The following is a 72089-nucleotide window of genomic DNA, read 5'->3' as shown; positions in this document are numbered from 1 at the left end:
ACTTAAAAATCCATAGCGCAGGAAGTTTAAAAATGGCGACTCAACATCCGATAATGGCACAAATACCCACAAAATGTTATGAAATGCATTCCACACATATCAAAGAGTATTTTAAAGAAAAAAAATTGAAAATTTAATTTACCGGAAACAACAATAAAAGTGGGCGAGTGACGTAAAAATCCATAATGCAGGAAGTTTAAAAATGGCGACTCAACATCCGTAATGGCACAAATACCCACAAAATGTTATGAAATGCATTCCACACATATCAAAGAGTATTTTAAAGAAAAGAAAATTGAAAATTTAATTTACCGGAAACAACAATAAAAGTGGGCGAGTGACGTAAAAATCCATAGCGCAGGAAGTTTAAAAATAGCGACTCAACATCCGATAATGGCACAAATACCCACAAAATGTTATGAAATGCATTCCACACATATCAAAGGGTATTTTAAAGAAAAAAAAAATTGAAAATTTAATTTACCGGAAACAACAATAAAAGTGGGCGAGTGACTTAAAAATCCATAATGCAGGAAGTTTAAAAATGACGTCTCAACATCCGATAAGGGCACAAATACCCACAAAATGTTATGAAATGCATTCCACACATATCAAAGAGTATTTTAAAGAAAAAAAATGGAAAATTTAATTTACCGGAAACAACAATAAAAGTGGGCGAGTGACGTAAAAATCCATAGCGTAGGAAGTTTAAAAATGGCGACTCAACATCCGTAATGGCACAAATATCCACAAAATGTTATGAAATGCATTCCACACATATCAAAGAGTATTTTAAAGAAAAAAAAAATTGAAAATTTAATTTACCGGAAACAACAATAAAAGTGGGCGAGTGACGTAAAAATCCATAGCGTAGGAAGTTTAAAAATGGCGACTCAACATCCGATAATGGCACAAATACCCACAAAATGTTATGCTATGCATTCCACACATATCACAGTGTATTTTAAAGATTTTTTTAAAATTTACTCATTTTTTCACCAAAAAATACCATCCTCTCACCTTAAAGCACTCCATATCTAAGTTCAAAATATACTACATTACAATAAATCCATGTAATTATCTTCATATTTTTTTTAATAATTTCATCTTGCGGGGGGAGTAAACGAGTAATACGAAAAGCAAGGCTTCAACGTTTCATTTCGTACCCTACTTTATAGGGGATGAAACTCCCGACACAATGGGTTTCTCTTCTCTCGGAAACGTCGAATAGAATCCTGCTGTCAGCAGAACTCATTTTCATGAACGAGACTTAAAGTAATGAAAGATCTGCTAAATGCGCTGCAAGAGACAGTACTAAAATCTGAGTGCCGTGTGAAGTGAAATGAAGTCTGCGGTTTAAATATCTGTTAGATGTGTCGCCTTTATTCGTGAAGAACATTGTCCACCTGTCCGCACCATGCAAGACGAGGGGTTGGAAGCAGTGAGTCTAGGAGCTGCAGCAGTTCGGAAAATAACATCAGGAGGGAAGAAGGTTTTAATATGCTGGGAAGCAAGTACCTATATTAAAAAGGAAATGCTTGAAAGTATTCTTTGATATGTGACAAATATATGACATAAAATTTAATTCGAATTTATATCCTTTCCAGCTACTACAGCACTATTTTTAAAACCCTGCTGCACAGAAATTTCAAGGGAAAGAAAAGATCAATTACGGTGGAATACTTACTTACTGGCTTTTAAGGAACCCGGAGGTTCATTGCCGCCCTCACATAAGCCCGCCATTGGTCCCTATCCTGAGCAAGATTAATCAATTCTCTATCATCATATCCTACCTCCCTCAAATCCATTTTAATATTATCCTCCCATTTACGTCTCGACCTCCCCAAAGGTCTTTTTCCCTCCGGCCTCCCAACTAACATTCTATATGCATTTCTGGATTCGCCCAAACGTGCTACATGCCCTGCCCATCTCAAACGTCTGCATTTAATGTTCCTAATTATGTCAGGTGAAGAATACAATGCGTGCAGTTCTGTGTTGTGTAACTTTCTCCATTCTCCTGTAACTTCATCCCTCTTAGCGCCAAATATCTCCCTAAGCACCTTATTCTAAACACCCTTAAGCTATGTTCCTCTCTCGAAATGAGAGTCCAAGTTTCACAACCATAAAGAACAACCGGTAATATAACTGTTTTATAAATTCTAACTTTCGGATTTTTTGGCAGCAGACTGGATGATAAAAGCTTCTCAACCGAATAATAACAGACATTTCCCATACTTATTCCTTGTTCAATTTCCTCCCGAGTATCATTTATATTTGTTACTGTTGCTCCAAGATATTTGAACTTCTCCATAGACAAGCAGCTGATGTAACCCGTTCAATTCCAAACCCTCTCTGTTATTCTGGACTTTCCTAATGGCATACTCTAGAGCAAAGTTAAAAAGTAAAGGTGATAGTGCATCACCTTGCTTTAGCCCACCTATACGAACTCTGCTGTACGTTTCACTGAGACACATTTTAATTAATCGAACTAGTTTCTTGGGAATACCAACTTCAATAAGAATACCATATAAAACTTCTCTCTTAACCGAGTCATATGCGTTTTTGAAATCTATGAATAACTGATGCACTGTACCCTTATACTCCCATTTTTTTCTCTAATATTTGTCGAATACAAAATATCTGGTCAATAGTTGATCTGTTATGATGGAATACCAGTAAATAAAAAAGTGGTTTTAAAATCACTGTTGTGTAAAAAGTAGATATATTACATAAAACAAAAAGTGAATTTATGTATATTTTAGTTGCTCTGACGCCATTAATAAAGCTCTGATGGACAGGGTTTTTTTAATGACACTGAACTCCGTTTGAAATTTCGTGATAACTTCAGTTTTTTGCTTTATTCTCATGTAAAAAGTTATATATATGGAACTAGTAATGTTACATGCATGGTATTACGAATATACATTCTAAAGACGTTTAGATAACATTTCTCTGGAATATGATTTTTTTTATTTTTACCTCATTTGATAAATATCCCTCCATATTCCTATGAAAGTACCTCTAAAATTCATCGGACAAATTCAGTCTTTTATAAGGTCTATATATTTTGAAAGCCTAGGTATTTCAGAATTACGCTGCAGAAATTTTAAGGAATGTGCTCTTAGGAATAAAATGTCAGAGAAATTTTGAATTATTATTTTTTTAATTGCTGGAATATATACATTTTAGTAAATTACTGTGTCGATTATGTACACTTTGTTTTCAATTTTGGTAGCTTTTTTTTTTCAAAACTTAATGTATAATTAAAGTTATTGCAGCAATCCTATTTCCAAATAAAACAAAAATAAAAAAATGTGCGTCAATTAATTATAACGTAATCTAAAAATAAAATAACGACTTCAAAATAAAATTTTAACTAATATTTTAACCAAAACATTCACTCGTATTCATTGTATAACCGCAGATGCTGACACAAGTTTTACCAATAGTACATCAAGACATTAGATAATTTTCCTCTAGAATATAAAATTTTTATTTTTTCCCCATTTGATAAATATCCCTCCATATTTGTATAAAAGTACCTCTAAAATTGATCCCCAAATCTAATCTTTTATTATACATTGTTGTGTAATTCTTTATCACGCGTGGGATTGACGTCACAAGCCACACCCTTCTTATGTCTTGATTGTTCGTTGTTAAGTAATTCTTAATCACGAAGTAATTTCTGATGAAGTCTCATGAAAGTATATTTAGAAGGCTCTGCTATTTCTGCATAACCTTTGCAACTACGTTATGTAGGGAATTTTTCCTGCACTCTCCATAAATAAGGATCATATTCATCATTTTAAAACACGCTATAGCGACTTTTCTTAACAAACAGGCTTCTTCTTCGTCGTCTTATTCTTACTTTATTTATAGACGTCCTATTCAGCAATGAGTTCGAATTTAACGTCTTTGTTAAGTCATATTCTAGAAAATCAATATTTTCACATCACCAAGATATTCACAGTATTGTTAAGGCAATTTCAAATAACTTGTATAACTAGTAAAAAACACACGAGATGAATAATGAGATGGATGATGATTATTATCCATGAATACGTTAGCACTCAACAGAAACATACCGATGAAAAAAATGTAAAACGATCAAATGCTAAAAAAACAGTAATTATTTTGTTGCCATAGAAATATCATGGCCCACCTAATATTTGTACTGAAATTTATCATTTCTAAGATTTTTTCCATTAAATAGGCAAATGTAAATAATTATGTTTAAATTGTTATTGTTTTTAATGATCTTAATGCAAATCAATGTTATATTATCTTCATGATTATATAATACGAATCAGGATTAAAAGTGGAACAAATTTATGAAATAAAATACAGGGCGTCCCATTTAACAAAATATTATTTGTAACATTTTGTACAATTTCAAACAGCAGGCTTTGTCAACTCTATCAAGTAACTATTTTTAGATACACTGAAGTGCTTTATTTAGAAGTGTCCCAAAGATTATGAGAAAGAGTATCTTCCCCTGACTAACCCTTTTCTCCTTGTTATTATGACCAGAAGGTTGGAGACAAGTAAAATCTTTCAGTTAGTGAATTATATTGAAGGTACCAAGACTATATAAATATCGTGCATATGCCTCTCTCTGGCTAATCCCCTGATACCACCCCGTTAATATACATTTTACGAAAGATTATTACTGATATTATTTATGTCTGAATCAATATACATACTTGTGTAACAGCAGTTGAAAATTCAAAGTTAAGAAAAGAGGGCATATAGTAACATATCAAAATATAAAAAAACTGCTTGAAAACGTGTAAGGTAAAGCTAGGCAACAACACACAAGTTCAAACAAATCGTGCACAGTGTGGGGTGTTATCAAGATAGCTCTGTAGATTGTCGATCTATACATTTTCTCACGACATAAACTATCCATTCTTGTCTCTGCCTTCGCTTCCTGTCAGTATATGTCATGGGTGCTGAACACTTATAAGTAGACTTCGTTGAATTGCCACACGCAGCATGCCATCAGGTTGCCGATGTACGGTAGTATAGAGGAGGTGAGTGACCGCCCGGTCTCGTAGTATAAGCAGTTCATGTTAACAGTTGTGATCGGTCCAAATAGATAGAGCAGCTACAGCTAATGTATACCTATGTAAGCACTTATTTTTGCATTACTGTGGTTGAAATAGTCAAAGCTTAACATTTGTTCAGTGCAGACAAGAATTCAGTCAAACATACTACAATGAGAGTGTTGCTGTTCCAAACAATTGCCCTGGAATACCCTTACCCCCGCAGCCAGTTTTGACCCGTTGGGAAACGTGGTTGGATGCTGTTAATTACTATGCAGAACATTACGGCAAAATAATGGAGGTAATAGATGCATTGGATAGCACAGCTTTTGCAGCTGTAAAATCATTGCCTTCTGAACAGCTATTGGATGATATTCTATTCATTGATTCTAATTTTAAAATCGTGTCCAAAAGCATCACCCTGTTAGAATCGTCTAAACTACAACTCTCAGAAGCCCTTAATATAGTGTATAAAGTATCACAAACCGTTATGCAAAATAACAGTTGACTAATTTCAGAAAAAGTGAAATGTACTGTAAGTTGAGAAACATTATTGCTAAAAATTCTGTCTATTAACAACTTTGTATTACAAATGGTGTACCATCAGGTCACGACAAGACACCTGAAGTTGGATGTACTAAAAATTAGTGACTTTCCTTTCTTCAAATGTGTACGTATTACATCGCGTGATGTCTAACGTACATTTTCCCAAAATAAAAACTGTTTAAGTGACCATCGGGGAGGTTACTTTGCAGTCGTTCAAAATGTACGTAACTCTTCACTTCAATGCACATATTCAAATATGATGCGAGTATATTACATTAAATTTTAAGAGTTAATATATCTCACTATAAACTAATTGTGTATTTACATGTTTATACGTTTCCTACTTCAATCATCATTCATTACATTTCTTGAATGCAGGATACAGGTTTTATTGTAACCACAGTATACTGCTCAGTGTTTACATCAGAGGCATACTCCATCCTTTGCAGTCCCTTTCTCATACAGTCTATACTGCGTGCGCAGTAAACTTTGCGATTCTCGTGGCAATTCCACGAAGTCTACTTATAAGTTATGACATTCTGTGTATCATCGCAGTTCCTCAGTCTGCCGTATTGGGTCGGAATGCGTTAACTATTTTCTGATGGGAATACTAGGGTGGGGACTGGTTATAAACGTTGCCAATATGACAATTCCAACACATTACGAATGATTAACTATTAAATTACTTAAATTAAATAACAATTTCACTGTTTTTAATACGTAAACTCTGGTGTTATTTTACCTGATTGACTTTTTTCGATGTAATTTTCATTATCTTCTGAACTCTAGCACTATCTTCTGGCTTCCGTTCAGAAAAATTAGCAAAAGAGACAGAACAAAATAAAAAACTAAAAATATTACGCCACGTAAAATTATTTAATAATAATAATAATAATAATAATAATAATAATAATTATTATTATTATTATTATAATTATTATTATTATTATTATTCAGTTAGCAGTAAAATTTGCATTTGAACCCATACGTTAGAACAGGTAAACTCATTTAAATATTAGGTTATAATTTCACATATTTACCTGTTACTGATATATCTGAAAATATTCAACATTTTAATGGAGCCTTAAGAACCATCAACCAGGTTTTCACAACCACGAAAACCCAAAAACGTACCAGGTTAAAAGCATATAAAGTTCTAGCAAGACCTGTCCTCATGTATGGTAGAGAGGCCTGGACTGTCCGAAACTCAGATGTTCAACGCCTAACAACTGCGGAAATGAGATTTCTAAGGAGGACTGCCGGCTACAGCTTGCTTGACCACAGAAAGAATGAACTAATTACAAAAGAATTGAAAATTACACCTATTTATGAATATCTCAACCACTATAGACAAAAATGGCTTAACCATGTTAATAGAATGGACTGTTCCAGACTTCCAAGACAAATTCTCCGCTATATACCACATGGAAGAGGATCTTTGGGACGCCCCCTGAAAAGATGGACGGAGACCGTAACAGACCACTAGGCCTAATACCTGCAAGGACGATTATTATTATTATTATTATTATTATTATTATTATTATTATTATTAAGACTGTAAGACGTGTTTAATATACACTCTTATTCTTATAATATAAATTGCGGAGTCCCGCAGGGATCTACTTTAGGACCTCTCCTATTTATTATATTCATAGGTGATATATGTAAAAGAATAAGTTCTGACTGTTTATTATTTGCAGACGATTAAAAATTCAGTCGCTAAATGGTCGGAAGAAAATGGTATGAAAATTAACGTATCCAAAACTAATGTAATAATCTTTTCTAGAAAAACTTCTTCACTGAAATTTAATTATTATCTAAATAATGTACTAATTAACAGAACGGATTGCGTAAAAGATTTGGGAATATTCTTTGACAGTAAATTGTATTTTCATAGTCACGTTGATTACATCTACAATCACGCAATCAGAATGCTAGGAATAATACAGTCAATAACTTATTCTTTTTCCACGCCCGATTCTCTTTTAATGCTATACTATACATTGGTGCGATCGAAACTCGAATATGCATCTGTAGTTTGGAACTCGATTACAACTACGGACTCGGCTAAATTAGAAAATATACAAAGAAAATTTATATCCTTATGTTCATTCAGATTTCTGCCCATTAATTCCGGGTATAGTTATGAGAGAAAATGTGAATATTTTAATTGTCAAAATCTATATGCTAGACGCCATGATCTAGATTTTCTGTTCTTTTGTAAAGTCCTCAAAGGTGATATATCCTGTGACTCTCTCTTAAAAAATATTACCTTACGTATTCCAACAAAAGATATGATAGCCCACAAACTTTTCTATATTAGAAATTCGAAATTTCTTTCACCAGTCTCCAGATGCACTAAAAATGCCAACATGCATGGCTGCGAATTCGATCCTTTTAATGTATAGACTTAGTTTGCTCTTGGCAACGATTTATCATTTATGTATTCTTTTAGGCATTATACTCAATTATCATTGTCTCATACTATTCTTAGTTATCCATTCATCTTCATTATTGTAATTAATTGTAATTATATTTATGTGTAATAATTATTTTTGTTTTATGTTTTTGTTATATTTGTGCTGAACTGTAATTGGCCACTGGCTGTTGTACAGCACATTAAATAAATATAAATAAAATAAAAATAAATAATTATTTTATTATTCTCTTTTATACGTCCGAAGATGTGCAAGATAATTTGTAATACTGTTCATAATGCAGGTCATAAAATTTAATTCACATCAAAACTTATTCTATTTATCACACTGTGAAATATCGACATATGGTCGACTGTCATTTCGCTAGTTCCCGGAATGAGCAAGGATGTATTTACTGCTGCAACTGTAGAGATATTTAAAGTTTATACGCTTAATTCTATAGTCACCGTCTTTTACAAAATAGAGACTATACCTACAGAGGCGTTCAGCCGATGAAACAGCAAACTGAAGCACCCATTGAAGGCGCTTTGTTCATCATAAATCTTATAGCATCTGCCAAGTATCGATCGACTGCCCTTTCAAGAGACGTCGACAGCTGACTGAACTACGGCTAGCAATAAGGTCCATTCTAGTATTATACAACACAAGAACAACAGACATATCCCAATTATTACAGTAAATAATGCCACTATTCCGTACCATCCCGTCGTCAGAAACCTCGGCATTTTCTTCGACGAAAATTTAAATTGGGAATGCCAAATAAAGAAAATATCCAAGAGAGTGTGCTATACCATGCATTCTCTTAACCCATTCAGAAACTTCCTCCCGCCAGAATTAAAACAGACTTTAGTGCAAACCCTCGTACTACCACTGTTTGACTATTGCGACGTAATACTTACAGACTTGACAACTGACCTTTCGAACAAGCTGCAGCGTGTGCACAATATGTGTGTCAGATTCATCAGCAATGCTCACAAATTTGACCACATTACACCCTCGTTCAAATCTTTATCCTGGCTGCAACTTAGTAACCGTAGAACACTTCATTCGCTCTCTCTTCTGTTTCGAGTTCTCCACACTTCTACTCCAAATTATCTTCGTTCCCGGTTTAACTACTTATCCTCCAATCACAATCTAAACACCAGGTCACAGGAGAGCCAATCCTAGCAATTCCTGCCTATAGAACATCCCACTATTCATCCTCTTTTACTGTCCCAGTCCCCCGTGAATGGAATTCTCTACCTCAGAAGATTAGGGGCTGCCAGACAATAACCACTTTCAAGAAAAGGCTAAACGATTTCTTACGGGCGCAGTCAAATTGAAGTTATAATTGTGATCGAGTTTAATAATTTAATTTAGGTATGACTATTTTTATTATTATTATTACATAATTATTTAATTGTTGTTATGAAGATGAAAAGAATTGTCATTGTATTATATTAATTATGTATTATATTGTATTGCATTGTAGTATTGTATTGCTTAGTATTGTATTGTATTAATTATGTTATATATTGTATTGCATTGTAGTATTGTATTGCTTTGAATTGTATTGTATTTTATTAATTATGATATATTCATAGCAATGTAGTAATTTTCTATCATACTGGTTGAATGGAAGAGAAGGCCGAATGGCTTAACTATGCCAGTTAAAATAAATCATTAGTATTATTATTATTATTATTATTATTATTATTATTATTATTATTATTATTATTACATAATTATTTTATTGTTGTTATAAAGATAAAAAGAATTGTCATTCTATTATATTAATTATGAATTATACTGTATTGCATTGTAGTATTGTATTGCTTTGTATTGCATTGTATTATGTTAAATTCATAGCATTGTAATAATTTTCTATCATACTGGTTGAATGGAAGAGAAGGCCGAATGGCCTTAACTATGCCAGTTAAAATAAATCATTATTATTATTATTATTAATATTATTGTTATTATTACATAATTATTTTATTGTTGTTATAAAGATAAAAAGAATTGTCATTCTATTATATTAATTATGAATTATACTGTATTGCATTGTAGTATTGTATTGCTTTGTATTGTATTAGTTATGTTATATTCATAGCATTGTAGTAATTTTCTATCATACTGGTTGAATGGAAGAGAAGGCCGAATGGCTTTAACTATGCCAGTTAAAATAAATTATTATTATTATTATTACTATTATTAATATTATTGTTATTATTACATAATTATTTTATTGTTGTTATAAAGATAAAAAGAATTGTCATTCTATTATATTAATTATGAATTATACTGTATTGCATTGTAGTATTGTATTGCTTTGTATTGTATTAGTTATGTTATATTCATAGTATTGTAGTAATTTCCTATAATACTGGTTGAGTGGAAGAGAAGGCCGAATGGCCTTAACTATGCCAGTTAAAATAAATCATTATTATTATTATTATTATTATTACTATTATTATTAATATTATTGTTATTATTACATAATTATTTTATTGTTGTTATAAAGATAAAAAGAATTGTCATTCTATTATATTAATTATGAATTATACTGTATTGCATTGTAGTATTGTATTGCTTTGTATTGTATTAGTTATGTTATGTTCATAGTATTGTAGTAATTTTCTATCATACTGGTTGAATGGAAGAGAAGGCCGGATGGCCTTAACTATGCCAGTTAAAATAAATTATTATTATTATTATTATTATTATTATTATTATTATTATTATTATTATTATTATTATTATTAATATTATTGTTATTATTACATAATTATTTTATTGTTGTTATAAAGATAAAAAGAATTGTCATTCTATTATATTAATTATGAATTATATTGTATTGCATTGCAGTATTGTATTGCTTTGTATTGCATTGTATTATGTTATATTCATAGCAATGTAGTAATTTTCTATCATATTGGTTGAATGGAAGAGAAGGCCGAATGGCCTCAACTATGCCAGTTAAAATAAATAATAATAATAATAATTATTATTATTATTATTATTATAAATTGTTTTATAATAAGAATCCTAAATCTCTCCCTCCGGTCTGCAGATGCATTAAATATGCTAATTTGCATGGATTCAACTTGGATCCATTTAATGGGTAGTATATCTTTGAGTTTTAACTCACTGATCTAATTTTATAATTATTTGTCCATTTTATTTCTTGCATTTGGTCAATTGATTAATGTAGACTATTCCATTATTTCAATTATCTCATTGTACAAATTTATAATTTTATAATTATTATTTGATCAATGATTGATGTAGACAATTATATTGTTTGTATTTCATCTCATTGCCATTTTCTATCATTCATTCTCATCATTTGTTTTGTTCTGTTTTGTATCGTGCTAAACTGTAATTGGCCTTCTGCTGTTGTTTTTGCACGTTAATATTCTAAATAAATAAATAAAAATAAAAATAAAATATTATTATTATTATTATTATTATTACTATTATTATTATTTTCCCCAATTATCGGGAGATGAGTGGATTCCTAAGACATTCTGAGAGTGTTGTCGAAGAAAATTCTGTATGGAACTTTTTTCCTTTCAATCTCCACAGCATAGCTAGTTCACGTGTAGACAAGAAAACTGTTACATCAGACCGCCATGCTTGTGGTAAGGATTGTGTTAAAATTGTGCTGAACACTAGTACAAATAGAAGATAGCATTGTTCTGTTGTTCAGATAATCCGAGCCTGTACATCATTGATGTGTTGCTTTATTAAACATGTGCCGTGCATTGTTAACGCAGCCCATTGTTTTATATGGCGCTGTGAGCGCAGCAGACGATGTTCCTCTTCACTGCTCCCCGTGGCAAGACTCTGTACCACTACAGTATAATGTCACTCAGCTATATTTACTGGTTTACACAAACGTCATACAATATAATTATTATAGTGTATAATAAATGCATAATATCAAATTTTATGTGCAATGTAAAGGACAATATCAAATTCACTGAACGTTTCGATATAACGTTTTGAATTAAATTTTTGAAGTTCAAAATCAAGGGCAACTCTTAACCGTATGTTGTTGATGTTATAAGCTAGTAATAAATAGCTTAATAATAATAATAACAATAATAATAATAATAATGTTTGGAAGAAAAATCTCAAAAAGACACAGTATATGATTATGTCTCATGACGAGAATATTGTACGAAATGGAAATATAAAAATTGGAAATTTATCTTTTGAAGAGACGGAGAAGTCCAAATGTCTTGGAGCAACAGTAACAAATACAGTATAAATGACACTCGGGAGGAAATTAAACACAGAATAAATATGGGAAATGCCTGTTATTATTCGGTTGAGAAGCTTTTGTCATCTAGTCTGCTGTCAAAAAATCTGAAAGTTAGAATTTATACAACAGTTATATTACCGGTTGTCCTTTATGGTTGTGAAACTTGGACTCTCACTTTGAGAGAGGAACATAGGTTAAGGGTGTTGGAGAATAACGTGCTTAGGAAAATATTTGGGGCTAAGAGGGATGAAGTTACAGGAGAATGGAGAAAGTTACACAACACAGAACTGCACGCATTGTATTCTTCACCTGACATAATTAGGAACATTAAAATCCAGACATTTGAGATGGGCAGGGCATGTAGCACGTATGGGCGAATCCAGAAATGCATATAGAGTGTTAGTTGGGAGGCCGGAGGGAAAAAAGACCTTTAGGGAGGCCGAGACGTAGGTGGGAAGATAATATTAAAATGGATTTGAGGGAGGTGGGATATGATGATAGAGAATGGATTAATCTTGCTCAGGATAGGGACCTATGGCGGGCTTATGTGAGGATGGCAATGAGCCTCCGGGTTCCTTAAAAGCCAGTAAGTAAGTAAGTAAGTAATTAAGTAAGTACGTAAGTATTATTATTCCGCCGAGTTAGCTCTATGATAGCTCGTAAGGGTGAAAACAGCGTTCAGTGCACAGTAAACATGGCAATAGTACCTATTCCAGCTGTGGACTGTAATATTTTTTTTACTTGGTTATTTAACGACGCTGTATCAACTACGAGGTTATTTAGCGTCGATGGAATTGGTGATAGCGAGATGATATTTGGCGAGATAAGGCCGAGGATTCGCCATAGATTGGGAAAACCTCGGAAAAAACTCAACCAGGTAATCGGTCCAAGCGGGAATCGAACCCGAGCCCGGATCGATAGGCAAGTGCCTTAACCGACTGAGCTACGCCGGTGGCTGGATTGTATTATAATTGTAACTTTGCTCAGTCCTTTAATTTAGTTAACTATATATTTTTCATTATTTATAACCAGTTTTTTGGTTAATAACATACTGTTGACTCTATAGTTGATTACCAGGGAAAGGGATTTGGAGTATTATAAAGAATGGTGAAACGTAGTATAGATATTTGTAGCTCAGTGACTGTCAAGCGAGCTGCGTCACAGAGCATGGACGAGTACAGTCCACTTCATACAAACTTACACGCAACGTGCTGTAAACGTATTGCAGAATAAACAAATGTTATAGTTTAATGATATATAGTGGCCTACATAATGTACATAATCAGCATTTCATTTTGAACTACATGTGTTTTTCTTGGCAACGCACAAGACACCAATAAACAACATTACAAATATACATAATTAAATATCAATCTCTGCGTCCTCGCTTGTCAGTGGAAACATTGATGGCTGATAGACAGTTGTCTTCTGTACGGAACTCGCCTCTGAATATATATGTTTTTTCTGTCAGGAGCGTGTTAAATTAAAACCTTTACTTACAATATCATGAAATATGATAATATGTATACAACGTATACTACAGAATTTACAATATGTGCAATATACTACAATGTTTACAACATAGCCTAATGTAGTATCATTAAATGTTGAACAAAATGTAGAACCAAATGAAATGGCATTTTCAATTAATGCTATGTTTTGTTGATGAAACAATTATTCCTACTGTGCCTTGTTGTAATCAACTGTAAATATCATGTTGAATGACGTCATTGGGACACGTCTTTGTTAGTACATCTGAAATGCGACTAAGAATATTGTATCCATCTTTTTTAATCAAACCCTGTTCCCTGTTCATTTTTTCACCAACACGGTTTCCTACTTCACCTTCTACTGCACTCAGTTTATTTACAACAGTCCTCATAATATTTATTTGCTCAACTAGTTCTACTCCTGACTTTTCTAATCGAATAATGGCATCCGGTAAATATATAAAAAGAAAAAAAATTACTTAATATCCACGACTTCTTTCTAGATTGTTCTATCCTTTAGCAGTTCCTGGCGTATTTGAATCGCAGCCGCGTCATCGGGATTGAAAGACTGGACCACTTTCTTCACAGACTGGAGGTGATGTGCGTAGTAATTGCAAGCTTCTAACCATGACCCCCAGCTCTTAGGAACTGGAAATGGGGGGAGCGACAATTTAGGGAATTGTTTCCTGAATTTTGATACTCGATCTGGAGCTTTTACAAATATAGACTAGTCTTTCAATTTTGTATTGTTAGTTGGTTTCACTTTCGGCATTGTACCTGCACTTCATACTCTGAACTGCAAACCTGCATGTTGAAGTTCTTATGCGACAGCTGTCCCGTTCACCTGTTGTTGACGTGCAGAGAGCTGCGAGTATGTCATGGAGGGGAGGACTTGGTATAAAGGGTTGTAAACAAATGGCTGTGTAGATGCCAATACTAGCTTCTACTGCTCCAAATTCCGTTCCCTATTGGTTACTTATATCAAGTCTCTTGGTTAATTATTTTATTATTTAGTTAATTACCTTTGTTCAGCCCCTTCTTTAACTAGCATGTATTGCTGATTACTTTGTTAATTGTCTCTATCAATCCTTTGGTCCACTATGTGATGTTAATTATTTAGTTGACTATTTCCGTCCATTTCCTTGGCTAACTACGCACTGCTGATTATTTTATTGATATTTTTTGTCCTGTATCAAGGTTAACTATGAATTGTTGTTTAGTTTAGAATTTATATTTAGTCTCTTGGTTAATAAGTAATGCATTAATCATTACATAATTATTTGTACGTAGTCCCTTGGTTAATTACGTATTATTATTTACTTGGTTATTTGTATCCTGTCCCTTCGTTAAATAGACCAATATATTTTTCATTATAATTTAATTATTTATCCTCAGTACCTTGCTTAAGTATGCATTGATGATTCAGCTGATTATTTCTATCCAGTTTCTTGGATAACTCTATAGATTGTTGATTATTTGTATCCATGCCTTTGGTTAACTACGTATTATTGATTATTCCTTTGGTTAACTATGTATTGTTGACTATTCAATTGATTATTTCCATCCAGTTTCTTGGATAATTCTATAGATTGTTGATTATTTGTATCCATTCCTTGGTTAACTAAGTACTGTTGATTATTCAGGTATTTCCGTTTATTTTCTTGATTGACAACTTTCATATCATTACTATTTAGAATGATTTCTTTTGGTTATTTTACTTCATTATTCCTTATTACTTGAGTGAAATATTTGGATTTACTTTTAATTAATATTTTACATTTATTATTTCCGGTAGGTTACCTGTCATTGTGGCAATATATTTCACTATGTTTTGTATATTTTTAGTATTTATGGTTTTCTTCTTTACAGATTATGACAGTAAAATTATACAACTCTAGCGAGTGAAAATGAAACTTTGGAAATAAAGTCAAGAATCGAAAAGTACGGATAACTAATAATGGATAATTCGATAAATTTTACTTATGTTTATTTATATAATTTGCATAATGGGAAAGTAGATTTTATACCATTAAATTTTTATCTGGATGTTGAATTCAGCGTAGGTGATCAGTAAACACAACTAATTAATATCTTAAAAGTAATAACACAAAACTAATCATTCGTTATCACAAATAAACATGTGGTAGATATTTTGTATGCATAATTTTAATGAATTTGACTAATTAAGTATTTTAATACAATAATTTATTCCATTCAATTCTTTCGACAAAATACATATCAACTATAATTACGTAACTCTTGGCAACAAATGATAATCAGCTGGGAGATTGAATATTCATAAAACCACTGCCATCTGTTCGAATCGGGTCCAATTAAACTACAGAATAATGATTTTATACAAATCGTATCTAATATAGATTAAATACTATAATTATGCAAATGTTCTGGAGCCTGAATCGGTTCTGCTGTGAGTATAACAGAATACACTAATTGACCACAGGGTCGTTGGAGACTAGCGCGTTTAATTAACTGGGCCAGCTATGCGACGCCAAATTCTCATTTCACGTATCGGTGCGCTGCATACAAAGACTGAATGAAATTTTTTAAACAAAGCGAGAGAGCAGTTTCTTTCATTTCGAACAATGCAATGTCGCATCACATGTGATAAGTTAATATGTTACATTCTTCACTATTACGTAGTTTGCCTAAACAAATAAATAACATAACGAAAGATGTAAATAATTAACGAAAATATTTCATGATTAGACTCCAAACGAATTCTGAATATCTAGTGAAACAAGACTTCTATCGATTTCTTTCACCTAGAATTTAAGCGAGAGCCCACCTTTTGCGAAATATATAAATTGGAAAGTATGGAAATTTGCAAAGAACTTTTAACTCTCAACTGCTATTGCTTTTTAAATGTACATTACGACATCTAGCAATATGGGTCTATATTTATTTATTTATTATTTTGCTATTAATTATTACATAACATATAATATATACGGAAAAAACTTTAGCTCGCCCCTAAAAGAGTAGAACTCGTGCTCAGGGGCGGATTCCTGAATTGAAATTAATAATTATACAATACAATTTGTCTTATGTCTACTATGCAATTAGAATATATAAATTTAAATTTACAATTTTTCAATTTTTATAAAATCCATACATAACTTTTTTAATTTAATACTAGAAGTATTACAATTGACAATTTATTTTATTTATTTAAATTCAAATATACAGAATAAAGAAATATAATTACAAAACAAACAAAGAGAAATACAAATAAAATAATACAAGCAATTTAAAAGGAAGATACAGTAGTATTAACAAAATTTGAGATCGAATGAGCAGCGCTCGTGCTCGGTCGCAGTTCAGATATAATAAGATTAGGATATTTAAATATAAATTTGTTATATATTCTTGGGCCTAAATTACTACTATGATTAAATACTGTAACAATGTTGCATTTTGGTTCAAACAGTCTTAAAGAATTCGTACCTTTTGTTTCATAACTATGAGAATACAATTCAAAATTATTTCGATTTTTATGTATGAATTTTATTAATACAATATAATAAATTTGTCTTACGTTAAGTACATTAAAGTCTAAAAACAAATTTTGAGACGAAAATCAATAGGTTTATGAAGACATATTTTAATTATTTTCTTCTGTAATAAATAAAGTGGATTAAAATTGGATTTAAATGAGCTACCCCATCCTATAATTCCATACATAATTACCGATTGAAATAAAGTTAAGTATATTGTGCGTAATAAACTTATTGACAAGTAATTCCTCAATAAAACAAAATAATATACTATTTTACGTAATTTATTACAAAGGTAATTAATGTGTTGGTTCCATTTTAAATGACTATCGAAAATTATGCCTAAATACTTAACTTCAGAGGACTCTTTAATAATCGGACATTGACCCATAGATACCAGTTGAGGGTTAATTGGGTTATTTTACGACGCTTTATCAATATCTAGGTTATTTAGCGTCTGAATGAAATGAAGGTGATAATGCCGGTGAAACGAGTCCGGGGTCCAGCACCGAAAGTTACCCAGCATTTGCTCGTATTGGATTGAGGGAAAACCCCGGAAAAAACCTCAACCAGGTAACTTGCCCCGACCGGGAATCGAACCCGGGCCACCTGGTTTTGCGGCCAGAAGTGCTAACCGTTACTCCACAGGTGTGGACAGTTGAGGGTTAATAACGAAGAGAAAAAAAATATAGTATTACACAAATTTATTACATAATATTATATTTTTTAATGTCTCCAAATTCTAAACTTTAGGAAATGGGTATTCATAGAAAATATTTCAGTATAGAAATTTCGATTAAGAAAATAAAATTATTCCTAACATTTTCGTAAAGAGGAATTAACATTATAAGAAAGAAAATGAAAGAACGCGATGAAGGACTGCCTAAAGGGTATACCTCAAAATTAATAACATGCTACAGATTAATCTCAAGACAAATATTGGAACATCCAAAGGAAGGTAGCTAAAGTCATAACAAAACTAAGAACTTCCTAAATAAATAAATGAATAAATAATTTAAATAGTAGGAAATATCAGTATTTATCACTATAATGCATCGTAAACAGTCTATGAGATCCAATTTGAATCATGGATAGAACGTCAACTGCAACACAAACAAGATGCAAGTGTTTCCTGGTAACTGTGGCACGCGCCAAACATGACGTCACGTCAATATAGTCTATGAACAGCTACCTCAACTCCGTACGCCGGGGGAAACAATACGGCCCCTATTTATGACATTTTGTTTGACGAAAAATCAAAAGTAAAACAAAACTAAAGTATCAACATTGACAAACAGAAATATTGTTGAAACAGAGCTTCCGGGCTAACAGAAATATGTATTTATTCACACTGCATGTGGGTATATACCCGGTGGTAGTGGTAACTAATTACACTCAATAATGACAATTAATAATAAATAGAAACTAATAAAAACAATAATAATAATAATAATAATAATAACAATAATAGTAATAGTAATAATAATAATAATAATAATAATAATAATAATAATAATAATGAACATCCCAAATTAAATTAAGCATGATCACTTAAAATATCATTTAAAGTAAATTTAATTTGTATCTTAGCCCTAAGTTCGAACTAAGACCCACGAGTGTAACAGGTTTATACCTGCACAAGTATCTTTCGGCACTACACTTATTTCGCTGTCAACTCACTCACTGCACTGATTCTATCCTCATTTCACTAACACTTCTAACCATTTCACTGTTCAAATACTTTGCACGCACAGCAACTTCACTGACACAACACACTTCCTCACTGATAGAACACTTCAAATAACAAGACGTCAATTACACCCTTTAAATAGTGTGCGTAATATACTTCCGTCTACTAGTAAAGTCCTCAAGCCTATTTTTAAATACATTTTTGGTTATTGGTAAAGCCTTTAGTAAGTCTGTAGGTAAAGCATTCCAGTCCCTGATAGTACGATTGAGAAAAGAAAACTTTCCAGTGTCCGTCCTCTGTCTTCTTTCCCTCAATTTATATGAGTGGTCGTTCCTTGAAGAGTAATTTGGCGGCTGCAACCTATTTTTTATTTCTCTCCAGGCATAATCGAATTCGCGTTTTCCGGTCCGTGAGTGTGTCCCATTTTAATGGTGAATTATTACGACAACACTTGAGAGCCCGTTTTTTAATCTTTTCCAGTGTCTTAATATGTTTTAATCTGTAAGGATCCCAACACATGGCCGAGTTATTGTCGTAATGACGTGAGTAACGCTTTATTTCAAACACCCTGTATGTAGCGGTGAATGTGTATAAATATTGCAGTTCTGGTGACACAGCGGTTGAGTACAGGTACAGCAGACTTTAAACATTTAGCGTGAGTCGTCAGCCATTCCCACATTTCCATGCGTAACCTCTGCCTTCGCCATGACAGCTGACAACGCGGAGCCATCAAATATTTGGGCTTAATGAACGGCGGTCGCTTGTCAGGCTTCCTCCCAGCAGCGTCTCTATTATAATGCGCTCCTCTGCTGTCTGATTTTCTCTTCTGCAAGCCTTGAGTTCTGGATCCCGCCTTTAAATACTACATACAGCATCTGCGAAATGTGTGCGACAGAATATAACAGTATTCAGTTAATGTAACATTCTGGCAATAATGGCTATATCGTATATTATTATTATTATTATTATTATTATTATTATTATTATTATTATTACTACTATTATTATTATACTTACTTACTGGCTTTTAAGGAACCTGGAGGTTCATTGCCGAACTCATACAAGCCCGCCATTGGTCCCTATCCTGAGCATGATTAATCCAGTCTCTACCATCATATCCCACCTCCTTCAAATCCATTTTAATATTATTTTCCCATTTACGTCTCGGCCTCCCCAAAGGTCTTTTTCCCTCTGGCCTCCCAACTAAGACTCTATATGCATTTCTGGATTCGCCCATACGTGCTACATGCCCTGCCCACCTCAAACGTCTAGATTTTGTTCTAAAATTATGTCAGGTGAAGAATACAATGCGTGCAGTTTTGTGTTGTGTAACTTTCTCCATTCTCATGTAACTTCATCCCTCTTAGCCCCATATATTTTCCTAAGCACCTTGTTCTCAAACACCCTTAATCTCTGTGCCTCTCTCAAAGTGAGAGTCCAAGTATCACAACCATACAGAACAACCGGTAATATAACTGTTTTATAAATTCTAACTTTCAGGTTTGTTGATAGAAGACTAGATGACAAAAGCTTCTCAACCGAATAATAACACGCATTTCCCATATTTATTCTGCGTTTAATTTCCTCCCGAGTGTCATTTATATTTGTTACTGTTGCTCCAAGATATTTGAATTTTTCCACCTCTTCGAAAGATAAATCTCCAATTTTTATAGTTCCATTTCGTACAATATTCTGGTCACGAGACATAATCATATACTTAGATTTTTCGGGATTTAATTCCAACCCTATCGCTTTACTTGCCTCAAGAAAAATTTCCGCGTTTTCCCTAATCGTTTGTGGATTTTCTCCTAATATATTCACGTCATCCACATAGACAAGAAGCTGATGTAACCAATTCAACTCCAAACCATGTCTATTATCCTGAACTTTCCTAATGGCATATTCTAGAGCGAAGTTAAAAAGTAAACGTGATAGTGCATCTCCCTGCTTTAGCCCACAGTGAATTGGAAAAGCATATGATAAAAACTGGCCTATACGGACTCTGCTGTAAGTTTCACTAAGACACATTTTAATTAATCGAACTAGTTTCTTGGAATACCAAATTCAATAAGAATATTATATAAAACTTCTCTCTTAACCGAGTCATACGCCTTTTTGAAATCTATGAATAACTGATGTACTTTACCCTTATACTCCCATTTTTTCTCCAATATCTGTCGAATACAAAAAATCTGATCAATAGTCGATCTATTACGCCTAAAACCACACTGATGATCCCCAATAATTTCATCTACATATGGAATTAATCTTCTCAAAAGGATATTCGACAAAATTATGTACGACGTCAACAAAAGTGATATTCCTCGAAAATTACTACAGTTAGTCTTGTCCCCCTTCTTAAAAATAGGTACGATTATGGACTCCTTCCATTGTTCTGGCACAATTTCCTTTTCCCAAATTGCAAGTACAAGTTTATAAATTTCGTTAGATAATGCCTTTCCACCCTCTTGTATTAATTCTGCTGGAATTTGATCGATACCTGGAGACTTGTACTTTTTCAGATTTTCTATCGCAATTTCGACTTCAGAAAGTGTGGGTTCGGGTATAAATGGCTCAGCAGTTTGTATTTGAATTTCGTCCCGATCATTTCTATTTGGCCTATGTATATATAGTAGTTGCCCAAAATAGTTTTTCCATCTGTTCAGGATTGAATGAGAATCTGCAAGTAAGTCACCATTCTCATTCTTGATCACGTTTCCCCTTGGCTGATATCCGTTTTTAAATTCCTTTATACCCATATATAAATCTCGAATGTTTTTATTCTTACTATTTGTTTCTACCTCATTCAGTTTTTCCTTCAAAGTAATCTGTATTTTTATTCCTAAGTGTACGACTTGCTTCCCGTCTTTCATTGAAATAATTATCTCTATTCTCCACAATTGGATCCTGTAAGAATTTCAATTTTGCCTGTTTCCTCCTATTTACTACAATGGAAAAATCTTTATCAAACCATGGTTTCTTTTTCTTAGTTTCATGATAACCTATGCTCTGCTCAGCTACATTTTCCTCTCCCTGTCTATGTTTCGGGAAATTCATTGCTTTCATTCCCAAATGCTCCGTCAATTTCACAGAGCAGTGTAGGTCTATTATGATGATAAATGATTGGAAGAATTTTAGTTTTGTCTTTTAAATGTGCAGATATTTGATCCGAACAAATTTAATATTGTTAAATTCCTTTTCAGAACGAAATTTTCTGCACGTTTAAACGACAAAACTAAAATTATTTCAATAATTTATATTATCATAATACACCAAATCCTTAAATTGCCTCAGCATATTGGGAATTAAATCAATGGCTCTGCCAAACCACGCTATGAAATGTTTCATATAAAATAATTTTTATTTCGAAAAGGAGGCAAAAACGAGAAAAATTCTATTAAACGTTTTGTTTGAAATATCTAAAAAAATCCCTCTGAAATTAATGACGTCACCTACGGATCACCCTGTCTATAGTTATTCATATAATGTTTCAATCTGTTCAAAATCTCGCAGATGAAACATTGATGGCAGATCTATATCTATGGAATAGCACAAATGAAATTAAAAATAAAGAACTAAATTAACAAACAACAGAAATCCTTACTTTGATTCCTCGCTACAAAATAAGAAGAAATATTACACAACTCATAATATGCCGCTGGCTCATATGCTAGGTCAAGCCAGGGAAACTCGGCAAGGTCACTGGACTATTTCTGTGTTTATTCACCACGATTCTTCTGTGCATCAACCTTGTCATGAATTCGTCTAACACAGGCCGTTTTAGATTATTTGAAGATTGCATGGCAGTATTCATAAAGACATAAAATGGTGTAATTAAAAATAAGTTTTTAAAATAAAATAATTTAATATATTACGTAAAAATGGACTCTTTTTGCAAAATAAAACGAAATCCTACATGTATCCTTATACTGTAACTTTGATGTGTTTGAAAACAAAGGGCTGGCTATTACTTAAAGAAATGACAGCCAAATATCATTTCCTCACGATGAAACAGAAGAAACGTAAGTCTTTGTTTACTCTTTAATTGTCTGATTTTCTTAAAAGTATATTTTTCAATATTTATGCAAGCATTTTCATTATTATACTTCGTATGTATTCCTTTACACTGCAAGTTAACAGTTAATGAACAATGAACAATTAATACACATTAAAATTTGTTTCAAGAAACGTTTCGATTATCCAACTAAATTAATTTATTCTGAATTTAATGTAATTATTTATACGCTGTTAAAATTTTATCATAAAAATCGTAATAAGTTTGTATTACAGACACACAATTATGACACAAGACGAAATATTAATTTAACATTAGTAGAACCTAAATGTCTCACATCTGCTGGTCTAAAGCATAGCATTAATTTTGGCCCTCGGTTGTACAATGCTTTAGCTAAATTACACCCAGAACTTCTAACATGTAACCCACTAACATATAACAAGAAAATTAGAAACGTGTTAATATCTTCAATTTGATTAAATAAATTTATAGCCTATGTGTATGAATTAATCAACTTATATTATATTTGTATTCTATAATTTTGAAATATATATATATATATATATATATATATATATATATATATATATATAAATTGTCCTACTTATCACGTGCGATAGTATTCTTCTCTAGTGTTAATATTATATTATAAAATTCCATTGCCGCTGAAATTTGAATTTTAGTTCCTATTTCATTTCATTTATTTATTTATTTTTTTTATTTTCTATATTTCTCTTATATTAATATTGTATTATATAATTTCTGTAACTGTAATTTTAATTTTATTTCCTATTTTATTTTATTTTATATTCTTTTATAGGCCTATTAATATTAGGGGAGAGTCGAGTAGTTTCGGACATCGGGTAATATCGGACAGTGAGTTTCTTTCATCTACCGCACGAGATAGTACCTGATTGACATGGTTACGTTTCTGTGATGTCGCATAGAGAAACGTAACCATGTCATTCAGGTACTACCATATGATGGTAGATGAAAGAAACGCACTGTCCGATACTACCCGATGTCCGATACTACCCGATTCTCCCCTATATCTGAACTGCGACCCAACACGAGCGCTGCTCATTCGGTCTCAAGTTTTGTTAATACTACTGTATCTCCTTTTTATATTGATTGTTATTATTTTATTTCTATTTCTCTTGTTTGTAATTATATTCTTTATTCTGTATATTTAAATTTAAATAAATAAACAAACAATAACAATTAATACACAGTAACAAAATACACAATAACAATTAATACACAATCAAACAATTAATACACAATATAAAGGCCTAATTACAATACACAATTATTACAAAAATATACAATAATTACAATTAATAATAATTAAAATAATCTAATTAATAAGTGAACATAACTTTCCGTTACAACCTATATATATATATATATATATATATATATATATATATATATATATATACGCCCTACATAAGTTTCACATTGGTACTGACTCTTTCAATGTACTCTCATCTCACTCACTGCACTGGCACTATAACACATTTCACTGACATTATAGAACACATTTCATTGACACTATAGAACACATTTCATTGACACTATAAATTATCACAGATCGGAACTATTCACTGCACTGTAAACCATAACTTCACTGACTCACCTCGCTTCACTGATACAACAGTTCAAATAAGACAAACACACCCTTATTTTTCCCTAGAATCATACTTATATATTACATTAAACTAAATATTTCTAGTCTAAGACCCTCTTACAAGATATTTTAAACTAATTTACAATTCAAACCAAGTAATGTAACGAATCTTGTTTTTTAATTTACACTTTGCACAATTTTAAGTTATTTTTTTTAATCTCTTTAAGGAAGGACAGCCCTCAAAATCTGGTGAAAGTAAGTTATTCCAATCATTTGTAGATCGATTTAAAAAATAAGAATTAACTTATATCCGTTCTTTGTTTCCTACATTTGATTTTAAATTCACGATCGTTTCTACCGTCGACCTGGCCTTCTATGCCCAAGGTTGCGGGTTCGATCCCGGGCCAGGTCGATGGCATTAAAGTGTGCTTAAATGCGACAGGCTCATGTCAGTAGATTTACTGGCATGTAAAAGAACTCCTGTGGGACAAAATTCCGGCACACCGGTGACGCTGATATAACCTCTGAGGTTGCGAGCGTCGTTAAATAAAACATAACATTTAACATTTTCGTTTCTACCATAGTACGTTGGCTTCTCCAATCAAGCCGTTATGTCTGCCTATATTTCTTTCTAGCAATTTGACATTTTTTACGGTTCACAGCACTGTTGTATTCAGGGTCACTTTTGCAGCAACATACACACATACACGTAATGAAGTCATTAATACTCAAAAGGTCAAACTGTTTCGCATGATTGTTCATTCTTCCGAAGAATTATTCACAGAGGTAGGTCCGAAATAGAATCAAGCATACAAAGAGTACTGTTTCAACAAAGTTACTATGCTATGTGGACACACAACAGTTGCTATGCTACGCAGACATAAAAAAAAAGCGTTTAAGAGGAGTGGGTATTGTTGCCTGTGGAATACAGAATTTCAGTACAAGAGTTTAGTTCAATATTTCTAGGTTTTAGTGTTCAGATTGAAATAAAAATATCTATGGTTATACAGCAGTGACGTCAAAGCAAGCGCATTTTATGACCTTGACGTCGCGCGCGGGCATTAAGCACTAGCTATGCTAGGAGGAATAAGCAGCCTGTTGGATTAAGAAAACAGTGTTGCACAAACTTCAAACGGAACGTGAAATTTTATGTCGTTATTTTTATATGGCTTCTTTCTGTTTAATATTATCTATATTGTCTGTAAAACAAAAGTACTAACACCTATTTCTTAGCCTAATATTGCAGTTGTGATTTAAACGTTAATAACATAATAAAGAGTAAAGAAGGAATATTCACACAAATTCCACAATAACTACAACTATACTGTACTAAGTGAATTAAACACATCATTCATAAAGAAAGTGTTATCCCAAAGAAAGACACTGGATATGACATGATAAGTTGGAATTGATATCTTTAGTCTTACAAAAGTAATAAAAACAATATTATAGAACAAAGCAAAGTTGCCTAGGTATATGTTTTAACTGTAACTAATATTACATAATAAAACTCTTATCGCATTATGCTTTTAGGTGATATTGATGCGCAACTTTCTGTTATCAGAATATTAAAGTATCTCGAAATCTGCTGAAGCTATAGAGCTGACGTTTTAGCAACACATAGGCACATATGTTTTGTTTGTGATGTAACAGTATTTGCTTTGTTAATTCATTTCCTTACTAACATTTTCCATGCGAATATTTTCAAATTTGCTTTGTTAATTCATTTTCTTACTAACATTTACCATGCGAATATTTTCAAACATTTTAATACACTATCTTCAGTAATACGTACTTACGAAATATTAGATTTAGGAAAACATTGTTTCAGTACCTGTAAGGCTACTAAACAAACATATCTGAAAATTTCATTTTTTTTGTAAAAGAGTTGAGAAAATATTCCTTTTGAATAAAAAAAAAAACAAACTTGTGAAAAATGAGCATCATTAAAATTAAAACTTTCATTTTTATAATGCACTTGTACTTCTCAGACAAATCTATAAATTAACATGGATACAGTTTTAATAAGTTCTCTTCCCTTTATCTATTGAATCAGTGCTGGCCATCCCTGAATACAGCTCGACCAAGCGGCAAACACTACCTCTTTCGTCTGTCTCTTTCCTTTCCGCGCTCAGGCTCTCCTGGGCTCTAAAGAGCGCGCTTGCTCCTATGGACATCAGTTGACATCACTGTTGTACAGTAATATTCTGAATTCAGTGGTATAAAAGAAAACTAATTACTTTCTCATCCAAGTGCAAAAGAGAGACCTTCACTGATAACCTGTCTTTTCACTTTGCTAAAGGTACCTCAGTCTTCAGGTGCACATTCCTTGCTACAATATCCACTCATAGCTATGCCTTGTACTTTTTCATGTTATCGAGTGATGTATATTCTGAATTTTAAAGCAAAATATAGTTAAATATTTCACACTTAGTAAAATAGAAAAAATATTGAATTCTAGCTAAGGATTTTTTCCACTTTTTTTCAAACATATTTTTTCTCATGTTATGTGTTAGTTATACTTAAACCCACAGGTCTGCTTTGTAGAACACAGGCTGTAGAAAACAATGTAAAAATTTCATATAAACAAATTCAATAGTTTTAGAGAAAATGCACTTAAGTTTGAAAAATAACTTACCGAAAACTGAATATAAAAAATGAGGATATATGAATTATATGCGTCACCAAACTTAAAGAGGTAATTTAAAGGGCTTATCTGCAGACATACGCCTCACAATCTGTGAGCTACTCGGGTGAAGACAATGTTAAGTGACTAAAACAACATTTTGAAATACAGGAAGTTTAATGTTTGAAAAACTCATGCTCGAGTAGCACTCACATGTATTGCCAACATTTGAAACTTCAATATAAAACGTCTCACATACAAAATACAAATAGCTCTCAAAAAAGCATGTGACATAACACTATTTTCATTAATAATGAAAATGTCAAATAATGTCTTCACCCGATCAGTTCATATGTTCTTCAAGGAATAAGTGTTATACTTTTTTGAAACATAAAATAAAAAATTATATTTTGAAATGTTTAGATGTTTTTCATTACCGAACAAGTCGTTATAATAATAATACTTACTTACTAATTCGCTTTTAAGGAACCCGGAGGTTCATTGCCGCCCTCACATAAGCCCGCCATTGATCCATATCCTGAGCAAGATTAATCCAGTCTCCAGTCTCATAGCCCACCTCCCTCAAATCCATTTTAATATTAAGTTATCTTTCCATCTACGTCTCGGCCTCCCTAAAGGTCTTTTTCCCTCCGGCCTCCCAACTAACACTCTATATGTCTTTCTGGATTCGCCCATACGTGCAACATACCCTGCCCATCTCAAACGTCTGGATATAATGTTCCTAATTAGCCTATGTCAGGTGAAGAATACAATGCGTGCAGCTCTGCGTTGTGTAACTTTCTCCATTCTCCTGTAACTTCATCCCTTTTAGCACTAAATATTTTCCTAAGAACCTTATTCTCAAACACCCTTAATCTCTGTTCCTCTCTCAAAGTGAGAGTCCCAGCTTCACAACCATACAGAACAACCGGTAATATAACGGTTTTATAAATTCTAACTTTCAGATTTTTTGACAGCAGACTAGATGACAAAAGCTTTTCAACCGAATAATAACAGGCATTTCCCATAATAATAATAATAATAATAATAATAATAATAATAATAATAATAATAATAATGATAATAACAATCATCATCATCATAATCATCATCATTATCATCATCACCGTTGTCATTATCTTCTACATGGTAGGCCCGAAGGCCTGTTCCAGCTCAGAGAGAATCTATCCATCTGGCTCTAGGACGACCAACATCTGTACGACCTTCTGGTTTAAAATGTAGAATTTTTTTACTTACTCTATTAGGGTCTATTACCATTATGTGATCATACCAGCTATTAATAATAATAATAATAATAATAATAATAATAATAAGAATATATTTTATTATTATTATTATTATTATTATTATTATTATTATTATTATTATTAATACGGTTCAACTCGAAGAGCAGATATCATTATTACAGACCGAAAAAAAAAATTGTGGACTCATTCTCGATCCCACAGTCCGTTTTGAGAACAGCGAGGGACAACCTAGAGAAGTCTGCAAAGAAAAACGGGCAATTTATCTGCCACGCTGCAGCGATTTGGGGACCAAATATAACATCAAGACATGGGACGTTATAGGAATTATGATTGGGGATAGAGGCACAATCCCACGGGAGTCCTTAGAAGTCTTCCGAAAATTAAAAGTTCCTGACAGCACCTGGACATGATATCCTCCACTGCACTGAAGTAATCGATTAGCATAATTAATCATCACTTATATTCTTTATAAAATGTAATTTGTCTTGTAGCCTAAATTGTTTGTTACATTTCCAATAAATTTCTCAATGATAGCCTATCTAACTAGGGTTACTATTAAAGAAAAAATTGAATTAAATTTAAAATTGATTAGGAAGCCTATTATTAAGCCCTGGTTGGAACGGCTATCAACTATCTATTATTACAATTTTTATTATGATTATATTATTATTATTATTATTATTATTATTATTATTATTATTATTATTATTATAACTCAACATGGAATATCCATGTCTTTTCTTTTTTTGAGAACGCCAGTAACAGGTCCCGCTGATGCCTGATTGATAATCTGTTACAACACTCTTCTATTAAATTAATAGCTTTGCGACATTTCAAGTTTCGTCGATTCTAAAGCTTTTATCATTTTTTTTATTTCTTTGAAATAGTCCACAAATATTTCTGATGTCCAGGCTTCGAGACTTTGGACCCGATACAATAAGTTTACTGTGCTTGTACTATAGGTTGTTGACTCGCTGCAGGTAGTGAAAGGTAGAGATGTGTTGAGGTAACAACGTTGCTATTTAGAGTAGAGTACGGTAGTATGGGGAAACAGACACATATGTACATTCTGAAAGTAAATATACATTACACAAAGACAATGTCAAAAGAATGTGAAAAGCATTTATTCTCCTGTCTTTTATAAGCATTTGTGTTTAATTATACACAGTGTTAATGGTGGAAATAAACATGTAGCAATTTTAATTTCTTCATTTATCCTATTGGTCGTCTTTACGAAGTGCAGTTACAGTACAGAATTGCAATGTACTACAAGATACATATTCAGTGTTTCAAACGTAAATATTTTTCAGTTGTCTGCCAAACACAGTTTGTATTATGAAAAGCTGTGCTCTACGTCGCATGAAGTGATAGGAGCAAAACGAAGAAACCTAACATCATTGCAGTCTCTAAGAGACAGTCCTTTATTCTCGGGTGACTCTATGTCCACTAATTTGCTGTTTAAATTACACAATGTTCCATATCCGTTATTTTTACATAAAATTGATTTCCACTTCTGTTTCACACGTTCAGTAACCGGTGTACTTGATGTCTCATTAATTCTCTGTGTCATTTCCTCAATTAATTTGAGGGCTTCCGGCATCTCTTGCTCTGACTTTTCTAACCGTGTAATAGTTTGAGACAGTTTGAAAATGGGTTTGTATTAAAACCAAATTATTCGTCAGAATCTTCAAATCCAGAGCGTTTTCCTTTGCGTATTTGTTGGTATTCATTCTACAGTACCCCCACCCACTGTACGCTTTAGTCCACACCTGTGGAGTAACGGTCAGTGCGTCTGGCCGCGAAACCAGGTGGCCCGGGTTCGAATCCCGGTCGGGGCAAGTTACCTGGTTGAGGTTTTTCCGGGGTTTTCCCTCAACCCAATAGGAGCAAATGTTGGGTAACTTTCGGTGCTGGACCCCGGACTCATTTTACCGGCATTATCACCTTCATTTCATTCAGACGCTAAATAACCTGGATGTTGATACAGCGTCGTAAAATAACCCAATAAAATAAATAAACTGTACGCTTCACCACTATATTCAGTAGCCGTTATGCGGATTTCCCACTGAACTGCTCTATCGGGTCCGAAGTTTCGAAGCCTGGTGATGACATTACACACTTTACGATCCTCAATGATGAGGACTTTTCATCCTCAAATATTTTCATTATATTAAAAATTTTATGATATTTAGCACCTCTTAAATATCTAGTTATACACAACGAGTGTACGTATTATTCTCCCTCTTCACGACGTCATTGCTGCTGGAATATAGTAAACGCTATGCGGCCTGCAGTCCACTTCATTCAAGGGTTAGTGTCTTAAAAGTCGCAGTTTCCTTAAGCTGACTGCATTACGAAGTCCACTCAGAACGAATCCTTGGCCTCAAGTATTATCTCGCTGTCAGCAATTCCATAGCTTCGCAGTTGATACAGCGTTGTCAACATGACAAAGTCGCCACTTGCGACAACACAGAATAAAACAAACTTAATTCGTGAAAGGACGCCAGACAAGTTGGATTTATATCTGGCAACTCTAGCCACAGTACAAGGACAGGCGTCTAATATGAATAAAAACTGGCATTGTATCCTACATCTAATCAAAATTAAGCCTATATGCAATTAAAATCGCACCTTTTAAAAAATTTGTTGCCTCGCTCTGCAAGTTGTTATTATCTTTGCATTCATATTCTATGCTGCTAAGGGCCGACCGTTCCATTTCAGAGGGGAGGCCGCTTCAGTCACAGCGCCTATCCTCCTGCACTTGTTTTCAGTAATTAAGTTCCGTGGTGACACCGGAGGAGTTTAAACGTCTTTAGTGAGAGGGCTTCATCACATTTTACTTACACCAGGATATTTAACACACAGAAATAAACACAGATGTATTTATGCGTCACATCATAACGATGATGTCCGTCAAGGGCTAGATCACTACAGCGCGAAATTTGATGCCACAAATCTTGTTTCATATCCCGGTGATTAAAAACGGAATATTCAGTATGAAAAGATTGTGGTGAAGAGGTCGCCTTGGACACGCCAATATCAATACAGTTACTCTGATCTTCCTACATCATAATCTGATCGTATCCCGTTCTATCAAGAACCTGTCATACATGATGTTAAAAAAAAGCAATCAATGTTTTCAGAGGTGGCAGTATTCGTCAAAACAAGGCAAAGGGCCGTATTCATAGACATTTTTAGCGCGGGCTTCCGGTGGATGATCAGCGTTTTCCGTATTCATAAACCAGTGTTAGCGATAGGATATGATTTGAATTCTGTACTAGTAACCAGTGGATAGCCGGGGCTAGCTTAGTACGCTCGTAGCGCGTGCTGCGAAATGTCTATGAATAGCACCCAAAAAGTCTAATGTACGTGGGTCCTAATTTAATAATAATAATCCGTGGCGCTACAGCCCGTGAAGGGCCTAGACCGACCAGCCGGCTGCTGGCCTCACGCCCACATGCCGAAGCAGAGGTGGACGATCATCCAACCAGAATGGAGGTATCGTGTGATTGGCACGATGATTCCCCCCCAGCTCGTAGCTGTATCTTGATTAAACAAAAACCTAATGAAAATTATCAAACTCAAAATCGCGAGATTTACTACTTTACGTAAATGGATGAACTACTCTTCTTCCCTCCTATACCTAGTAAAGTGATTTGTTTGTACAATTTTACGCAGTATCACCGAACTCCAGTAGTGGAAGGAAGTAGCAAACGGTGTTTCCGGTTCTCAACCGTTAATCCAAAGGTATAGCCAGGTCAATATCAGAAATGTTAGTAAAAATAAAATGATGTCCCTGTACTATAATACCATAGTTGGTCTAATAATGCTCTAAATGTTCCATATTTGACCTGACGATGACTTTTTAAGTCTAAAATGTTTGTCATTGACTATTATATGATAAACATAACAAATTTATGGATGATAAGATACAGACGGTTTTCAAATAAAGTTTATCAGTTAAACCATGTTAAATGAAAATCTAGGGAAACAGACATGGTGAATAGAATTTGGAGAATTCGTGTTGGTCTAAGCAAAAAATCAGTTCTGTAATTTTTGCATCGATTCTTAAAAAAATGGAAAAATTGAGGCAAACAAATTACAACCCACTTCAGCTTCCACTGCAGCTTTAACTTCTAAGGGTGCTATTCACAGACATTTCGCAGCACGCGCTACGAGCGTACTAAGCTAGCCCCGGCTATCCACTGGTTACTAGTACAGAATTCAAATCATATCCTGTCGCTGACACTGGTTTATGAATACGAAAAACGCTGATCATCCACAGAAAGCCCGCGCTAAAAATGTCTATGAATACGGCCCTACAGCTCTAGCAACTTAACCCTTGGAAGTCACTGATGATATAATGGGTAACTTGCTAACCATTCATTGTTTTAATGAGAATTTATCAGGGAAAGTAGTCATTTAGTTGAGATTGGGGAAGATGTATTCTTTCTAAGATCCTGTTTACTTGAAATCTATTATTTTTTTGTTCTTTGCTTTAAATGCGAATTCTTCCAGTATCTGGCGCGAGGCAATGAATTAACGTGACACGCAAATACAGAGCCAGAAGGATTAGCAATGTCGAGATCGGTTCTTCCTCGGTTGAATTAAGAATTCGAAAGAATTATCAGTCGGTTATACCATGTTAAAAGAAATTATAGCAACAGATAATGCAATTCTGGGAATCCGAGCTGGTGCACGCAGAAAACGAAATCAGTACTGCCACTATTATGAACTTCCTGCACCGAATCTTAAAAAAAAAAAAAAATTACAACAAAGTTCAACTTACGACGCAGTTTCGAACTTTTATAGCTTACTAACTCAACATGTAGAAGTTACTAGTGATATGGGATTATAGATGGTGACTTCCTAACCATTTATTTTTAGGCTAACTAATAGAATATTTTAATTATATCTTATATTTAGACCCAGTGTTGTTTGTATGATAATTACGGAAAGTTAATTAATTCTACAGTCCGTCCCATTAGTTAAGTAGCATGCCTGCTTCCCCTACCGTTTTTTCTGGATGGTTTCTAGAAAGACTAGTGACTGAGCTGTATGCTCTTTGCTGAAAATATTCGCTCTATGTAATTTTTATTTTTTATTTTATTTTAAATCCACCACCAACAGAAGCAGGCTTCCAATTACAGGTGGCTTACACAGATACAAACACAAAATACATAATAAGAAAAAAAAACAAAACAAACAGCACAAACGAAACAAAGAAAATACATAACGGTAATAGATGCTAGAATATAGTATTGCAGTTGATATAGTGCCAAATGTCAATATAATGATGCAAAATTATTCAAAAACTAGAGTAAAAACATTGTAATACACTTCATCATAATTTAAATTTCTAAGGAAATACAATTCTTTTTAATATGTATGAAATTGTTGAATTGTTAAACTAAGATCTAATTAAGAATCACAGTTTAAAGACAGAGAGTTGTAAGTATTACACATAACAAACAATGGAGAGTTCTTGAAGAAAACAGTTCTAGGAATGGGAATAACAAAAGACTGCCTATGACGTAATTCTGTTCTTTTTACATTGAACTGAAGGAATTTAAGAAAATCACAGTTATTCAATATACCGTTAACAGTCTTATAGAGTAAAATTTGGCTATTTATTAATCGTCGAGATGTTAAAGTTTTATAATTAAATTCAAAAAGTAACTGATTATATGAAATTTGCTTGTCATAAGACGACACGTGACGTTTTTTTAAAATGTAAATAACGTAAAAATCTTTTCTGTATCTTTTCTATTTGCATCGGATGGGACTGGAACTGAGGTGACCATATTACAGACGCATACTCTAGCTTACTCCTAACTAGAGTTTTATACAGAGTATCATTAGTATTTATATTTTTTAATTGTTTTGTATTTATGATAATAAATCCTAATTTTCTATATGCATCAATTACCACGTGATTTAAGTGCATTTTAAAACATACGTTGTGTGTAAAATAAATACCAAAATCCTTGATTGAAAGTCTACGTAATATTATATAACAGTTTAAAATAATTTAAAGATAAAGGTCCTATTAAGTAACTCTCACGTGATTTCCTCCCGTTGGCGACCCTGCGATAAAAATTGTCGGACGAACAGTAGTTGTTCATGGTATCATTTCAGTTTCTTTTTTACCTTGATTTTAGTTGGAAAATGTTTGTACTGTTGGCAACACTGTGAGAGTTCATGAGATAACACATGTGAGCCACGACGAGATAAAGAAGAGGTAATCTTGTGATTGTGACGTAATCTGTCAGCGTTTGTCATCAGCTCGCTACAAATCATTAGGCACCGGTTCGCTGTTCAGCTGTGTGCACAAGGAGTTTAGCTGTTGAGCTCTCATTACTGTTTCTGTTTAACTGTCAATGAGTCGACTCCATTGCGTGTCAATAGGTCTTTCGGTTTTGTAACACACAGTGAAGCAACTTTATTGATAAACGTTACGACGAATGTTTTCCGAACGTCTAGTAGCGTCACTGTTATATATAAAGGAGTCATGAATTTCGCTTGAGTGATTCATAATCGCATTCTACAGGCCCGTAGTCTCTTTTCTTTCAGTAGGTTAGGCTATTTTACGACGCTGTATCAACCTCTCAGGTTATTTAGTGTCTCAATGACGTGAAGGTGATAATGCTGGTGAAATGAATCCGGGGTCCAGGACCGATAGTTACACAGTATTTACTCATATTGGGTTGAGGGAAAATCCTAGATAAACCGTCAAACCAGGTAACTTTCCCCTACTGGGATTCGAACCGGGTCACCTGGTTTCGCGGCCAGACGCGCCTGCAATCTCCTAAGCTCATAACTAGACTTCGTGGAATTGCCACGAGAATCGCAAGGTTTACTGCGCACGCGGTATAGACTGTAGGAGAAGGGGACGTGCAACGGATGGAGTATGCCTCTGATGTAAACACTGAGCAGTATACTGCGGTTACAATAAAACCTGTATCCTGCATTCAAGAAATATAATGAATGATCATCGAAGTAGGAAATGTCTAAACATGTAAATACATAATTATTTTATAGTGAGATATATTAACTCTTAAAATTTAATGTAAGATACTCACATCATCCTTGAATATGTGCATTGCAGTGAAGAGTTACGTACATTTTGAGCGACTGCAAAGTGAACCTCCTCCGATGGTCACTCAAACAATTTTTATTTTGGGAAAATGTACGTTCAACATCACACGATGTAATACGTGCATATTTGAAGAACGGAAAGTCACTACTTTTTAGTATACCAACTCCAGACGTCTTGTCGTGATCAGATGGTACATCATTTATAATACGAAGTTGTTGATAGGCAGAAGTTTTAGCAATAATGTTTCTCAACTTCCATTCACTTTTTCTGACATTAATGAATTGTTATTTTGGATAACGGTTTGTGATACTTTATCCACTATCTTAAGGGCTTCTGAGAGTTGTAGTTTAGACGATTCTAACAGGATGATGCTTTTGGACACGATTTTAAAATTAGAATCAATGAACAGAATATCTTCCAATAGCTGTTCAGAAGGCAATGATTTTACAGCTGCAACAGCGGAACTGTCTGTGCTACCCAATGCATCAATTACCTCCATTATTTTGCCGTAATATTCTGCATAATAATTAACAGCATCCAACCACGTTTCCCAATGGGTCAAAACTGGCTGCGGGGGTAAGGGTATTCCAGGGGCAATTGTTTGGAACAGCAACACTCTCACTGTAGTATTTTTGATTGAATTCTTGTCTGTACTAAACAAATGATAAGCTTTGACTATTTGAACCACAGTAATGCAAAAACAAGTGCTTACATAGGTATACATTAGCTGTAGCTGCTCTATTTGTACTGGTCACAACTCTTAACATGAACTGCTTATACTACGAGACCGGGCGGTCGCTCACCTCCTCTATACTACCGTACATCGGCAACCTGATTGCATGCTGCGTGTGGCAATTCGACGAAGTCTACTCATAACAGTATATAGCCTATTGTATACCGATCAGTGTTAGAAACTTGATACCAAAACATTGCTTTCAGGTTGAGTGCAGCAGGTATACTGTAGATCTATTGCATCGGCATACTATACTCTGTTCATATAAACCACTCACAATTGCTATGGTTGGAAGACTTTAATCACTACATTACAATAATATGCACAGTAAAGAAGCAGTTACATTACGTGCTAACGTTCGCAGTGCAGTTGTGCAGTTTAATGAGCGATTTTCAACATGACAGAAGTTAAATCCTCCATTCACAAGAAGTTGAATGCAATACTTAAAAAACTTGCTGGTGACCATAGTAACAAATGGAGAAACATTTTACTGGAAATGGTGTAATATCTAAATCATATAAAACGAACAGAACTTCAGAAACCCTGTGCTATGAAAAAACACGCAGAGTATCTCCCTTTACATGGGAAACAATGAATAGAAACTGCCTTCTTTTTTTATTGGGTCATTTTACGACGCTGTATCAACATCTCAGGTTAGAAGCTGCCTTCTTCAAAACCTAAGTCTAGTTATATATGAGGCGTTCAGAACTAAAGTGGATCAAGTCCATGAGACATAGTTTTGAGACAATAGGACTTAAAGTTAACTTCCTCACTAGCAATAATTTTATTGCTCCATTCTCAAACTCTACATTTAAGGGGAATTGGACGTTATCGCATGCAAAGTAATGGTAAAAATAGCCTATCTTCAAGCAGTCATAAATGTAATACTATTTACCACAGCTATTTCATTTTTTTAGTGATATACAGTATGTATACACATTAAGCTTTAAAATGAAAGAAGAATGGTTAATCTAGTGTAAATCTTACCCTTAAATTAATTTTTGAATTTAATCTTTTTTTTATATATAAATTCACTACATACCTGTGATTAGTTACACTCTATTCACTTATCATAGCACTCATTGAATTAAAATTTTGGCCACTTACTGCTAACAGATACTAAAACATACCCTACTAAAATTATTAAAATATCTGTAATATTATGGGCATAGGGCTTATACTAATCTTCAATTTTTTTAAATTTATTGACGGTGATGATTACTATAAGCCCTATGCCCATAATATTACAGATATACGAATAATTTTAGTAGGGTATGTTTTGGTATCTATTAGCAGTAAGTGGTCAAATTTTCAATTCTATATGTGTTATAATAAGTGAATAGAGTGTACCTAATCACAGACATGTAGAGAATTTATAAAAAAAAATGTGCTTAATTAAAAAAATTAATTTAAGGATACAGATTTACTCTAGAGTCACCATTCTTTTTCATTTTAAAGCTTAGTATGTATACACACATAGCTAACAAAAATGAAAAACCACTGATAAATAGTAGACTATTATATTTATGACTGCTACAAGATAGGCTATTTTTACCATTATTTTGCATGCGATAATGACCAACTCCCCTTAAGAAATATAAACAATTGTGATATTAATTGATGCAACGCTTTGGTGACTTGATCCACTATGGCTCAGAACATCGCGAGCCAAAAGTGACTGGTGACACCTACCGGCGAATGCGTGGAATTAACACTTGATCCATCACTCCTCGGAAAAGATATGTAATCATAAAATGAATTAAACTCAATTTATGAAAATTTGTGGCTTGATCCACTTTAGCTCTGTACGCGTCACTTATAATTCTTTTACGATAATGTATTTTTTATTTTATTATGGTTTATTTAACGACGCTCGCAACTGCAGAGGTTATATCAGCGTCGTCGGTGTGCCGGAATTTTGTCCCGCAGGAGTTCTTTTACATGCCAGTAAATCTACTGACTTAAGCCTGTCGCATTTAAGCACACTTAAATGCCATCGACCTGAGCCGAGATCGAACCCGCAATCTCGAGCACAGAAGGCCAGCGCTATACCGACTACGCTACCGAGGCCGACTGTGCATATTCATATATATTTAAAGCGCGCGCGCGCACACACACACACACACACACACACACACACACACACACACTTATAAACAAGCCTGCAGAAATGAGGCGTGACCAATATGAAGCTACAGTACATAACAAGTATATATTACTAGTACATATAAACGCATAGTAAAAGCCGTGATCTGCATTTCCGTCGTGATTGTTGCAGTGAATAATAATAGGCCTATGCATTCATATGTTATGGAACTTGAACTTCGTGCAGATATCACTTAAAATGTTGTTATCGCGAGAAACTTGTTTTAGTATCCCATGACGTTATTGCTGCATGAGAATATTGCAAGATATTCTTGTTGTCTAACATTTCGTGTTTGTATGTCACTCACCACTGAAAACCCACAATTTTTCTGTGTACTTTTCTTATGTTCTGTATTAATTGCAACAATGTCAACTATTCTGTTCCAGTCATTTGTTGACATACAAGGTACTTCTTCAAACACTATAACTGTTACGTATTTCGAGATAAGATAATAATGTAAGTTGGAGAAGTTCTCTTCCACAGTAGCTTAAACAAACAACAGTCCAATAGGATTCACAGAAGTCTAAGCAGTGTTTATTTCGTCACAATTTTTATAGTAATGACGGCCACACTCAAGATGGCTTGTTTTTATTATTCTAATCCTCACAAACTGTATTGACATCAGTTTTATTTCAGTGTGTTACTCTTATTTGTCTATTTGAAGCTACGGTTCAATGAGGAGTGGAAACTGACGGACCACGACAAACGGTTCTCCATAGTTACCACCACCACCACCACCACCACCACCACCACCACCACCACCACCACCACCACCACTACAGGGACATCATTTTATTTTTACTTCAATTTTTATTTACCTGAGTTTTTGAATGTAATTCACTCCCACCCCTTCTACTAACGATATTCAACCGTCCTCCACACAGAACCAAGACCGCATATACATTCATAGTAGCCTTACGGTCATAGTAAACAGTACGTTCCAGAAATATGTTCGCGTTTTCCAGCGACGAAAGAGCTTTCAATATTAAATCATTTTCGCACAGGTACTGTCGTCCATTTGCCTACGTCGTATCCCGGTTTCCCCCACCAGCTTTTATTCGCCAGCTAGTGGCTGGGCTGTCTTAGCTCCTTTCTCAGAACATTAATTTCTGTTAGGAATTGGACGTATACGTAATATTATACAACTGTTTAAAATAACTTAAATAAAAGGGTCTCGTTAAGTAATTAACTGTCACGTGATTTCCTCCCTTTCTACAAACCTCCGGCATGACCACTTGGACGGACAGTAGATAGCATGTCTGAGTAATTTTATATTTTCGGATAGGGCAGAAGTGAAGACTGAATTTACAGTACGTAAGGTAATCTTTCTTAGAGTAGGTACAGAATTATTTCAACATGAGTTACTAGTACGAAGGACGAAACTGGTAATTGGAATTAGGTACAATAGTCTATAGTGCGATAATATGCACATTAGAACTGAAGCCTGTATCGAAATAAACGGCTACCATTTAAAAAAATGTGTTCAAATATCCATATTATGATTATTTTTCAATTTAACTTCATTCTCTATATTGTACGCTAATGTGCTGTAGACAGTATAATATACACTGCATAATGAATACGTCCACATGGACAGCTCAGTTCGTGAGTAAAAACACTCATTGTTAATACAGTACTGTATCTTGATTAAACAAAATCCTAATGAAAATTATCAAACTCAAAATCGCGATATTTCCTCGTTTACGTAAATGGATGAACTACTTTTCTTCCCTCCTATACCTAGTAAAGTGATTTGTTTGTATATTACGCCAGTATCATCGAACTCCAGTCGTGGAACGGGGTAGCAAACGACGTTGATCCAGAGGTATAGGCAAGTTAATATTAAAAATATTAGTAAAAAATAAAATGATGTCCCTGTACTACTACTACTACTACTACTACTACTACCGGTACTACATTCGCTGACAAACTTTATCGGTGTTGTAGCCTTGGACACTCATACTAAAAGCATAACTGAAGAGGTTAAAAGCAAATGTGACAATAATAATTTTATATACAGCAGCGAAGTCGGGAGGCAGACATCAAGTAGCTACTACCGAAGTTCTGGAATGCTACTGTGTAACCAAAGTGCATGCTATAAGCCGGGATGTCCGTCATCTGCCAGTTTCCAGCGGCAGGCGTCAAGGTATGTTAGCCGCAGAGCGCGCTGGAGTTAAGCAGAGGCGCAGCGAAGCGGCTTTCCCGTGAAGTGGAACTCAACCCTGTGCTACATCAGGTCTCGAAATGCCGACATTCCGCTTCCAAAAAAAAAAAAATCCCCAACTTCTAAAAGTGCTCGTTGACACAGGATGAAGTTGATGTATAATGGTATAAATCTCCTACGTCAAGTTTTATTTCAATTCAAGGACTATTACTTGAATAAACTTCATCTTTCAAAGTAATCCATAAAAAGATAAACATAGCAGGGATTATATGATTATATGATTATGTCTCGTGACGAGAATTTTTTACGAAATAGAAATATAAAAATTGTAAATTTATGTTTTGAAGAGGTGGAGAAGTTCAAATATCTTGGAGCAACAGTAACAAATATAAATGATACTCGGGAGGAAATTAAACACAGAATAAATATGGGAAATGCCTGTTATTATTCGGTTGAGACACTCTTATCATCCAGTCTGCTGTCAAAAAATCTGAAAGTTAGAATTTATAAAAGAGTTATAATACTGGTTGTTCTGTATGGTTGTGAAACTTGGACTCTGACTTTGAGAGAGGAACATAGGTTAAGGGTGTTTGAAAATAAGGTGCTTAGGAAAATATTTAGGACTACGAGGGATGAAGTTACAGGAGAATGGAGAAAGTTACACATCACAGAACTGCACGCATTGTATTCTTCACCTGACATAATTAGGAACATTAAATCCAGACGTTTGAGATGGGCAGGGCATGTAGTACGTTTGGGCGAATCCAGAAATGCATATAGAGTGTTAGTTGGGAGGCCGGAGGGAAAAAGACCTTTAGGGAGGCCGAGACGTAGATGGGAAGATAATATTAAAATGAATTTCAGGGAGGTGGGATATGATGATAGAGACTGGATTAATCTTGCTCAGGATAGGGACAAATGGCGGGCTTATGTGAGGGCGGCAATGAACCTCCGAGTTCCTTAAAAGCCAGTAAGTAAGTAATTATAGCAGGGATTTAAATGAAGGGGTCCTAATGTCTACGAGTAATATGGAACCTGTGAACATTTGTTTCAAATGACAATGTAACAGGACAAATTTATTTGCAACCTAAATGCGATATATCTTAAAAACACAAAATAATATAAGTAGTGAAATTGAACGTTAATGTAAGATTCTTACTTAACATTACAGATAAAAATAATCACTTAGGTATAATTCCACATTACAGTTTTGTCATACTTTCAGAACAAATTAATAAAAACAAAGTAATGATACGGAGTTATGCTCGGGCGTGAGTTCGATTCCCGCTCCCGCTGATTACCTGACTGGGATTTTTCCGAGATTTTCCCCAACCACAAAACGAAAGTCAGGTAATACATGACAAATAATATGCTCCATCTCATAAATACCATCTCGCTATTACTAATTTCATAGACGCTAAATAATCTAGTAGTTGATACAGAGTCGTTAAATAACCAACTTAAGTAATAATTTATATAATTTACAGTAATATAATCTAATGGCGACCCTACCCCATTACCTCCTGGCCTAATTTCCTCATAAATGATGCCTTGTTAGTATCAATGTGTCACACCTGTCTTCGGACAGTTTTTTATATAACAGCGTAATTTAATTATTTATTATATTAATATAAATATTATTAGTTAATTGAGAATGAAAGCATTTCAATTATTACATTTTCTAATTATCACTTCACACACATTTTGTCCTGGCTTTCAAATTCACCACAACACTGTCTGAGACAGAAAAGTTCTTAAGAAAGGGTGTACTCGTACTCTCGAGTGCTTTGTCGTTGGCTTCTGTTTTATGTAATACGAAGTGCATGTTCTCTCTCTTCATTTTCGCACGCTCGTTTTCGGCTTTCTAAAACTGTAATGCAAAATCTAAATATTAAGAAAAATCTTTTCAGACTTATGTTTTACCACATTTGTGACAATTTAAGTATGCTTTTCAACAATATTGTTCTCAACCTCACCAGCATTTTGTATTGTATTGTATTGTATTGTATCGTATTGTATTGTATTTGATTGCCAACATTTACATCCATGTAATGTGGACCTCACAATTTTTGTATCCGGTGTCACAATTACGTTCATTACAGATATACCTTATATATACGGTCTTTAAATTGATCAATTATTTCCAACTTTAAAAAAAACCTAACAACTTGATTTAGATCATTCGACAATTCTCACGTTTAAAAACTTAACTTGATTTAGATCATCCTAAATTGCCACTTTTACGACTCTTTCTTGATATTCAGGACACTTATATCAAACACATACTGTTTCTAATAATACTTGTTACTAAAACATATTACCCCATTGTCCAATAAGTTCATTATTATGGCTGTTTGTTGTATGAAATTCCTTTTTCAGATCTCACTAATTCTTTACATATTATACTTGCTATCCTAGCTAGCCTCCTCGCCAGACTCCTCACCTATTTTCAATTATCTCTCTCGTTATACTTAACTTCCTATTACACTTCTCTAATTCATTCAGAATTGACACTTTCATCACTCCGTTCTTGATTTTCAGATCACTTAGACTATATCGAACACACAGTGTTTCTACTAATACTTGATACTAAAACTTATTACACCATTGTCCAATATGCTCGTTATTATGTCTGTTTCATGTGTACCTTTCATTTTCCGACCTTACTAATTTTCTACATATTATACTTCGCCATCCTAGCTAGCCTCCACGCCCATAATCCTTACCTATTTTATTACCTCTAAAAAACTGTTCATCATTCACCAGCATTTTAGACCTTTCCGATATTAACCCTTATTATACAATGATTACACTGTCTTCATCTTATAATAAGCAATACAAAACAAGGAACGTGCTTGCTTAGGCGCGTGTCAAATTCGCTTCCGCTGCCTGTACTTGAAACACGTCGACTACATTCTGTCCGGCGTCGTATGTTCACCACAGACTAATACAAATATACAGATGTCACGGCCCTATTTATCACCCACGATTTTAAGACTGCCTGACAAAAAAGTGATCCACTTTTCTTATTTACGTTCTCCTTTCTAACTGTCGATGATATGCAGAGTTTAACGCGAGCCAGCAGAAGAATCTGGGTACTGCCGACTGAAGATAAGCCGGACATCATATCGTACTGTAGGCGGAGTTCAAATCCTCGACTTTGAAAATTAGTACTTCTTATAAGCATAACAAAACTATTAATTAAACTTTATATTCTCGTCGTATTGATTAAAATTCTATCTTGCTACGCACAACATGCGGGAGAAGAAAAACTACTCAAATCTCTCAAAATAATCGCCAAATTGTACCACATCATTCTAAAGCAGCCGCGGCGAAAATGTGATCGTGCGCCGAGCCACTGTGTAACCTGCAACGTGCATAGCACCTATGGAGGGAGGCGGAAGTGAAGCAACTGTCTAACTTTTTAACGGATTTTCATTTTCTTTACGTCAAGCACTTAAATACAATTTTACACAGTATAAGGTTACAAACTAATGTTTAGTACGTGTAACGAAGAAAGAAATGAACAAGAAAACATAGGACACATTATCACAACCTAAAATTAACTGTCTTCAGAATGTCTCTGCGACAGAGTTTCAAAATCAGGAATTATGTCACTTACTGCCAGTCGTAGTTGATCACGAAGGTATTTGTCTGTCAGTCGTGATCTAAATTTGATTTTTACTATTTTAATTGTTGAAAATAATTTTTCACAAACGTAAGTTGTAGCGAACATGGCTTCAACAGAGCAAGCGAAAGAACGAAGTTCCGGATATTTATTTTTTTGGCAAAGATTTGAAAGTTCAACATTTGTCAAGTCCTTACATTTAGCTTTCATTTGACATCACATAGAGTAAATCTGTGAGTTCAAATTGAAGAGCGAATAGCATTATTCGTACATCTGCTGAAAAAGGGTCGACGTACAGAGATGATGATGATGATGATGATGATGATGATGATGATAATAACAACAATAACAGTTACCCTTTTAATGTTTCATCAGCAACACGTAGTATAATGCCGTTTTATGTTATACAACCGTTTTCCTCGTAATACTTGTGAACAAATCATACATTTAATATTCTCCTCATATTGGCAGCAAAAAATGCATCCTCCCGTCCTACTTGAAACTTTCGTTTTTGTAGAGGTACATGCGTTCGAGAAAGACATTGGACGATACGCCACTCGCAGGTCAGAGACAAATGCAAACGGAACGGAGTTTGACTCCAGTGAGTGAGAGGGTGGGGGTTGTGGCAGGTAGGAAGCACAGCTATCATTGCGAGCCACAATGTGCTCGTGAGTCACATTTTCGCCACGGCTGCTCTAAAGACACAATATGATCACTTGAAAGCTATAAACACACACAACCCTTCACAAATACCTTCGTTCCTCGACCAATGACTTTCTCAGATACTTTCACACAAAATCATCAGCAATTGAATGGTAGCACGATTACGTTGCACTACGCGTGACAGCACTCCTTCCTTCGGGCTGAGGTAAAGCTAATTATGTACCTATCGACAAAAACAAGGGTGGTTTTTCTTTACTATAGCGTTACCACGTTAAAACACAATTGTATTTACATCCTTGGGTTTTAATAGGACCTTACGTATAGTATACGAAAAAAAATTAAGTGCCAATGACAATTTCACGTCGAAAATAAGGATCGCAAGTTGCTGTGGAAGTGCTTGCTGGCGAGAAGATGCGCTCAGGCGGGATCAATCAGATAGGGTGGAAGGGGTAGGCGGCAGCGAGGGGCAGCACATAGGCCTACACCTCATTTCCGTGCGTTTCCTTGCTAATCACAGAGAAAAAGCAACTTTAATGATGTCGAATCAGTGAGAGGTTAAGTTAGGTTAGTTTAGGCTTTTGGTATGCCTTGTAGAAAGGACATATTCTTAGACAATTGTGAGTATATGCAAGACATATTAAGGCCCAATTGTATAAAGCTTTCTGACTAAAGATCAACTTTGATCGAAGATCGGAAAGTGAACCGAGTTCAGACACTTCTTCTATTGTATAAAACTTTTCTGCGATCAAATTACCTTGGTTCAAATTCAATCTTAGTTCACGTGAAAAGGATTTGGCAACATCGCATAAACAGGTGAAGTATGTGATGCTCGGACCATGTTGCACAGGTTTTTTCAGTGTCGCCAATTTAGCGACTTTAACTCTTTTTCGACCACAATTTCTTTTAACTTTTATATTGCTTAAATAGGGATTTAGCGACCTTTTTAACACCCCATAGTGACAGAATTTAATCTTTCTTTGTTGATAATGAGAAATCTAGCGACTTTCCAACTACTTTTTGGCGACTTTCCGTACACTCTGTTGGAGACATTGGTTTGTTTTGTGCATTGTAAATAATGGCGGACAATAAGAAGAAGATTGACCGTTCTCCAAGTTGTTATCATGTTATGGTGTTTGATACTGCTAAACATAATAAAGCTTTATAAAACGACAATTTTCGTTTAGTAATACAGTTAATTGAACATTTATGAATGTACCTATCATATCCATTAATAATTAATTGTTATAAACATAATATAATTATAGGTTATCTTATTTGATACTGCTGAACACGATAAAGCCTTCTAAAATATAAGAATGTTTGTGTATTAAGGCAAGATATATATATATATATATATATATATATATATATATATAATATACACACCATAATATGTATTAAAATTTATAATTAGACTTCGTGGAATTGCCACGAGAATCGTAAGGTTTACTACGCACGCGTTATAGACTATATGAGAAGGGAGCGTGCAAAGGATGGAGTATGCCTCTGATGTAAGCACTGAGAAGTATACTGCGGTTACAATAAAACCTGTATCCTGAATTCAAGAAATATAATGAATGATCATTGAAGTAGGAAATGTCTAAACATGTAAATACACAATTATTTTGTAGTGAGATATATTAACTCTTAAAATTTAATGTAATATACTCACATCATCTTTGAATATGTGCATTGCAGTGAAGAGTTACGTACATTTTGAGCGACTGCAAAGTAATCTCCTTCGATTGTCACTCAAACAGTTTTTGTTTTGGGAAAATATACGTTCAACAACACACGATGTAATAGGTGCATATTTGAGGAACGGAAAGTTACTACTTTTTAGTACACCAACTTCAGATGTCTTGTCGTGACCTGATAGTACATCATTTATAATACGAAGTTGTGAATAGGAGAATTTTTAGCAATAATGTTTCCCAACTTACATTTCACTTTTTCTGAAATTAGTGAATTGTTATTTTGGATAACGGTTTGTGATACGTTATACACTATATTAAGGGCTTCTGAAATTTGTAGATTAGACGATTCTGACAGGGTGATGCTTTTCGACACGATTTTAAAATTAGAATCAATGAAGAGAATATCTTCCAATAGCTGTTCAGAAAGCAATGATTTTACAGCTGCAACAGCGGAACTGTCTGTGCTATCCAATGCATCAATTACCTCCGTTATTTTGCCGTAATATTTTGCATAATAATTAACAGCCTCCAACCATGTTTTCCATCGGGTCAAGACTGGCTGCGGGGGTAAGGGTATTTCAGGGGCAATTGTTTGGAACAGCAACACTCTCACTGTAGTATGTTTGGTTGAATTCTTGTCTGCACTGAACAAATGTTAAGCTTTGACTATTCGAACCACAGTAATGCAAAAACAAGTGCTTACATAGGTATACATTAGCTGTAGCTGCTCTATCTATTTGGACCGGTCACAACATTAACATGAACTGCTTATACTATGAGACCGGGCGGTCGCTCTCCTCTTCTATACTACCGTACATCGGCAACCTGATTGCATGCTGCGTGTGGCAATTCAACGAAGTCTATTAATAATAATGGTTATTCTTTTTGCACAGTCTGTCACTCGTATATTTCAAACAGAAATAACTGAACTTGGATCATCTAACTTAATCGGAGAAATTTCTTCATTCAAAGTTGACTTTAGTTTAAGACAAATTAATCTCAGATTAGACTTTATACAACACAAAATTCCAAGTTCAGCTAGAACGAGGATCAATTTAACCTCAGATCTAAGACTAAATGGTTCATACAATCGGTCCTAAAAGTCTAACCCAATGGTCCCTAATTCAGAGCTCTGTGTCGTCATCAAGCCTTGCCCGCTCGCCCTCTCGGAAAGGGAAAGTCGTAATAGGGCAGGTAAGACGTTCAGCGGCGGGACCACAATATGAATTTACTGCATAGGTTTATGATTGTTTTCTGATGGAAAAAGGTACGGGATGAATAGAAATAAGTAAACTACCTTAAGCAATTTGAAAAAAAAAACATTGTAGTCTATTTTCAACAAGTTAGAAGTTAATAAATTTATAATTACCTTCAGAAATGTAATACACATTCCTTGTTAATTATTCGGGTAATGCATGACAATTACTGTAACTGTGTAAACTGTTTCTGTTAGGGAAAATGTTGAACAAAACACATAAAAACCCTACGAATAGTAATGCAGAAATTAACACCATTCAGCTCACTCTGCACTGGCATTAGCACTGACTTTTCGGGATTTGTTTAATTCTCTTTTCCCTTAGCAATTTCTCAACGTTTGGAACTATTGTTCGTATAGTGCATAATGTGACAGCACATTTTAAGTTGTGATCCGAAACTTGGCTTCCATGACATGGCTTGTTTATCTTCATAATAGTGAAAAAATTACTGTTCGCACATATATGTGAATCCGAAAATGCATGTCTGTACAATCGGGGAAATCTAACACATGGAAAGTTCATATAAAACACAGAGAACTTATTTTGTTTTAATATTTGTCCTTCAATTCACTATCGTAAAGTAATTCAATAAGTTCCAAGTACAAATAATAATCGAAAATCAAATTGAAAATTTTTCTAGTCTTTAAATCTCGAAACAAATTCCTGGCGCAGATCGCATGATGTGTGAATATATTCTTCGAAATCCGAAGTCTTAAGAAACTAGTAGACCTATATCGTTGTTAATTTTGAAAAATGTGCTGTAACTTATCCTTTTAGTTAAGCCAACGTTCCATAATTAGAGGTGATTTTATATTTTTTCTCAGTTGGTTATTTAACGACGCTGTATCAACTACTAGGTTATTTAGCGTCGATGAAATTGGTAATAGCGAGATGGTATTTGGCGAGATGAGGTCGAGTATTCGCAATAGATTATCTGGTATTCACCTTAAGATTGGGGAAAACCTCGGAAAAACCCATCAGGTAATCAGCCCAAGCGGGAATCGAACCCGCGCCCGAGCGCAACTTCAGGCCGGCAGGCAAGGGTTTCATATTAAACGCCTTCACTCTGTCATATAACTGTGTAATAATCTTGTTGTTACCTTGTAGAAAACAATTTAAAGCATTCTGATAATTCCATTAAGAAAGCAAATTCACAAATCCATTTTTTTCATTTTTCACTTATGATACAGGCTTTTCTTTTTTTTTCCGTGAACGATGATGTTTCCTGCCTCAGTTCAAAGAGCCTACCCAATAATTTGCAACGACTTTGTCACCGCACTTTACTGTAATATGACAGATCGCCATACTCGCTATTGCATTAGTCAAGAAAGACTTAAATTGATGATGAGCGAGACCTTTCGATATAATTGTGTTGGTGGTTTTTCCAACTAGGCTACTTCCATAACATCGTTTTTATTTGTTTCGCACATGAATTATGTTGGTGTATATTGCAGCGAATATAAATAACTTCATGGGATAAATTAAGGTTTTTCTCTTCGTCCCTTAGACTCCTTATTACACCCGGTTTACTTCCAACCATGGAAGGAGCACCATCGGTTGCCAAGGATATAAGTTTATTCCAAGGAAGTCCAAAATAATTTCTACAGCCCCTACATGAAAATATCAGAATAGTAATATCCTTATGAGAACAATATATATAAGAGGTCTCCTTAATCTGAAGGTTTTCAATAACGCCTCTTAAAAAATCACCAGTTGGGGATTATCGCTTACATAAGTATTTTCATCTACTGGCAAAGAATAACAAATGAAACACTAGACCTCGGATGGGACGCATCACGGTGGAAGGAGACAAGCCGATAGATTCAAACTCCTACACTTGTTGTGAGAAAAGTTCTTCACTTGTAATTAAAACATTCTTCAAATTCTCAATCTTTAAAAGGTTTCTTAAAGTAAAATTTTATAACAGTCGCACAGCCGATTCACTAGTACTGTTATCTTAACAACTTCTAGCTCATTTCCCTTCAATTGTTGAATTAATGCTGCATGCTCTTCATCTTCGTATCTGCCGTATTCGTTACTGCGAGTTGTATAATGTATCTGTAAGTTGTATTTCTTTAGTGTGGCCTAAGTTTATGAAGTGTTTTCTGCTCCTTACATCTCTTGTCTGAATGGATGGCAAGAACCGCCTCTGTTCACCACAACGCAACGTCACAAACCGGTCCTCTGCCCGCTACAGTAAGCACGCATCAGCCGAACACTGCCCGCGCCCGTTCATACGCGAGCTGATGATCACTGGTCTAACCTCACCTAACCTTGTCACTCACTCGACTTTACGAAAACTCGCTTTTTCTATGTGTTGCCCCTCTCTGCCGCCTACTTCTTCCGAACGACCCAACTTGCCCGCATCTCTTAAAAAGCCAGTACTTTCACAGCAAATTGTGATCCTTATTTCGGTGAGAAATCGCTGCCGGCACTCAATTTTTCTTTTGTTTACGGTAGCCTACACATAACTCGATTAGAACCCTAAGATGTAAATGCATTTGTACCTTAACGAGGTAACGCTATTGTAAAGAATTACTTAACCGTATGTGCAATGCAAACTAATCCCCATTTCAGTTTGGTTGATAGGCTTTCCCCTCTACTCACACTCTTTACCATCAGTGAAGGGGAAGATGCTACTGTCCATCTTACTAACGTTCGACTAATTGACTTTGAACATAGTGAAAATTCTTAGTATTGAAAACGTTTACCGGTAATCTATATTTCGAAAATCTATACTAAGCGTTTATATTTCATTTTATTGTTGTTTACATCAACTGGTACATTAAAAAGCTACCGACAGCAGAAGATAAATGTTTTCTTCACCGCTAGTTGCTACTCTACAGCATACACAATGGGACAATCTGCACTGTGTCACTCCCCCCTGACTTCATAATACAAACTAGCATCCCTTTATTTAATTAATTATTAGTTGAATATTTTATAAAAACGACACTAAAATATACTGAAACATGTAATTGTCAAACATCTGTGTCACTGTATTTTATATCCATTTATGTACTTTATTTAATATTTTATTTTCTTGTGTGTACAACTTGGGGGGTGCAGGTATAAGAGGTAACAGCTACCGGTCTGTTATACTGACGGACCCAGGGCAAGTAGAAGGGGAAAGAAATGCCTTCACATCCTCTCAACTTGTATGAAATGTCGTTTAAAAGTCGGAACAAAGCAAACTTAACCTGTCACTGATCTAACAAGCAACGTTCTGATGGGGGCAGATAAGAAAGTTAAATTTTTTCCTTCCTCCATGTTAATATCAAATGAAGTCCTTATACAAATTTTTGACCACTCGATCGCAATTACGAGGGCCGTAAAAAAAGTTAGTTCACCAGGGACCGTTAACAGAAAAAAAAAACAATTTTATTGGCTAAATTTATTGGAACAGATACAGCAATTGTTGAGCTAGTTTTCAAGATATTTTCCATTTGAATTGAGACATTTCTCATATCATGGGATAGACAGAGAGAGGTGCAGACGCAGTCAAACGCTGGTTCTGATCTGAGGCGGCTGACTTCTACGACACAAAAATTGATCCCATGGTATGACAAATGTTTCAATTCCAGTGGGGGATATGTTGACAAATAGCGCAACAATTGCTGTATCTGTTTCAATAAATATTTCCATGGAATTGTGCTTTTTTCTATAAACGGCCCCAGGGATAATCACTTTCTGGACTGCCTCGTAATTGTTGTCGAGTGTCCAAAATTCGTATAAGCACTTCTTTTGACATTATTAACATACCGTAAAATGGGGTTACTTTGATACCGCGAGGTGACTTTGATCATTTACATTTAATTTGAAAAATCCCGCCTTAACGAACAAATGAATGTTCTCAGAAATTTGCTTCTTTGCATGTTAGTTTTAACTATGGTATCGGAACATAGTCTGCAAAAATTATATCAACAACTATTTCCATTCTTCGTGCAGCAGTCATTGTCGTTAGATGTTATTTCCTGCATATTGTGAATTCACGTATAAAATGTGAGTACCCTTACAAAACTATTTAAATATTTATTCTGTCGCATATACTATTATTTTAAATGGTAATTGATCTATGATTAGCATTAATTAAATTAGTTTTCAATTTTAAAGTACGTATTCAATAACGGTTTTTAGTTATTGGGGTGAGTTTGATCAGTTTCATTTCTTTATCAATTTTAGATTGAAGAAATGGGTAGGACGTACAAACGGAAGCCAGGATCTAGAAACTACAAAAACTATTCAGATGTGAATCTTGAGGAAGCTCTTACTGAAGTAGCAACCGGCAAACTTTCAATTCGGGCAGCTTCAAACCAGTACAATATAAGTTTCGGTACACTTTATAACAAATTCAAAGGCCTTCATACAAAGAAACCCGGTGGACAAACTGTACTTTCAGAGTTAGAGGAAAAATGCATTATACGTGAAATTGTAAAATGCGGCGATTGGGGTTTTCCCATTAGTATGTTGGATCTGCGTATGTTCATCAAACATTATTTGGACACTAAAGGGCGAACATGCACTTCTTTGAAAAACAATTTACCAGGAAAAGATCTAGTTTACTCAATGCTAAAGAGACACAAATCTGAAGCATCACAAAGACTTTGTGCTAACATTAAACGAACCAGGGCTTGTCTGTCACACGCAACAATATGCGATTATTTCAAGAATTTGGCCTCAACAATTGCTGATGTGTCTCCTTCCAATATTTATAATTTTGACGAAACAAATTTAAGTGACGATCTCGGTAAAAGTCGTTTCATTTTCAGAAGAGGTGTGAAATACCCAGAGAGGGTAGTAAACTTCTCAAAGTCTGCCACATCTATTATGATGTGCGGCTCTGCAGATGGGACATTGTTGCCACCGTACATTGTGTATAAAAGTGAATGTATGTGGGATACCTGGTGTCAAAATGGACCAAAAGGAGCACCATGTTGTACCAAGCAATGTTGTTCTCAAGGTTCTCGCTATGCACGAACTAAACATGGTTGGTTTGATGCTCAAACATTCCAAGATTGGTTCCAACTTACATTTCTGCCTCATGCTAAAAGATTACCTGGTCGCAAAGTGGTCATTGGGGATAATTTGTCTTCACACATCAACACCAGTGTCATTAAGTTATGTCAGGAAAACAGTATTTCTTTTGTGTGTTTACCACCGAATGCCACACACTTATGTCAACCCCTTGATGTGTGCTTTATTTCGTGCTATGAAAGGAGTGTGGAGAAAGCAACTATTGGAATGGAAACAAAAATATCCAAGATGTGGAATACTGCCAAAAGAAAAATTTCCTACTCTTCTGAGAAACGCAGTTATAGATTTGAACGGACCTTCTGGCAATAAGATATGTGAAAATTTGATCAGCGGTTTTCGTGCTACAGGAATTTTCCCACTACATGAAGATAAAGTCCTTTCAAAGTTACCGGAAGCCCAAGAGGAGTCAACATTGGGGCAACAAGTGAATGATACTCTCACACAATTTCTTCAGTCTCAAAGGACTGCGTTGGAGCCAGCAATAAGAAGAAAGCGAAAACGTCTGAATGTAGAGCCTGGACGAAGTATTACTGCACCACACGAATCGTCAAGTGACTCTGATGTAGATACTCCACCTGACGAAACCAGTACTTCCGATGATTCAGCTGAAAGTTCATCGGAAGGAAACGACGAAACCCCTGAAACAATGAGTGGGAAGGATGGAAAAGAAATTGAAGTTGGAAATTTTGTATTGGTAAACTTTTGTTTCAGCTCTAAGAAAAGTCAGGTTTATAGATACGTTTGTAAAGTCCTACAGATAAACAGTTCTACACGTGAGGTAAAAGTAATGGGCCTCAAATCGATTGAAAATAAGTGTGCCTTCAAACCAGTTAAAGACGATGTGTCCACTGTCAGTGTGATACACATCATAAAAGTACTTCCAGATCCAGATTTGAATGCAGCAGATGATGGGGATGTGTACACTTTTCAACAGAATGTTGATATCAAGGAATTTTGTTAATCTGTGTTACATGCAATAAGAAAATACTTATACTTTGTAATGCTTCTGTATGGAACTACTGTAGGCCCTTTAGATGTTGTGTGTTGATTTAAAAAAAATATTTTTGATTGTATGATGTGTTTGAAATAAATTAAACAGTTGATCAAAGTCACCCCCTCAAAAAAAAAAATTTCAAAGGTGAATATAAGAAAAATTAAAAAAAAATCAAACTTTTTTTTTCCACAGAATCGTTAGTTTGAGGGTCGTCTTTGATAATTGCTAATAAACTTACGGCCGATCAAAGTCACCCCACTCTAAGTATGTCTTTGATCAGTGAAATTTTCGGTATTTTGGGTATCTGAAATGCATACGAATTAAATGTAGGGCACATGATAGATAGCTGCCCCCAACGCAATATACAGGGCGTTTTCAAGTTAAAAAAAAAAAGAATATTTTTGAAATTACTTTATGTTCAAAATTAAAAGTGATCAATCTCGCCCCATTTTACGGTAGTGGAAGAAAAAAAATAACTTTTTTATCTGCCTCCATCAGAACGTTTGCTTGTAAGACCCTACGATATCTCGAGTATTTTTGTATCCAGTTAGGCCTAAATGTTATACCATCTTTCAGGTGGACCTGGTTGGCAAGTTGGTATAGCGCTGGCCTTCTATGCCCAAGGTTGCGGGTTCGATCCCGGGCCAGATCGATGGCATTTAAGTGTGCTTAAATGTGACAGGCTCATGTCAGTAGATTTACTGGCATGTAAAAGAACTCCTGCGGGACAAAATTCCGGCACATCCGGCGACGCTGATATAACCTCTGCAGTTGCGAGCGTCGTTAAATAAAACATAACATTATAACACCATCTTTCAGTTTCATTTCACCATAAAATAGCGCAACACAAATGAAAAGTCACTGCCGTGTGTTATGCGTAGTAAGAGGGAAGATTTAATTAAAATAATAATATAAACATTTGCCATACATAGTATAAGCCAAAATTGTCTTAACTTGTTCTTATTGAAAGGTTGCTAACTCCTTCGCGATTTATCCTAAGTAGGTTAGACTCGACCAGACAAGACACGGCGGGTCTTTTGTTGCGTTGGTTAACACTACGTAAGATAGTGCAGAACATCACTCTTACATGGAGCAAAGTTAAGTGCGATTTTAACCAATGATACTAGCTTTCACACAATGTTAAAGCTACGAGTCATAGTCGGATTGTTGTTGTCTGATTCTGTATTAGCAACGTTACGGGTTTGGTCACAATTTTCGCAATCGCTGAAATCTTGCAGAAGATTTCGGTTCCGTAAAATAATGCATTGGTGAATCTTGGATCCCGCTGTACACAACATCCATGAGAAAAAATCGCTTAAGGGTATATGTACGTGAATGGCCTCAAATATTATCAGAAAATGCAGGCTCTAAATTTCTAAAATTTTATAAGAAAATGAACTCACAATTGGATAAAAATTACAAGGTACCACAACAAGACTTATTAGAACTTAAATATCTAATGAAAGTATAAAAAAGGTTACTAATAATATTTTTGAAACCAGTTTTATCAATGTATGAAAAAAAAATTCTGCAGTTAACTATATCATTTGGTAACCATAACATTGTTATGGTCTCTCCGACATCTTTAATATTTTTCCTGCATGTAACAAACACTTATTTCTGAAAAGTAGACTACTCTCAGACATGTAGAGTTGTTTATTTTAATACAATTATTTTTTTTATTTCTCCTATATAAAATAATTAACATTTACATAATGTTTTGTGACCTAATTTTTCTATTTTCAAAGAAACGGGCATTATTGTAGTCTATATTTTGCATAAATGCACGTTAAATCCGTGTACAAATTTTCAGATTTCTATCTCTAATCATTGTGGAGTTATGAAGTAATGTGTGAAAATTGTCAAATTTTCTAAAATTTAATTTAAACTAAAAAGTGAATTCTAAAAAATATTATTAGTAACCTTTTTTATACTTTTATCAGTTATTTAAATTCTAATAAATGTTGTTGTGCTACCTTGTAATTTTTGTCCAATTGCGAGTTCATTTTCTTATAAAATTTTACAAATTTAGAGTCTGCATTTTCTGGTAATACTTGTGGTCGCTGACGTATATATACCGTATATACCCTTAAATAATTGAAAATAAACTGAAAATTGTCGCGCACCACTCCCAGACACGATGTGATCACTGCGAAACCTATAAACCCACCCAAAAGGCCCCGACCAATGATTTTCTCAAATATTTTCACACGAAATCCATGTAATCCAGTGGTACCAACATTATGTTGTACTACGCAGGAAAGCACTGCTTTCTTCGGCCCAAGGTAAATCTAATTGTGTGCCCGTCTACTAAAAGCGTATATGCAACGCGTACCAAAAGCCTCAACAGGCAGAACCTGCCTGTCACTGGTTCTTGACGTTAGAAAACTCGTTTATTTTTTCCTGGATATAAGAGTAAATGTAGAATTTGTGAAGTTTTAAATCTCTCACAAGCAAACATTCTCGTGGGGGCAGAAAAAAAGTTATTTTTTCTTCCACCATGTTAATAAAGTCAAAACAAGTGCTTACAAATTTTTGGCCATTCCAGCGCAATTACGAGGGCCGTAAAAATAAGTTTCCCTTGGGCTGTTTACAGAAAGAAACACAATTTCATGGAAATATTTATTTAAACAGATACAGCAATTGTTGAGTTATTTTTCAACATACTGCCTACCGGAATTGAGACAATTGTCATAACATGGCACCAACTTTTGTATCTCTGTCTCGTAGAAGTCTGCCGTCTGGGATCGGAACCAGCGTGTGACAGCCGTCTGGACTTCTCTGTCGATCCCACGGCATGACAGATCTCTCAATTCCGGTGGGGAATATGTTGAAAAATAGCTCAACATTTGCTGTATCTGTTCCAATAAATTTTTCCAATGAAATTGTGTTTTCTTCCTGTAAACAGCCCCGCGAAAACGTATTTTTACGGCCCTCGTAATTGTGCTCGAGTGGCAAAAATTTGTTCAAGTACTTGTCTTGACACTATTAAAATGGTGGAAGAAAAAAAAATATTTTTTTTTATCTTCGCCCATCAAGATGTTTACTTATCGGTTTCATTTTACGATGAAATAGCGCAACATAAATCAGACGCTAGTCCTGTGTGCGGTGCATAACAAGATCGAAGATTTAATAAAGTCTGTTACGCCTCCTGCGTAATTTGTCCATTATACGGTGGCTCTTCAGTTGCGTGGGATTAACAAGAGGCAAGACAGGGTAAAACTGTAGGCCGTCATGATGGTATATTTTTGTTATTTAAAAATTGCTATATATTTTTTTCCAGAAACTAAAATTACAGAAAAAGTCGAAAAAAAAAAGTTAAAATTTCTAAAACCTCATAAAATATAAGAAATTTAAAAAATGGGCTCTTCTATAGCAACTGAAACTTCCAACTTTCATTTTTCTAAGTTCTACAGTGCGAGAATCTAAGACATGCTAGGATTGTTCCGATATAAATTGCAATAATTGTTCAGTTATTAATGAAGTTAATGAGGTTAAATACTTAGGTATAATTATTGATAATCATTTAAAATGGAATAATCATATTCATTATATTTGTAATAAATTACGTAAAACATTATGTTAATTTGTTATTCTAAGAAATATTTTGTCACTTAACTGTTTACGTGTAATTTATTTAGCATTATTTCAATCTATATTTATGTATGGTATTATAGGTTGGGGTGGAACTTATAAATCTAGCCTTTATCCGTTAATTTTACTACAGAAAAAAGTAATACAAATTTGTTTAAAAAAGAAGAAAGATTACGCAACTGAATTGTTCTTTAAACATTTCTTTCAACATGAAACAAATGCATTATTTTATTTTATTAAAATATTTTCATAGACATTTTAATAACTTTGAAAGGTATATACATAAATATAGAACTAAAAATATGAATTCTCTGCGTTCGTCTGAACCAAAATGTAAAACCAATGCAGCTTTTTATCATAGCATGAATCAAGATCCCAGATTATTAAAAAAAAAAATTATTCCAATAATATTTCAACCACGAATCCTCTCCAAATTAATAAAAAAAAATTGTACTGGATTTATAGTTTGGGTTTAAACACATTAAAGACTATTTAATCTGTATTCACTCTCAATTCTAATTTTATTTTTGTCTGTATTGGAATCCCCTCCTGAGCACGAGTCTTACTCATTCAGGCGTGGGCTATTTTATCCTTAATTGTATTTATTAATTTGTATTCACTTCAAACTTACTAGCAATAAAAATAAATAATTAAATAAATAAATAAATACATTTATATTATTCGTAGATAGGCTATGCCTTCCATATACGAATCTGTGTTAGGTTAGGTTAGGTTAGGTTAGGTTAGGTTAGGTTAGGTTAGGTTAGGTTAGGTTAGGTTAGGTTAGGTTAGGCTTTTGGTATGCCTTGCATATACTAAGTGAAGTGAAATGTGCGTTTCGCGTACATTTTGAAGTGTTATATGTTTTTATTTCACATGTTAAATAATCATTATAATGGTTATTTACACCGAACAATTATTTGAATATGTTTTTGGTGTTTTCTAATGAGTTTTCAAATCAACTGACTTCCTATATGATTTCTTCAATTCCAAACTATCTTGCTTCTAAAGATTAGATCACATTTCCACTTTTTTCTTAAAAGAAGCTTCAGTGTCGCGTGCAAAAATTGATAATTCTACGAAAGTAAGGTTAAATATCTTGGGTACTTTAACAAAGGTTAGGTTAGGTTAGGTTAGGTTAGGCTTTTGGTATGCCTTGCATATACTAAGTGAAGTGAAATGTGCGTTTCGCGTTCATTTTGAAGTGTTCTATGTTTTTATTTCACATGTTAAATAATCATTATAATGGTCATTTCACTGAACAATTATTTGATTTTTTTTTTTGGAATTTTTTAATATGTTTTCAAATCAACTGACTTCCTATATGATTTCTTCAATTCCAAACTACCTTGGTTCTAAAAATTAGACCACATTTCCACTTTTTTCGTAAAGAAGCTTCAGTTTCGCGTGAAAAAATTGATAATTCTACGAAAGTAAGGTTATATATCTTGGGTACTTTAACAAATGTTAGGTTAGGCTTTTGGTATGCCTTGCATATACTAAGTGAAGTGAAATGTGCGTTTCGCGTTCATTTTGAAGTGTTCTATGTTTTTATTTCACATGTTAAATAATCATTATAATGGTTATTTCACTGAACAATTATTTGATTTTTTTTTTGGAATTTTTAATATGTTTTCAAATCAACTGACTTTCTATATGATTTCTTCAATTCCAAACTACCTTGGTTCTAAAAATTAGACCACATTTCCACTTTTTTCGTAAAGAAGCTTCAGTTTCGCGTGAAAAAATTGATAATTCTACGAAAGTAAGGTTAAATATCTTGGGTACTTTAACAAAGGTAGCACGATTATACGGCCTACTTCCATTTCTATCCATATCTACGAAAAAGCGTACATTCCAGGCATACGAAGAGCCTGAACGAACCAAGCCTAACCCGTTACCGATCCTCGTCCTTACGAAAACTGACTTATTCCACACTTCCATCTACAATTTACATGGACACATTCATCGGATAATACGCCATGTCTTAATAAAAATATCGCAATTATTGAATATTTAACAATTGTCCGTTTAAATATCCCAAAGCCGTCCACTGAAAATCGTAGCAGAAGCCATGAACTTTGGGGCCCTGCCTACTCCATGATCGTTAACCAAAACACTCAACGATATGATCTAACTTCGCGGAATATATTCAGTTCTACCACTTTTACGATCGTCAACTATCATACAATGCGAAATAACATTTTGTGCGAGATCGTGCGTATTTGCTTGTTTTCCGCACAGAACCAATACGCGGTAAGTGTGAAATACCACATTCAGTATTCCCAACGTAACACACATAACAATTTCCCTCTTCTTACCGCTAAAGCGCCATATTCATTTTACTGCTTTAGGCTTTTAACATATTATTTTAGAGACGTTTAACATAGTAATAATTATAAATTGGAAACTTACCACTGCAATTTCACCTAAATTGCACTGTTAATTATAGTTTTTAAATATTTGCAAAAATTAAGTAAATTCTACAACACCACAAAAGTTACTGCATTTGTAATGCAAGTAACATTAAGGAAGCCGTGCAAAAATCAACAAGATTCCAGATGCCGATGTTATTACTGCAATATGTTATATAAATAATATTGTTAAAATATTAAAATGAAAAAAAAATCATTACATAACCTTACCGTTTGTTTTAAGTTCGCATTTATAGACTGGGGAGAAAAAAGACAGACGTATATCACGGCCTGCTGGAGTATAGTAAACACAGAAAACATTTTATAGCAACAATGTTGAAGAAATTTTTTTTTGGTCTTCCGAAGTTGCCGTCATTAAACAGAAACCAACATGGAGATTTCATTGCAGCTAATTAGAAATTCGTCTTTCAGGTATGTAATAAACGATCTTCGCACAAAATAATGTACGATACACGAGCGGTATGTTTGTTTTCATGTTCTCGGAAATTAAAAAAGCTCAACTACGTTTCGCTTTTTCAATCTTTTCATCGAACATGAAAACGTCAACATACCGCTCTTGTAACGTATATTACTATTATAGTAGACGTATCTATATTATTAGTCATAATCAACAGTATTTTTCACTCAATTAAGTGTTTTTTTATATTTTAAAATGTCCCGCGCCGTGGCGTCGTGGTCTAAGGCATCCCTCCTAGGACTCGCGTTACGGAATACGCGGTGGTTCGATTCCTCATGGGGGAAGAAATTTTCTCATGAAATTTCGGCCAGTGTATGGGACCGTGCCCACCCAGCATCGTGATGCACTTGGGGAGCTACGATAGGTAGCGAAATCCGGTAGCGAATACCAGCTGTAACGGCTGGGGGGATCTTTGTGCTAACCACACGATACCTCCATTCTAATTGGATGATCGTCCACCTCTGCTTCAGCATGTGAGCGTGAGGCCAGCAGCCTGCTGGTCGGTCTAGGCCCTTCACGGGCTGTAGCGCCACGGATTATTATATTTTAATATTGTGTACATTTTAACGAATTAACATTGACACAGTAATTTCACTATCTTAGAAACATACGCACTTCTGGTCACCGAAAAGGCATATTCTACCACAAAACACGTAAAATCACAAAAAAGTAAATAAATTAAACAGAAAACAAATGTTTTATTGCTTTACCTCCACTTCCTAAATATAAATAAATGCGCTCAAACCGACATTAAGTTCGAAAATTTAATTTTTATATTTTATCAGCGTTGTCATGACGTGGTAACATAATTACCATCGTGGGAACCGTGGCACTTCAGTTGCCTGGGGTTAGCATGACGCATGACAGTACGGAACATCAATTATTTGATATTATATTAGGTTAGGTTACGTGTTGATATCAACTTTGGTTGTAATTTTCGCAATGTCTAAAGGGTATATGTACATGAACGACCACAAAATTATTTAATATTGTCACAAAATGCAGGCTCTAAATTTCTAAAATTTTATAAGAAAATGAACTCACAATTGGACAAAAATTACAAAGTACCACAACAAGACTTATTAGAACTTAAATATCTGACAAAACTACACAAAAGGTTACTAATAATATTTTTCAAACCAGTTTTATCAAAGTATGAAAAAAAAAATCTGCAGTTACATCATTTGGTAACCATAACGTTGTTATGGTCTCTCTGATATTTTAAATATTTTTCCTGCATGTAATGAACACTTATTTCTGAAAAGTAGACTACTCTCAGACATGTAGAATTGTTTATTTGAATACAATTAATTTTATATTTGTCCTACATAAAATATATTAAAATTTACATAATGTTATGTGACCTAATTTTTCTATTTTCAAAGAAATGGACGCATTATTGTAGTATATTTTTTGCATAAATGCATGTTAAATCGGAGTAAAAATTTTCAGAATTCTATCTTTAATGGTTGTGGAGTTATGAAATAATATGCGTGAAAATTAAAAAATTTTGGAAAATTTAATGTAAAGTAAAAAGCGAATTCTAAAAAAAATATTTTATCAACTTTTTTTTATACTTTTATAAGATATTTAAGTTCTAGCAAGTCTTGTTGTGGTGCCTTGTAATTTTTGTCCAATTGTGAGTTCATTTCCTTATAAATTTTGAGAAATTTAGAGCCTGCATTTTCTGATAATATTTAGTATTTATTTTAACCTGATAGAGATAAGGCCGTCAGGCCTTCCCTGCCCCTCACCAGGGGATTACAACTATAACATGAACAATAAAGTTACAATTAATATTAAAATTTGTGGTCGTTCACGTACATATACCCTTAAAAGTATAGTAAAAGGTTCGTAAAATGATGTTTTTAACATAAATTCGTTTTAAAAATAAATCGGGCGCAACACAGCGGTTTGATATAAGTGGGTGGCATTGATCTCTAATTCGTACAGTTTATTATTAACAAGGATGCTGTCTGAAGTGCCACTCAGACTGTGGAACTCACCCATGCAAAGTTGAAGCCAGAGCAATACCCAACTGAGGGTCCAGGCGAACGGATTTCGACCGGCAGCGGTGCGGGCGGTGCTCTTCAACAGCGGTTTCATTTTTTTTCCTGTGTACTGTACTTATTGTTGACAAGTGACAAATGCGCTTGTAACGCAGAGCTCTTCAAACACTTCACTTGTGGGTACCTATACCGTGTAGCTAGTAGGGCACTATAAACATCTGGTGTCACTCATTTGAACAGACAAGTGGAAGAAAACTTTTCTGATATTGCACAAATTAACACACGTAGTATTAGTGAGGTATTGTATGATTTCAAGAATTAAAACACACACAAGATTATATTTGGGTTTTCACTTTTCAAGTTGATTCCACTACTATCACGAACACTGCTGACCTGAAGCGGAAAAACACACACACGACACGGAAGACTCCAGGAGGGTATTATCCACTGGGGTCGGAGCACAGTTGCGGGTATCCATTACAGATATCAGACGGCATCAGATACGCTCTGAGCGCCGATAGAAATATCATAGTTAAAATTAGTTATTTAAAAATTCTCATTTAATTATCTCCATGTGGAAATCACTACGAAAAAAAGTAAGTCCACTGAACACTATCCAATATTTGGAAATGTCAACAGAAAATAAAAATAAAAACACTTATTTTCGTCACTGATTCGTGTACAAATTCCTTGTCAACTGAAGCACTTAAAACCTAAACACTGTTGATGTTGGATCAGGTGTTACTTGTGGCACATGTTAAGCCCTAGAACTATGACACTCAATTCGGTACATGTGATATGAACGTCGAAGTAGATAAAGATCGCCAGACGTTATTTAATCATCATGTTGCAGGTCACATGTGATGTCACTACTAGTAGATAGCACAGTAGCAAGATCAGAAGGGGGGGGGGCGCGTGCTGCAGGTTGTCTGCACTCTAGGCCGGCTGCTCGCTGACTGCAGACTCCGCCGCACCTCCCCGCGACAGGAGAGCGGCGCGCGCCTCTCGCTCCCGCCTGACACCTAGCGGGCGTCTGTCGCAAGCTCTGCCTTCACATTTCATCCCCCGAAATTAGAACATTTGAAAGGTTTGTTCATTACTTATTCTGTTTGCTTGTTTATCAAGTTATTTAATGACGTTGTTCCAATTCCTATAAAAACATAAAAAAAGCCTTCATTTTGTTTTGACATCGTATCAACTGAAGCGATTCTAAAAATGTTTCTTCATTATCTTGTAATTTATTTTTGTACCATTTGCACAACATAATTACTGAAAGTATTTTCTGTATGACGTGAATATGCTAGGAGAAAATCCACAAACGATTAGGGAAAACGAGGAAATTCTAGTTGAAGCAAGTAAAGCGATAGGGTTGGAAGTAAATCCCGAAAAGAATAAGTATATGATTATGTCTCGTGACCAGAATATTGTACGAAATGGAACTATAAAAATTGGAGATTTATCTTTCGAAGAGGTGGAAAAATTCAAATATATTGGAGCAACAGTAACAAATATAAATGACACTCGGGAAGAAATTAAACGCAGAACAAATATGGGAAATGCCTGTTATTATTCGGTTGAGAAGCTCTTATCATCCAGTCTGCTGTCCAAAAATCTGAAAGTTAGAATTTATAAAACAGTTATATTACAGGTTGTTCTGTATGGTTGTGAAACTTGGACTCTCACTTTGAGAGAGGAACAGAGATTAAGGATGTTTGAGAATAAGGTTCTTAGGAAAATATTTGAGGCTAAGAGGGATGAAGTTACAGGAGAATGGAGAAAGTTACACAACGCAGAGCTGCACGCATTGTATTCTTCACCTGACATAATTAGGAACATTAAATCCAGACGTTTGAGATGGGCAGGACATGTAGCACGTATGGGCGAATCCAGAAATGTATATAGAGTGTTGTTGGGAGGACGGAAGGAAAAAGACCTTTGGGGAGGCCTAGACGTAAATGGGAGGACAGTATTAAAATGGATTTAAGGGAGGTGGGTTATGATGGTAGAGAATGGATTAATCTTGCTCAGGATAGGGACCAATGGCGGGCTTATGTGAGGGCGGCAATGAACCTCCGGGTTCCTTAAAAGCCAGTAAGTAAGTTAGTAAGTAAGTAAGTAATTAAGTAAGTAAGTAAGTATTTTCTGTAGTGACGTTGCATCAGCCGAAGTTGTATAAGTGTGCTTTTTATTTACTTCCTTATCAGTTTTTAACAGGGACATTTCAATTCCAACGACAATTTAGGACACAGAATGGAAAGCACTACATTACCGTATGTATTTGAGCGACAACATATCTAATTAAGCTGTTTTAGAACATATTTTCCATTCATTTAGGGCTACTTATAAAGTTGCTTAAATATGCCATTCAATTTCTACGAATTACTGAGAATGTTGGAATAGAATGCAGTTTATTACGACAACAAATCAAGTGAAGTAATTTAAGATTTTCTTATCAGCCTTCTGTTTCAGTATGTAAGGTGTACCGTAAGTAATGTCATTAATATCAGGGGGTTATTCTTTGAGTTACTTGATAAAATTTACTAGATTTTGCTACATTTCCAAGATAAGGATTATTTTATATGAAACATTACATTGCATATTTTGCGAAATCCATTAATTTAATTCTCAGTATGCTCAGTCAATTATTTAAGACAGCAGTGTATTATGATAATAAATTATTGAAAGAATTTTAGTTTTATCTTTTAATTGTGCAGAAATTTGATCCTAACCAATGTAACTTTTCGTACTGAAAAGGAATTTTTAAAAACTATTGTTATGTCTACACTGTCACACGTTAAAAGTGTTAAAATTGTTTAAAAAGGTATTTACCTTCGACAAATAGCGTCGAAACGGGCCGTCTGTCGAAGGTAAATACCTTTTTAAACAATTTTAACACTTTTAACGTGTGACAGTGTAAATTTTATGTTTTTAACAAAGTATTAACGAGAACTTTAATCAATGTATTGTTATGTATGTATGTATTTATTTACACTGCAAGTGGGCAAGCACCCGGTGGCAGTGGTATATACAATATTAACAATACACAGTTAAAATGATCAGCAATACACAATAAAATTTACAATACATAATACAATTTACAACACATATACAATTTTATACACAATACAATAAGAATACACAATACAATTTAACACAATAATAATAAAACATAAAATAAAACACCTAATTTTACAACACAACCTACATAATTATGTATAGGGCCTACATAAGTTTCAATAGTCTTTCACTTTACTCTCATCTCATTCCCTGTAGTGGCACTATTTCGCATTTCACTGACACTTTAGCACATTTCACTGACACTCTGTAACACATTTCACTGACACTATAGAACACATTTCATTGACGCTATAAATTATCACTGATCGGAACTGTTCACTGCACTGTAAAACCATAACTTCACTGACTCACCTCGCTTCACTGATACAACAGTTCAAATAAGTCAAATAATTGCATTCTTATAAATACTTATAAACAGAACTACATTTAAACTAAACATTTCTAGTCTAAGGTAATAAATACTTAATCACAAATGACTTTTTAAGAAGCCCGCAGGTTCATTGCCGTCCACACATAAGCCCGCCATCGGTCCCTATTCTGTGCAAGATTAATCAACATATAGCATTGTCTAATGAGGCGATAGTAGGATCCTAGTGGTTAGCAGCTATCTATGGATGCATATTTTCTACTTATGGAGCTTCGTGACTGTATATATTATACTGTGCCTTTAGTAAGTCTGCAGGTAGAGCCATTCCAGTCCCTGATAGTACGATTGAGAAAAGAATCTTCATATTAAATAGGCCATCTGAAAACTGATGTGAAATTAATACAATAATAGTTGCAAGTTATCCTCCATATCCGCCACAAGGACATCATCAGCACAAAGCAATCCACCATCCACCTCTCAATACGACCAATGATTCTCTCATTCATAATTTATTCCATCGATCCATGCGTCCATCTCATTCACGTTTTTCATATCTGCAACATTGTCACCGTGGAGTGAATGTTTCGACTTTCAGACCTGTCAGTCACACAACATAGAGTTATCACTGAACTGGATCAAGCGATGTATAAAAAATACACAATTTCGCGTTAGTAAGGAAAAGTAATGACCAGGCTTCGAGACTTGGGACCCGATACAATAAGTTTACTGTGTATGTACTATAGGTTGTTGACTCGCTGCAGGTAGGTAGAGATGTGTTGAGGTAACAACGTTGCTATTTAGAGTACAGTACGGTAGTATGGGGAAACACACATATGTACATTCTGAAAGTAAATATACATTACACAATGATAATGTCAAGAGAATATGACAAATATTTATTCTCCTGTTTCTTATAAGCATTTGTGTTTAATTATACACAGTGTTAGTGGTGGAAATGAACATGTATCAATTTTAATTTCTTCATTTATCCTATTGGTCGTCTTTAGGAAGTGCAGTTACAGTACCGAATTGCAATGTCCTACAAGATACATTTTCAGAGTCTCAAACGTAAATCTTTTTCGGTTATCTGTCAAACACAGTTTGTACTGTAGAAAGCTGCGCTCTACGCCGCATGACGTGATAGGAGCAAAACGAAAAAAACCTAACATCATTGCAGTCTCTAAGAGACAGTCTTTTATTCTCAGGTGAATCTATGTCCACTAATTTGCTGTTTATGTTACACAATGTTCCATATCCGTTATTTTTACATAAAATTGATTTCCACTTCAGTTTTACACGTTCAGTACCCGGTGTACTTGATGTCTCATTAATTCTCTGTGTCATTTCCTTAACTAATTTGAGGGCTTCCGGCATCTCTTGCTCTGACTTTTCTAACGTGTAATAGTTTCAGACACAGTTTGAAAATAGATTTGTATGAAAACCAAATTATTCGTCAGAACCTTCAAATCCAGAGCGTTTTCCTTTGCGTATTTATTGCCATTCATTCTACAGTACTCCCACCCACTGTACGCTTTACCACTATACTCAGTACGCCGTTCTGCGGATTTCCCACTGAACTGCTCTATTGCATGTATGTATGTATGTATGTATGTATGTATGTATGTATGTATGTATGTATGTATGTATGTATGTATGTATGTATGTATGTATGTATGTATGTATGTGTGTATGTATGTATCTATGTGTGCATGTATGTATGTATGTATATATATATATATATATATATTTATTCACACTGCAATGGGTAGATAACCGGTGGCAATGGTAACTAATTACACTCAATAATGACAATAATAAACTTATTAATTAAAAATACACTTAATAATACAAATAATTAATAAAATAATTAATACTAACAGTAATTTATAATAATAATAGTAATAATAATATTAATAATAATAATAATAATAATAATAATAATAATAATAATATTAATAATGAATATCCTAAATTAAATGAAGCACGATCACTTAAAATAACATTTAAAATAAATCTAATTTGTATCTTAAACCTAAGTTCGAACTAAAACCCACGAGTATGATATGTTCATATCTGCACAAGTACCTTTCAACACTACACTCATTTCGCTGTCAACTCACTCACTGCACTGGAACTACGACACATTTCACTGATTCTATCCTGATTTCACTAACACTTCAGAAACATTTCACTGTTCAAATACTTTGCACTGCCACTATAAACTATAAAGCTTCACTGACAGGAACACGTTTCACTGACACAACACAATTCACTGACACAACATAATTCTTCATTGATACAACACTTCAATAACAAAATATCATTTACACCCTTTAATTACCGTCTATTAGTAAAGTCCTTAAGCCTATTTTTAAATACGTTTTTGGTTGTTGGTAAAGCCTTTGGGTCCGAAGTCTCGAAGCCTGGTGATGACCACTCAAATCTACATTGTGCCTTTCACATTGGTTACAGCTGAGGCTTAAATGTCGCGTACAGACCAGCCAGCCATCTTAAATTAATTTATGTTTGTTTGCTTAAGAAATAAAGTTGTCTCATTTAAAATGAAAAAAAAAAAAATGATACATGTTGTTACACGACAGTACTGCTTTGACGCCATTGCCCCTTGAAAGAAAAATGAAAAGCGTTCTTAGCGACCATTCTGAGCTACGAGATCTTGGCGCCAAGGCTACTTGAGCCCTGTTACACCGCGACCCTGCTCATCCGTCACGCAGATTAATTATGCGATGTCGAGCAAAAGGACACCGCGGCCGGCGCGGGATTCGAGGGCACAGTGGCAACTAAACTCTATAAAAATTGGAAATTTATCTTTTGAAGAGGTGGAGAAGTTCAAATATCTTGGAGCAACAGTAACAAATATAAATGACACTCGGGAGGAAATTAAACGCAGAATAAATATGGGAAATGCCTGTTATTATTCGGTTGAGAAGCTTTTATCATCCAGTCTGCTGTCAAAAAATATGAAAGTTAGAATTTATGAAACAGTTATATTACCGGTTGTTCTGTATGGCTGTGAAACTTGGACTCTCACTTTGAAAGAGGAATATAGGTTAAGGGTGTATGAGAATAATGTGCTTAGGAAAATATTTCGGGCTAAGAGGGATGAAGTTACAGGAGAATGGAGAAAGTTACACAACACAGAACTGCACGCATTGTATACTTCACCTGACATAATTAGGAACATTAAATCCAGACGTTTGAGATGGGCAGCACATGTAGCACGTATGGGCGAATCCAGAAATGGTTACAGAGTGTTAGTTGGGAGGCCGGAGGGAAAAGGCCTTTATGGAGGCCGAGACGTAGATGGGAAGATAATATTAAAATTGATTTGATGGAGGTGGGATATGATGATAGAGAATGGAGTAATCTTGCTCAGGATAGAGACCAATGGCGGGCTTATGTGAGGGCGGCAATGAACCTCCGCGTTCCTTAAAAGAAAGGAAGTAAGTAAGTATATGCAAACATGTAGAACGTCGGAATTTGTATCTACAATATGAAAATTTAGGAAAGTAAAGTTTTTGTACAAAATTATATTTTATGTACTGAAAGTATCACTTTTATAACCTTAAATATTAATTACATTTGTCATCCGACAACCTTCTTATTGTGGTCCATGTTCAGTTAATATAATGAAGCAGTGTACCCAAAATACGAGCTGAGCTCACCTTCTATGTGTCTGTCTATATTGCCGTCCGATTTAAGAATTGTCTACCTATTTTGAAACCTTTACTGAATCCTGACAGATAGAAACTCACAGTGGAAGAAGTTTTTTTTTACGGTCTTACTAATAAAAACTCTATATACAGACGTTTAACTGTCTTATACTTATACAATGAGTAGCTCGTTTATAAGTCGTGTGTAAATTCCTTACTAATAATCACTACATACTTCGTGTATAACAGTACAACTGTTACACAGCTACGTCATAGTTTCGTCATTACTTCGTTACGAAAGGTAATAGAATATGTGAGGTTCTCTATTGCATCCGATAGAGCGCTCTAGTGTGGCGTGTTAAATATCTATAATACAACTGACTCTAATCGATTACCACACTATATTTTGGTCAAAGAGTACAAGCTACAGCAATATTATTCTAATAATTCTATGATCTTTGGTTTGTTCTTCTGTGGTTACAAGGCAACCATCATCATAAAATGACAGTCAATGCGAACAGCTGTTAGAGGGGCGGCCATTTTTCCTCTATATACAACGCTTAAATAAGGGGTTTCGTTTATATAACTACTGCAAAGCAATTCCCATTGTATAGTTACAGCCTGTTTATACGTCCATAGCTTATTCACGGTTTATTAGTAACGTTTTCTGTCTCAACTCTGCATAAGTCTCGTATAAAAACTATACACGTTTATTAGTAAGACTGTTAAAGTATCGTATAATCAGTTACTGTAAATGTTAACTTAAATATATTCAATAATCTTGTAAGCAAAAGTAACAAAAAATGCGACATACATTATTTTGAATACGTGACTTGGAGACACAACATAGGCTAGAGAAAGCAACTGTAAACTGCCGCATTTTACCGCCTTCTGCACTCAACCAGCTTCATTCAGTCTATATTACATAGAACGTTGTCCGCGCTCAGCTCACAGAAAGCAGGGAGGTAGAATTTCCACGATTTCTTATTGTCGGTACCAGAAAGATGGGGTGTGGCCAGGAATATGTTCCTTGTCCCATTTTCTCTTGCGAAAGACACAGTACCTATTTTTACAAGAGGCTGTGTACATTTGTAAACCGGAATGACGAGATAAAAAAATACCTTCCCACCTGGACTTGATTCCAGGATCTGTCAACCTATACTACATCGCTCCACAAAGAGAAGGCTCCCTAGAGACCAGAAATTCATGGAAAAGTCTGATATTCACGTCTATTTTCTGAGAATAGTCCTGGAATTCCTTATTTTGTACCACAAGGGTGAAACTTAAAATATTCCCTCTGTTACTACAACTGTTAGTGCAATGTAGTGATTCTTTACTTCTGACGTTGAATTTAATTTTGCCAACTTTCGCTACTGAAAAATAATGCAACTCGCACTTAATTTGTAAGTGTTATGTTGAGAACATCGATTGCCTTTGAATAAACTGCCAATATTCATGAAACGAAACTTACCAACAGAATTTTGAACGTAATTAATAATATTAATATTAATAAATAAAGTGATCAGAGTTAGGACAGGAAAAGAAATGTCAGAATCAAGTGAAATAGGGAGAGGAGTACTACAAGGATGCTCTTTATCACCTACCCTGTTCAACATCTACGTGGAGGATTTAGTGAAGAACTGTTTTCAGAACATGGGAGGTGTGATAGTAGGAGGAAGAAGAATTAAGTGCATATGATTTGCTGATATGGCGTTGTTAGCATAAGAGGTGATTACATAAAGAGATATGACAGGTGTGAGCAGTATGGGTGGAGACAAGACGAAGTTCATGGTTAGTGACTTACTTACTTACTTACTGGCTTTTAAGGAACCCGGAGGTTCATTGCCGCCCTCACATAAGCCCGCAATTGGTCCCTATCCTGAGCAAGATTAATCCAGTCTCTATCATCATATCCCACCTCCCTCAAATCCATTTTAATATTATCTTCCCATCTATGTCTCGGCCTCTCCAAGGGTCTTTTTCCCTCCGGCCTCCCAACTAACACTCTATATGCATTTCTGGATTCGCCCATACGTGCTACATGCCCTGCCCATCTCAAACGTCTGGATTTAATGTTCCTAATTATGTCAGGTGAAGAATACAATGCGTGCAGTTCTGCTTTGTGTAACTTTCTCCATTCCCCTGTAACTTCATCCCTCTTAGCCCCAATTATTTTCCTAATTCTCAAAGACCCTTAACCTATGTTCGTCTCTCAAAGTGAGAGTGCAAGTTTCACAGCCATAAAGAACAACCGGTAATATAACTGTTTTATAAATTCTAACTTTCAGATTTTTCGACAGCAGACAAGATGACAAAAGCTTCTCAACCGAATAATAACAGGCACTTCCCATATTTATTCTGTGTTTAATTTCCTCCGAGTATGTTACAGTTGTTCCAAGATATTTGAACTTCCCCACCTCTTCAAAAGATATATTTCCATATATTTCCATTTCGTACAATATTCCCGTCACGAGACATAATCATATACTTTGTCTTTTCGGGATTTACTTCCAAACCTATCTCTTTACTTGCTTCCAGTAAAATTCTCGTGT

This window comes from Periplaneta americana, chromosome 1, assembly GCF_040183065.1.
Source record: "Periplaneta americana isolate PAMFEO1 chromosome 1, P.americana_PAMFEO1_priV1, whole genome shotgun sequence".
NCBI classification, from domain to species: Eukaryota; Metazoa; Arthropoda; class Insecta; order Blattodea; family Blattidae; genus Periplaneta; species Periplaneta americana.
Note: the sequence above shows the minus strand (reverse complement) of the source record.